This window comes from Thalia democratica, chromosome 5, assembly GCF_965202585.1.
Source record: "Thalia democratica chromosome 5, ktThaDemo2.hap1.1, whole genome shotgun sequence".
Lineage (NCBI taxonomy): Eukaryota > Metazoa > Chordata > Thaliacea > Salpida > Salpidae > Thalia > Thalia democratica.
The window spans coordinates 11,879,008-11,951,096 of NC_139169.1; the positions used below are offsets into that span (position 1 = coordinate 11,879,008).

A 72,089-nucleotide genomic window follows, 5' to 3' on the forward strand; every position below is an offset into this window, starting at 1 on the left:
ACCAGATATAAATCTTAAAAAATGCTACTGCTAAGTAAGTATGAAATATTACCTACAATAAAGATCTTGAGTTTTGAAAAGTTACTGCATATAGATTTAATATATTTTATTTATTGTACTAACTTCTGGGACTAACTTCTAGGAAATTTGGAAATTATCTTCTTAATTTGTTAAAAAGTATATTCGATTTTTATTTATACAAATTAATACAGCTTTGAATGATAAAAGTTTCTGGTTCTTAATTAAATAACAATTTAAGTTTGAACTCAAACTCTTAAAAGAATTATTTAAGCGACAACGTCTCAATAAGTAATATATATTTAAATTAAATAAAAATTTGTATGTGGGTCTTAGAAAAATATACAAGCTGTTTAACCTTATTTGTAAAGTTTCAAATTTCATTTTAGATTTTAAATAAATACTATAAATGTGTAAATTTTGAAATTTAATTTAGCCGTATTTTAAGAAATATTTAAAATTTTGCAAAACGGGTAAAATGGCTAGTAGATATTAATAAGACTTAAATGTCTTATTCTTATATTTCTTAAAAACATTTTTTTTAATTGTTAACCTTTAAATCTTTTTAAATATTTAAACAATTGAAATTTGAATAGTTATGCACCCCTTGTTTTCAATTAGAAAGGTTTCTTGAAAATAAGTGTGTTGAAATTAATTTTAGTTGAATATATTTAATGCCACATAAATAAAATATTTTAGTCCACTAGTGAAAAGCAAACGCCAAATTAAGAATCAATTATTTTGTATAGCAACCAAGAAGATAGCAGCTGCCAGCTCTTCACATATTCGAGGAACCACCTGATGATTCGAACGACGAAAACGAACCAGTAAAGAAGCCAGCCAACAAGCAGGTGCAGAAGTAAGTACCGGCAGCAATTTCATCGACTGGCCGTCTTCGAGTGATGAAGACTCAAGACTCTGATATTGGCGATGAAGGTTTGCTGTTGCTTTTTTTATAGAATACTTGATAAGGTTGTTATAAAGGAAAATAAATACCTAGTGGTTTTTGTTGTTTGTAAGTATCAATACATTTATTTATTTGTAAAAATACAATTTGGTATCTTATATTAACAATTCGCACCAAAATTTTTGTTTGTATAAAAGTAGATAATTATATTACCATAGGAAAATTTATTGCTTTAATTGCTGGCAACTCATTAACTCAGAGCTTGACTTTAAATTTATAAATTGTTATTTTTATTAAATTAAAGTTTATTTTATCTATCGAGTTCTTACTTACATTCACTAATTAAATGAAGTTCACATTAATTCAAATTCCTACAATTATGATTAATGTAGTTTTTTAGTATGTTTCAATAAGTAATATATATTTAAATTAAATTTAAATCTACAAGTTGTTTTATCTTCTTTGTAAAATTTTACATGTCTTTAAAGATATTAGAAAATTACTGTTGTTTAGAAACTACTTTAGTTTTTAATCTGTAAAAAACATATACTTAAGGTAATACTGTAGATAACAAAGTTAATTAAGCTAACTATATACAGGGTTGCCACACACTCAGGGAACTCAGGGAATCTCAGGGAATTTTCAAACTGTAGAAAATATCAGGGAAACTCAGGGAATCTCAGGGAAACTCAGGGAATTTTGGCATTTTTCTTTTAACTCAGGGAAACTCAGGGAAGTTTTGATTTTTTCTCTAAATTTCAGGGAAGTTTTTGAAAATCTCAGGGAAATTTTTTTCTAGATCTAGAATGAGGTTTAGTTTATCCAGTTTCAATATTTTGTTCAAAAGTAGTAATTTTTATTATTTAAGTGGTTATTTAGAATTTTTTTAGCCTTGCGGCTAGTTCTTCAATATTCTTAGTATTAACATTGTAGTTTTTTTAAGTTTTAAATTTATATTTACTTAAGTAAAATCAAACAGTTTAGAGAAATGAAAGTTGTTGACTATTCATTGAAAAGTTCTAATAAACTTTTTAATTTTAGTTACTTATGTAGTTTAAAAAACACTATGTTGTACTATTAGTCCTTTATCATTTTGCGCCACAAGATGGTTAGAGTCAAAGCAGGTAGCTGACAGAACCATTTTTATTTGGCCTAATGTTGTTAAAATGGTACAGTACTGGAAAAAACTGCCTGGTTACAAACAGCCACCAGGTCAAGATTTTATAACTATAAGCAATGCTATAAAGGATGATGTATTAATAGTTGTGAAATTGAATTTTTTTAGCTTTGTTGCCTCAATTTTGGTTCCATATTTAACAAGGTATCAGGAAAACAGCCCAAGCATTCCTTTCATGTATGATGATATACAGAAGTTAGTATACAAGTTAATGAATATTGTTTTTACTACTTCTTTCATGGAAGCCCATCCAAATGGAAAAAAGCTACTTGAACTAAATAATGAGCATTTTCAAAATAAAAGTTTTCACAAAAAAGATGTAGAGTTAGGATGTGCTGCTTCTACTTTAATTCAAGATTTGCTAAATCAAGGTAAAGTTTCTAACATTTTGTTCAAGTCATTTCACAATGAATGTAAACTTTTTAAATTTGCTATAATAAAAAAAAATTAAAACAAGAATGACTGTTGGTTTGAACTTTTTAAGAAGGGCTGCTGTTTTAAATCCGGCATGTCTAATTGGAATGGGTAAAGACCGTTGTGTCAGAAACTTTACAAGGTTGGTCCAACAACTTGTCAGCATGAAGATACTAAAAGCAAAAGAGGGTGATGACAGCATTAATCAATACATTGATTTGTTAAGTTCTTCTAACACTCAAATACTTTTTGAAATTTTTCATAAAAAAAGTCACAGTTTAGACACCTTTTATTTTGACATACTTGATATCCCAAGCAAGTATAAAGATTTAACAAGAGTCCTTGAGGCTGTTTTTGTGCTTCACAATGGCCAGGCAAGTGTTGAACCGGGCTTTAGCTTAAATAAGGAAGTAATATCAACTAATATGGGAGAGATGACAATAAGGTCCCGAAGAATAATCAAAGATCACTTTGTAGAAAGTTAACTAACAAGTTTACACAAAGTTGTGCAAAAATTTAGTTTTTAACTTTTAATTGGTTTAAACCTTTTAAGATTGAGTTTTTGAAAACAGTTTTTTTCATAAATTTAATGCAGAAGCATACACATACAACCTTCCTTTTATTATTAAAGAAGAAAAATGAGAATGAGGTATTAATAATTTGTGTTAGAAGAGAAAATTTTTTTTTTAAGATTTGAAAAATACTCAGGGAAACTCAGGGAAATTTAAGGTTACTCAGGGAAATTTTTGGTCACTCAGGGAAGATTTTTTGGCTCAAAGAGTGGCAACCCTGTATATATTACTTTTAGACTATATTTATATGTCAAGTTTTAAATAATAATATATATTGTTTGTACTTGTAAGTTAATTTGCAAGTAACGTGGAAGTGGCATTAAAACAATAATAGTAAAAATGTTATTTTTAATTTGTAAAAAGATTATTCAACTTTAAAATATTCATTGTTTTTAATTGTATTGTTATGCGTTTGTTATTAAAGTTTATAATAACATTTCTCAACCTAAAATTAAAAAGAGCTTTAAACAACAATTATTTTGTATTTAATTAAATTTTTGGGTGTAACCTAGTGTTACAAATAGTTCTGATATAATAAATCAGTTCCATTTATAGCTAATACAAATTATTTCAGTGACCAGTATGTTCTAAAAATATATAAACTAATATACTTATTACGTCATAATTGTGTTTCAACAAGGCATAAAATGACATTTTACGCATTTCAAAATAACAAATATATATTTTTGCTACAATACAGGATAAAGTCTAAGGCTTTAGAAATTAGTTGATCTAATTCAAAACCTTTGCAGCTGAAACCTATTAAAACATTTTATTACAAATTCAAACACCAGGTGAAGGCAGCGAAGGATGAAGTTTGATCGCGGTTGACGGCGTTCCCTCGAGAAGGGACAGATGTCGACCACGTGGAAGCAGCGAGGAAGCTGAACGAAGCCAAGATGAGCAGGGACAAGCGAAGGACGGTGAGGAGTGATATCGTGGATCAGCTGAACGAACTGAAGGATATCTTACAGGTAAATAATTGTTTGCTTTAACTATTTGAATTAATAGTTTTCATATTGTGGATTAGTTAAACAATCTGTAATTTAAGACTATTTTTTAAATTGGTAGTAAGAGTTAAATTCTTTTTTTTTGCTGAACTCGCTTCTTAAGTTCTTAAGCCGTCATCACTATAAAGGCCAAAGCCGATAAAAGAAAAAAAAAAGTTTTTACATATTTCGTTTGATAAATAAAAGTCTAATAAATTGTAGACTTCAGCACCTCATTGTATGAATTAATGCTTTTATTAAGGTTGCCACAAAAATAGGAAAGTCAAATAAAAAAAGGTTAAAAAAAGTCAAAAATAACAAAAGTGAAATAAAAGCGAATAAAAACTGACGAAACTAAAGAAAATAATGATGCTTAAAAAAGCCAGGAAACTTAATATAAACATGCTTTTAATAATAAAGTTAATCATTTTGACTGCATTTAGCTGATTCTGTTTTCGATTAAGTTTTGCTTTTTCACTTAATACTTTTTAAGGTTTAATTGAGTTTTTTGAATAAATTTAAGTCTTTAAGTGTATTTTTAAATCGGTTTTAGCTAAGATTTTCAGCTCGATCTATGGCAACCCTGTTATATTGAAAAGCTTATCTGAATTTTTTTTATAGATCGCGTTACTATGGAATATAATTATTTTTTACAACATTGTTTAACAAACTCAACTTCGTTGTTTATTTATAGTAAGTTTTTTTTTTAATTAAAATACTTCTATTAAGTCGTTTTCGGCAATGTTTGGTAAATATTTTACCATTTCGAACATTAGAAGTGTATAGCTAGGTTTAAATTGATAGTTTTTTACTCAGTCAATTACGTTGTTGGTAATTCAAAATTAATTATGTAGAATTTAATTCTATAGTTAAGATAGATTTATCTACTTAGTTTTCGTGGTATACTACAGAAGGTAGTTTGGTTGACAATCTTCGTTCTGTTTTGTTTGAAAAATTGTATTAGTGGTTCTTGAATGATAGTTAGTTATTTTAGCAATTATTGTAATTTTAAGTTTAAAATTCTGCTTTAAAGTTTATGTATTTTTATTAGGTTGTTAGATTTTAATTCTTAAATGTTTTACCTTCAATATTTTTTTACCAAAAATGCAACATAAACTTTAAGGTATATAATTTATGTTCAAACTCGACTTTTTCTTTAGTTTTAAATCAAAACAAAAAATATCTAGTGTAAGATTTTAAAATTCCAAAACCAAGGATTTCTAATGTAAGTTCTAAATTTCTGGTAAATTCTACTGGAGGCTTTTTTTCTTTTAAACTCCAGAATGTGTAATTTAAAATACATGTGTCGCTTTTATACTTATTGCCCGCTTTCCATTTTATCAAGTTTTCGCTTTAAGCCCTAAAATATCTAGTTTAATTTTTAAATAGTCCGTAAATTGTATCTTTAGTTATTTTTCCTTCGTCTTTACAAACCCAAGAATATCTATTGTAAGCATCAAATTTCTCGTAAATTGTATCTTGGATGTATTTTTTAGTCTTCTTTACAACTTAAGACTGTTAACAACAAAAACAAACAACTGTACTTCAAACGAAAACTTTTATTACAGCTTCTTTTTTTTTAATTCACACCAAAATCATTCTTACTCAATGCTTTTGAAAGTAAAGCTGTTGAAAAAAGTATGTTCTAATGTATTCACTCGCCTTTAAGTTTCAATTAGACCATGAATTCATATGAACTATGTTGTGCTTTCTTGTTAAATTTAATATTAGTTATTTCAGGATTTCAGTACAATAACACTTACTTTTTGAATAAGAACACATTACTGGAAGCCAAAGAGAAAAAGAAAAGAGACAAGAAGCCCAAACAGCAAAAGGTTAATAAATATTATTAGTAATTGTTGCCATTTTACGCATTTCGAAATTCCAAATATATATTTTGCTACAATACAGAATGAAGTCTAAGGCTTAAAAAATTAATAAAACTAATTCAAAACCTTTGCAGCCGAAACCTATTAAAACACTTTATAACAAATTCAAACACCAGGTGAAGGCAGCGAAGGACGAATTTTGATCGCGGTTGACGGCGTTCCCTCGAGAAGGGACAGATGTCGACCGCGTGGAAGCAGCGAGGAAGCTGAACGAAGCCAAGATGAGCAGGGACAAGCGAAACACGATGAGGAGTGATATCGTGGATCAGCTGAACGAACTGAAAGATATTTTACAGGTAAATAATTGTTTTGTATAACTATTTAATTTCGTACCAACAACAATTCTTAAACAAAAGAGTAAGATAAATGAATAAATAAAAATAAATTAATTAAGAAGAATAAAAAAGAAAGCTACCGATCGAGGGTAAAGGGTTAGGAGTAACAGTAATAGTAAAAATATACTAAAACTAAAAAAAAATTCAATCCGTGCAAAAATACCTTTGTGCAAAATTGTCTGCTCATGGAAAAACTTCTCCTCGTGCAAAAGTGCTTTCTTGCTATTTAGTCACTTGGTTTGTTTTAGCCCCATGAAATAGTTTTTCTGCTCGTGCAATTTTGACACTACCCAGTCTAAGGTCACTCAAGACTTTGACTCAAAAAGCAGATTCCCTTTTATTTACTAAATGTAGTATGCGTTCTCGCGGTAAAAACTGTTTAAATATCTAAATAATTATCAAATTTTAACGTTGTTAAAACTATTTAAAAATGTGATTCATTGAAACAGTTAAACTTGTTTAAAAAAAGGAGCTTCGTTTTTACTATATATTCTCTACCAGTGTTCGTTTACAAATAACAGGGTGACCACATAACACCGAATCCTTTAAAAACCTGGAATTTGAGACATTTTGAAAAATATCTGGAATTTTGTACAAAAATTATTGAGCGTCCTGGAATTTAAAAAAAAAACTTTCATTTTAAGTAGTAAAGTTTAGATTTGAAATGAAAAATATATCAAATATATACAATTTTTGTCATCATCAAACTTTTTTAAACTAAAAAAACAATGTAAAGTAGATTAACTATATCTTTTCAATGTTTTTTATACTACTTGACACAGTTTCTAACCTTAAACTCACCTTTAAACTAACAATAGACAAGAGAAGTTTATTCGATTTTAATTAACAATATATACTCTTCTTTTTTAGTATTATTTACGGTTGTAGACTGTTATATAAACGATTTTCTTGCTTGTAAATTTACAATATCGCTTTTAAGAATATTTTTTCAACTGCTGCGGGCTGACACATTTGAATATTATATTGGCTTTAGCTTTAGTCAGACACAAAAAGAGTTTTGTATCATTCTAAATAACTTTTAGCTACACATAGAATGCTTATTTAAACTCTACATATTTATTTAACTGAATTTAAGACTCTGAACTATGGAAAACCACTACTCTAATCTATCTTTTCCGAAGTTTTAAGCCTAAACCGTAAATTAGTTTAACTTTTGGAAATCCTGTTAAACATGCATTAAAAACGATATTAACCAAAATACACCAAGTTTCTTATAGTTATCGACGTAAAATATAGTTTTGTTCAGCGGCCACATTTACATGCTCGCGGACAGCAGATTTACCTTTTGCGGGGGCAGTTTGCCGACCCTTGGTCTAACAAATGTCTAATAAAATTTTTGATTTTTAAATGGTTATTAAATGAATTTAAAAATATCTATTTGATTTTTAAATGGTTATTAAATGAATTTAAAAATATCTAGGTTATAAAACTTATTTTGTTTATATATCAAAAATATTGAATTGAAGAAAAGTATTAGATTTTTAGGTGTCAATTGGACTTACATACGCATTTTTATTTTAAATATTCTTTGAGTTGTGGCCCTTAAAGTTTGTTTAAAAAAATTGTCCGAGTTTTGACTAATTGTTAAAGATTATAATTTGTTTCATTCTCAATACAATTCTATCAAAAACGTAACATGCATTATAAAAAACACAATTTAGTTTAAGTAATTCATAATTCGCTAGTCAATATTTTATTTTAATAAATTATATTGATATAATCGTCATTACTATACCTATTTCTTTATTAATTTTATAATGTTTTGTTTAGATCTTTTAAAGAGAATGATTAGTAGAATTAAGAGGTTTTTAAATCTATTTAAAATAAATGCTGCTAAAACCCTGTAGTAAATGATTTTGAAGGTGATACGTTTTTTTTCTATAATCCAAAGTAAATTTTAAAATTAGATAAAGTCTTATTATGTTTCTGCAATAAAAATGCAACGTGCAAATCCGACACGTACATTATAATGGTTTTTAAATAATAAAACTGCTTGCCCATATTTCAGTGCGAAATTCTTGAAATTCAATGCTTTTAAGATTTTTAAAATAAGGCGTTAATATTAAATGATATCGAAAAAAGTATATATTCTATAGTCTAATGCTGTTTGGATAGTTGAAGCTGAACAATTTAACTTCTTACTATTTAAAAGAGCACTTTGAATATTTTTACAAGTATTTAAACTTTAACGTACTGTTTAGTGCAAGTTAAGACTAAAAATATTTTAAACATTTTTTGACGAAAATAAGTACTTGAAAAAAGTTATGAGTGGTTTTTCGTATGCTGTGTTATAACTAAAAACAATTTAACAGCACGCTTTTAGATGTACATAAAGCATAGAATTATTTGAAAACTTGTTACTTATTATTTAAACTTGTTTTTAAATATAATATTATAAAACGCTAACTTATTGATTAAGTTTTATTGCGTTACGCCGTTTCCCTGAGAGCAGTACATCAGATGCAAACAAAAGCTGAATAACAAACAATTAAGAGCGATGAATTAATATAACACAATTATAAATAACACATATATAAAAATAAATAAAAGTTATGATTTACCATTAACATGTTATAAATAAAAAATAATTAAAACGAAATACAAGTAAGTTTAGTTGTTGTCTTCTGTTAACTTTACATTATCTATATCCATTGTAACAAAGCAAAATAAAATTGATTTTTTACAAGATTAAAACAATAGTTTTTATATATCAAGCGTTTTGATAAATATGTTTTGCGTTATCAAATGAGGCCTTGCTTTTTGTTAGTTTTGAAATTATTCACTTTAATCACTTTTAGAATATTTTCTTTAATCTTTCTAGGGTGGTTTGAGTCTTTGTTAACATAAATAGTTTTTGCACTTGGTTTGATGTAAAGACAGTATTCATCGGTTAGAAAGTTTAATTAATGTCCAAGAAGTTAGTGAAGGTTTCACCTGCGTTGATTGTAATATTGAATCCAATTTCTGATAGCTTTCTTGTTTTTATTTTGCAAATATTACATTTACTTGTTTGTTTAATGACATTATCAATAATATAGATTATCATAGACAAATGGTTTAAGAGGTATAAACCTAAGAGGTCACACTTCAGCGCAGTAGAATGAGCCCATTGGGACGTTGAAGTTGTCATTGCTGTTGGTTTTTTCCACATAGTTTTATCTTAGAACATAATTGATTAACATGTGTGCATAATTGAGTTTATTCTAAATTCTGTAAGTTTTAGATAAGAATTAGAGAAGTTGATGGCATCTAATAAATGGTTTCTTTTAATGGTTGGGTATAAATTTTTTATGTCGAAGTTAACGAAGCACTTGCGATTTTTGTTGTTAATTTTTTCGAATCAATCAATCACTTCGACAGAATTTTTCCATTGCCTAAAGTTGGATTTGTTTCTTATGATTGCGATGTGTTTTTGTAGAATGGTTCTGGATATTATACCTAAGTAATTTTTCGCTGAATTAATTATTCTAAAGCTTTTATCATGTGGAAATTTCGGTTTGTGGTCTTTGACAGAAAGGAATGCTTCGTTGATTTCATACTTTTGTATTCTTTTGTTCTTTAAACTTTTTGTTAATTTAGAATCTGGGCTGCTTCGTTATATAGCATTTAGGATACTTTCATTGTCAATTTAATATTCGCTCGTTATGCTATTCTTTATTAGCTGCTTGTATTTATTTATATTTATATAGTATAAATTTGATGTTTTATCTGAAAGTACTATATAAATTTTCTTACTCAGTAAGTTTTTTATGTTTTTGTTTAAGGTCTTATGGTACTTTGATCTGAAATTTGAAAAATTGAGGTTTCTGATTATTTTGTATACGTCACGTTCAAATTGTTTAAGTTATTTTAATTCTGGCGCTGATCTCCGATTGGTGTACAAAAGAACATATTATTACGCCTGGTACTGGCTGGAATTGGCTATGTGTAATGTGCATAGAAGAATAAAAATAAATACATTTATTTACAGAACAAACTTCAGTAAAGCCAGTTAGAACGACAGTAATGCAATAAATAAAAATGAAATATATAAATGTCGAAAATATTACGAAAATTTTAATACTTTTTTTTTCTTCATCTTCTTCGGTTTCTTAAAATATTGTTTTTTCCCTTTTCCAAGACATTTGTGTCTAGTAGATCAACATTTGACGCGAATATTATATTTGAGCTTTTTATCTTGCATACGTATTTGGAAGGTTTTGATTTTCTTCTCTGCACGTTAGACACACCCATGTTTTGCTACCGTATAGCAGAGTACTGCATACACAGGAGCAGTAAACGTTAGCAGTTGCGTAAATGCTCAACTTCTGCTTATCCCAAACTCTTGCAATTAAACGAGCGAAAGTACCTGATGCCATACCAATTATTAATTCGTGTGTTTAATGATGCGTTACAAAGGTAAACAGACGTTTTTACAATAATTTTGAAGTCCTTGCCATTGATCTTGATTGAAGGTAGAACACATGTTCTTTGGATTAAAACTATAATTTTTTCAAGAGTTGTTCTAAGGTCAAAATCTGAGGCTGCCGATTATAACTGACTCAGTAGTGTGTACAGGTCGTCTTCAGCAGAGTGAGCAACGAATGCAGCATTTTCAGTAAAAAGAATGTCACGTGATAATCTTAGTATTTCGCTTTGCTCTCAGACGTGTAAATAAGGTGACCATCAGCTCTTGTGTGCAGCTTAATTCCGTAATTAACTATACTATCAACTATATGTCACGAAATACTTTAATAATATACAAACTATGAGAAAGCTATTCTGTTAAAACTGTTTTAGTAGATTTTTAATAAAGTACCTCTGCATAATCTTAAATCTAAATTTTAAATTCAATTAAATAACAACTCGCCAGCCACTGTTATTGAATATTCTCTATGTAAAGTAGTTAAATATAAATATTACAAATAGTATGACAGATTGATTTATTTAATTATACTAGATTTTACATATTTTCGCTGATTTAAGTTGTGACTTTTTGATAGTATTGTTACTACGCTTTAAAACAAAATTATTTAAATTACACTGCAAGTTGACTACATATTTAATTAAAAAGTGGATATTTTGTGGTAATAATAGCAAGTTACTAATGTAATTTCTTATAATTATGATAAAATTACTCATAATTCAGTTTATATTACTAAACAATACTTAAATTTAGCAAAAAATATCGATTAGGTTATAAATATTGGGTTAGTTCATTCAAAAATTTTTTTTTTGTAGTCCTGAATTGAGTTTAATGTTTAATAAAAATTGAAAAATTGTAAAATTAAAACAAATACGATAATCTAGCTTACTACCCGTTTGTAATAGTGAGATAAAAGGAAATAAAGTATTTATAAAAAGTTTCATATGTTTGACACTTTTGGTAAAACTTAATTTATTCTAAAAATTAACGTATAACACATTTTAAAGTAAACATTTTAACTAAATTTTCTTCAAACTTTCTAAACTAACACAGTAATAATTTTCTAAACAACCACATACTAATTTTGTAAAACCAAATAATTAGTTCAAGTGTTTTATAACAGAAAAATTGTAAATAGTTTTACTGCCTGTAACATAATTAAATTGCGTGGAATGACTGATCACTATTTTCAACAAAATTAAAACTTGAAACTAATCAGAAAATAAATGATTTAAGATAAAAGAAAAGTTTTGTCTATGTTACTAATTAAACTGCTTTGTATTTGGTTTATATTCTTTCTATCCCACTTGGTGTTTAGTTTTGTCATCTTTCAGTTTTATTGGTTGTTAAACCTTTTAGGTTTTCTATTAAAATTATATGTTATAAATAATTTTAGTACTTGATAACAAAAACTCACATATCTGTGAAATTAAGTTACCTATAAGTCTTTTTTACAATAAATATTATATTTATATTTTTTAACTTCAAAAAAAAATTATATAGAAAAAATAGATACCTAAATATATTAAAATTAGTTGAAAAGTATTATCTTTATAATTCAAAACCGATAATGATAAAAGAAGGTTTTGAAGTTTGTAATATTTTTATATTACATGTTTCAAAAAACAATAAGCCTGTCTACTATCATTATTTTGAATATATCCTAAGTTATTATAAGTATCAAGAATTTAAAATAATTAATGGAAATTAAATTAGCTATTGGTCTTTTTTTACAATAAATATTATATTTATATTTTTTAACTTCAATAGAAATTTATATAGAAAAAAAAGATACCTAAACATATTAAAATTAGTTGAAAAGTATAATTCAAATCTGAAAATGATAACAGAAGGTTTTGAAGTTTGTATTATTTTTATATTACATGTTTCAAAAAACAATAACCCTTTTTACTATCATTGTTTTGAATATATCTTAACTTATTATAAGTATCAAGAGTTGAATATATTTTTCTTTTAAGGATATTGATAATTAAAAAAAAAAAAAACTAACAACCTTTACTAAAAATTTGTAAAAAAGACGATGCTAACCTCCGTCAGCACCGTTAAAAACTTAAGACATCATTATAATAGAAAAAAAAAAGACTCATTACTGAGTTATACTATAAAAACATTTTGGGTAAAAAAAAGGCATCCGACTTTCGTCGAACGCCTTTGAAAAAATATAGCAAAAAATTTTGGGTAAAAAAAGGCATCCGACTTTCGTCGAACGCCTTTGAAAAAATATAGCATAAAATTTTGGGTAAAAAAAAGGCATCCGACTTTCGTCGAACGACTTTGAAAAAAATATAGAAAGAAAAGTTGGAAAAAATTTTGAGCAAAAAAGGCCTCCTAATTCGCCCACGGGCGAATTCGGAGGCCTTTTTTGCTTAAAATTTTTTCCAACTTTTTTTTCTATATTCTACCGACCCTTCTTCAACCCAAAATTTCATATTCAACAATTTTTTCGAAAAAACACTCCCCCCTCTATTATAATTGCTTTCTCGGAGCTCCTGCTTACCTTGCGAAACATTTTGCTTCTACTGACCTCTGACTTTCAAAGCTTAATTGTGATTAAGCCGATTTTTTACTTGTTACATTTTGAGTGCTTCGCCTTAGCATTTTCTAGTATATTGCCTACTCTGCTTCAGTCGCCCCGGCCGAACCTTCACCTCTAGAAATGCTTTAATCTATCATATTTGCACTCAAACCGACTTTTTACTAGGCTGAATCATGTCAGAGCTCGTTTATATACTGCCACGCCTTCCGAGAGACCGGCTTTTATGCTTGATGGCTTGCTTAGGACGGTACCTGCCTTGCTCTCGCTTGACCTTTCCTCGCTACTTACTCAATGAGGCCTGCTATACGACCTTAACCGCCCAGCTGCGGTCTTTCGACACCAGCTTGAGTCGACGGCCACGTCAACTCAAGCTATAACTATATGCCTGCAAAAACACTGCCAGTTAACCCGCCTTGACGACGTCTACCCGCCTCGACGTCTAGGCATTTCTTCAATAACCTTTGCATTATAAAATCCCTAAGCTGACTAGGTCGTCAGCTTGATGCTTTTCAGAGTGAAAGCACTCTCTTAATAGTGTAATACTATGTATACGCGTATGATGCTGAAATGTTGGTGTTTGTAAATTTGTTTTACGCTACCTCAAGAGAGTCAGTAAAAGTGTTTCAATCTTGTTTCATAACATATACTTGTTTATGCTATTACTTAACTTCTATGTTACACTTCTTATATTTTTACCAAGTTCACTTTACACATAGATAACGAACTTAAGAAGTACGCACTTGCGTAAAGTACGCACTTAGTTTAAAAAATATAATTTAGTATTTGCATGTAAACGTTTTAAATAACTTTATTTTTTGTCTTTCTACAAACTAAATCATAATCAAACATATTACAAGTTTTCATTAAATTTTTGCAAAGCTTTTATCCACCAAATACAAAAACATTCTGCATAAAGGTACAAATACCAAAGCTAGATCTCTCATCCAACAATGAAGGCAAAACAATTTTATTTTAAGTGGATTCTGAACACTTTTTAAAGGTACGAATTCGACAACTATCACTTATAACAAAGAGATCTGAACTACAAGCGACTATTTCAGATTTTAACTTGTTATTAGTATTGAAAACTATTTGTTTGCTGTTTTCGTAACTACTCAAGCAAAAAGGAAACTCTAATATTTTTATACTTCTGTTCATGCATACAGCAATACTAAATTGTTTTTGAGAACAACACCTTGTTTGATTTACTTATTGATTTATTATCGACATTTTAATTAAATTTTTCATTATTACCAAAGTATGATTTGCTGATAAAACAGTAAAAACAAGTTTTGTTCAACCATTTATAGTTTTTGTGATTTTTTTCGGAATAATTTTGTTAGAAAAACATTTAGTAATAAAAGGTAGGTAAGTTTTATAAAACAATTAAACTTTTACTTTCCAACAGTAAACATTAAATAGTTTTACTACTATTATAAAAACTTTAGTTTTAAAAGGTGATAAAGTATAATTTAAAAATAGTTTAAAGCATATGCATAAAAACATACAACATAACGAAAATAAATTTAGGTTTATATTGAAAGTTTTGTAGTATATATATTTTTTTCCTTTTAAATGTCCCTTTTAAAATTTGAAATGTTCAAATGAAAAATTAAAGTAGTTGTGTTAAATACAACCTAGAAACTAGTCATTGTTTAAAATAATTGATTTTTTTTGATTGATTTGTTGATATAATTCTTGAAATGGTATACTTGAGAGATCAACAAAAAGTTATTTATAAAGTAGCTTGTTAAAAAATTACTTATTAAAGCTTATTTTTCGTAACATCTTGTCTGAATTTTCAAATATATATAAATTACTGCCCAACATTTAACTACAAATAAAAAACAAAACGTAAATATAACTTTCCATTATACTTCTACAGGTTAACATTAAACTTAATGTTAAACCGACTTAACACAAACACAACGTGTTTTGTGAGTGAACTAACGGATTTCTACAGAATGAATATCAAAACGTAAATAACATCTGCATTTAATGTTAAATGCTGCAAAAATACGTTTTTATTTATAATTTTATTTACACTTAAAATATCTAAACATCTGCAAAATGCAACAAATTCAAAAAGTATGTTAAACTAAATAATAAAAGTTAGATTTTTAAACTAATCAAAATAATTTTTTTAATTAAAAAAAAGAAATACGAGTAGATATAAATCTACTAACAACAAAAAAAATATGTTTCTAATAACCTGTTCAAAGTCGTAAACTATAACCTTAAATAAAACCTTTATATAATTTCATTTGCTTCATATATAGTATTTGCTTAGATAACAGTTCAAATTTTTTGATAATAATTTTATATAAATAAAGTTTTTATAGAAAAATTGTTTCTTGTCTAATAAGTGTAATTGAGCAGTTATAGTTTTAAAGTTAGAAATATTAGTTATAGTCTTAAACCAATGATCATCATAAAAGATATACTTTATTTTAACAAACATCAGATTCTAATAAGGAATAAAGTATATTATTAGAGGTTAGTATAAAGCAATCTTAAAAACATATAAAATTTTAATACATTGAACTAATGTTTTTTTTTATGTTCATAGTTTTTGCAGTATGTTTGTTATTTTTTATTCCCTTTATAATCTGCCTTTACAAGTTTTTGAGAACTCTGATAAAAAAAAGTAATTAATTTAGATAACTATAAACGTTGAAGCTAAATGTTGCAAATGAAGTTTTAACACTTAAATCTTTTATAATTACGTCTTTATTTGAGTTTAGCTAATTTAAAAGCTCTTATAATTTATAAATTCTTAAATTCAGAGTAAAAGTTCCAAGTCATTTACGTACAACATATTTAAGATATTGAAAAATAAAAACTAGTTCAACAACAAGTTTCCGATTAACTTTTATTAGAAATAAGACTCAATAAGATGTCATACTATTTAAAAAGAAATTCATTTACGATAGAAAAAAAAAAGAAGCGAAAACTTGGGAAATTATATAAATACACCTTTTTATCTGTATAAAAGAGCAAAACTCTAAAGTATAGATATGTAAGTGCTATTGCAAATAATTATAAATCTGTTTCAAAAGTTTACAGTAGATGTTTTAAAATTACAATTTTACTTACTTGCATGTGAAACATAAGTTGACAAGAGATGCACGAAATTTTTTGTTCAAAATGTTATAAATGACAAAATTCCAAATTGAATTAGTTGTTAATAATGCAATAGATATAAAAGCAGCTTTTTCATTATAGTATTCATTATATAAGTATGAACGAATGTGGTAGTAAATTGTAGAAGCTAAACTAAAAGTAAATGCTACAACCATACAAATAAGAATTAAAGACATTTGCTTTTCTGGAGAAAAACTGTTTTTAGCCGTTTTACTTAGTGATAATGATGTTTTGTACATTTTGTATAAGCTACATATTGTCAAAATAGTCAAAAGCCACAACAAACTAAATAAAATAAATAATGTTGCAGCAGTTATGTGGTGGCTTAAACTTTTTTTAGATGAACTGAAAAGTATTGATTGAAAAAATAATGATGGTAAAGATGATTCTTTAAAAGCTAAAAAAGCTGTTACAGTATGAACAACAGCACTTAATAACCAAATAAAAAAAGAAACAATTTTTGCAATTTTAATACTATTTCTTTGTTTGTATCTGTAAGGAAAAGTTAAAGCTATATATCTATCTACTGAAGAGAAAAGCAAAGAAATAAATGAAACGTAAAGTGTTGTCGGTGTCACATACTCCAAAATAAACTCTAAAATTAAATTAAACAATTCGTAGCTTGCACTGTATCTTTCATTGTAATATTTTAAAGTCAATGCTAATTTTTGAAATTCATAGCTATAAAACGTTATATTTTTTTCTTTAACTACTTCAAGCTTTAACAAATTACCATATATATAATCAATTGTAAATGGATTTGAATTCAACCATTCTAGACATACTTCTAGAAAATAAGCACTTATAGAAAGTCCCCAAATGATATCTGAAACTGCAATAGAACATTTGTATATATACTGGCTATGTCGTAGTTGTTTAGATTTATAAACAACAAAAAGGACAATAAAATTTCCAACCACTGATACCGTTCCAATCACTAAGTAGAATATTACCACTCCTACCATTATTGTTCTCTGTCTGAAATTAATTTGGTTTATTGTAAAAGAGTTGTATCTAAACTTAAGTTTACTTTATTTTAACCTATAATTAACATATTCAAAGTTTACTTTACATAAAATAAAACTCAGAATAACAGTTACGTCACAATTAGTTAATTAAATGAAATAAGATTTCTCTCACCTTTGTGTAATAAAATCATATTTAGAGTTGTTGAAAACTTGGTTAGAATCAATGGTAAAATTTTCAAGAGAAAAAAACAAAAACGTTTCAAGCCGTTTGAACGTAAATGCATATCTATTATTGTTTTCATATTTCAAGTACATTTCACAAAACGAATACGATTGGTTCAAACTAATTTTGACTTTATTAATTTTTGTCGTACAAAAGTATTTAATATTGCATTGAATATTCCCTAGTTCTATATCTAAACTGGTTTTAACACGCTTTTTTACTTGGTTATATTTGAAAATATTTTCTAATGGCATATGTTCGTATAAAAAATGCTGTTCTCTGAAAAGTAAATGTTCAACTTTTGGTTGTACAACACAAGAACTTCGGCCATGATAAGCATTGTGTAAAGCCAAAATTAGTATAAAAAACTTCATTCTTATATATTTAAAATCTGAAAACCAAGTCTAATATCAACGTCATCAGTAAATATACTTTTATGTCTATAAATTGCTTACACAAAGTTAGGAAACAAACTGAAATATTGCTATATAAAAAATAATATTACAAATATATTAACATTATAATTAAACAAGACTTTAAAGCTGGCTAGTTATTACTACAAAATAGCTTAGGTGTTCGAGGTTATTATTTTATAGATAAAGAACATTAGATCATTAATTAAAGCTTTTTAAATTTGATGTTTTTAATTTTATAAAAGATTCTATTTCTTATATTATTTAAAAACAATCGCTACGGTGTAAGTATAAACAAAAAAATAATACCGAATTTAATCATATTTAATATTAAACATTTAAACTTTAACTTAAGATTTCAAAAAAAAAAAAAATAATAATTAACAGCTTTTGTCTGCAAAGTTGTCAGCTTTTCAAATTAAATGACTTTAAATTAAAAACAAGTAAAGTCAGGAGTACATTTTTAAACATTTTATCTATTCTTACTGTAACAGACAGAAAATAAAGTACCTTCGATGTATAAACAAAATCTTAATCCTATATTATGGTTAAAGTTTACAAACTAAGATTTTATTAGCATGTCAACAAAAAAAAAGAATAAGTTATAAAGTTTAGCAAAGTACCATTTTCTTTTTCTCAATTAAAATTAAATGTTAATGCTCAAAGGAAATATAAATAAAGTTTGTCAAATTATAAATCTTAAATGTACAACAAATATCTTTTTTTATGTTTTAAGGCTAAATAAATGTTAATGCTGAGATGAAAACTTTGATCTAAAAAATGTACGTGCTTTTAAAATTTATAAAACATTTTTGTTAATATGAACAAAACAAAAGTTTTAAGCCAGAACACTACTTTTTCGTGTAGCTTTTGAAAGTGTTCGTACTAAGTTTGATAAAGTTTTCCTTTTTTTTTCGTAATACAAGTTGTTAATTTTTATTTTAATAAAGTGCTCTTAGTTTTTAGATTTAGTTTGAAACAAACAAAAAAAGTAATAGCTTAGTATTATAATTTTAGCAAAGCTATTTGTATTTAAGTTTGAAAAAATGTAACTAAAACGTTTCGTTTGTTTATGTAAACATAAAAATTCTTTTATATAACCGTAGCAGTTTTTAGAAACAATAAAGTTGAATTACTTTTCAATGGTTATTTGTTAACGTTTCTACTTACATTACAATTTAAATTATTCAGAATTCTGATTAATTTAAATAATTAAAAAGAATTCGATGATTGAAGAAAAAAATTAAGAAACTTTTTAAAACATTCAAAGAGATATAAAAACAGCACGAAACAATATTTTTGATCAAATCGTCACTTTTCCACGACTTTGTGCCTCTTCTACTGTTTTTTCAAAAACAGTTAAGTAAAGAAAAACTATTAGTTGTAAGAATAGATAGTGTTTAACAACTTAGTTTTAATCCGTTAAAGTCTATCTTATTTTTCACATGCTATAAGGAAAGGTTCTACAAAACATTAGTGTTATGTATTATTTTACTGTTTACAATTTAGGTATCCTACTAATGTGCAAATATGTACTAACATGTTTGTTGTATAGACATGTATTTATAACTGACACTATTAAATAATTTAAAAGCTTTTAACAAGATATAAAAAGGTTTTTTCTGCTCAAGGTCCTTGGGTCAAATATTTCGAGCGTCTTTTTATCTTGTTGTTCAATAAACTCTATTAAAGTAACAGTTTAGTTTGTAAGAACAAATTAAATAAATATTACAGAGTTAAAACACTATACAAATATTAAAATGAAATTGATTTTAAATGCTTTAGTATTGTTTAAGTATAATGTCTATAGTATTTTAATATCCTCGTACTAATTAATATTGAATAAAAATTTATATTCTGCTAACTTACAAGCATTTCTTATTATGTTTAAAAATGTTTTAAAGTAGTTTTTATTAAGAGAGAAACCAAATTGTTTAACTAAAAAAAAGTAGCGTTAAGGACTTCATAAATGTTAGCTGCAAACTATCAGTACATTTTAAGTTATAATAATTAGTAAAATGATAAAATGTCAGTCCTTTTTTTGTTATAAGTTTGAACGGCACAGAGTGGCTTAATTTTTTTAGTAAATACGTTTTTAGTAATAAGAAGATTATAAAAAGTCTGTTATTTTTTAATGCTTATCGTGCTTTAAAAAAAATAATTAATTATTTGTTGTTACATATATAAACTGCTTGTTTACTCTGTTTTTAGTAAAATTTTAAATTATATCATATCAAAGACTATTTATATTAATTATTTACTAGAATCTACTTCAACTAATTTATTTAATTTACTATTGTTCTATCTCTTTGAAATACATATTTTTACGATCTTCTAAACTTAATAAGGTTATTGTCATTGATATTGAATTACAGACTATATTTCTGAGCTCGTATAGAAATTAGATACAAAGTTAAATTTTAATTGAAGTTTAAATATTTTGTTATTTAAAACGCAAAGTATCAACAAATTTATATAAACTAAAAACGGGTAGCTGTCAATTTTGCACGAGGGGATAAAAATGCACGTAGATAAAAGTGCACAAAGGGTCAAATTTGCACGAGCAGACACGGGTAAAAGTTTTTTTATCTATTTTTCTTTATATAGAAGCAAATCATCTAATTAAACATTTATGCAAAAGAAAAAAGTTACTGATACTTTTACTTAACACCTTAAACTCTAAGTTTAACAGATAATTCTAGAGTGTTTTAATTTTTGTACCTTTAACAATTATTTTTTAACGTAATCTTATGAGTCTCGGTTAACTCATGCAAACTTTATGTTAAATATAAACATCAAAAAAGAATAATTGTTACGTGTAGGTTACAAATTTAGGTCAATAACTTATAAAAATTTTAGCTCTCGGAGTAAAATGTATTGTAGTAAATAAAACAGATGGAGCCGATTAAATAAACATGTATTTTTTCTTCTAATATAACCTTGTAGTTTTTCTTATTAATTATCTGATACTAGATGCATCATTATTTACTAGTATTTAAATACAACGCATAAAAATAATTATTTTATCTTTGTTACGTAATTTATTTTGATACAAACATTTCAATGCATATAAAGTATAAGACTATGAGATTTACTATTTAAACACTTGCTAACATCTCAGTAATTTGAATCGTTGATAACGCGATAAATATAGTTTAATAGCTAGCATGTGGGTGTCACTTTTACACAAAGACGCTCTTGGAGGCGTCATTATTATCAATGTTACTATTATACATTGTGCTACAATTATATGTTCTAACAGTTTTAACAAACTTGCGTTGTAATTTTGGACCATTTAAGAGCGAATAACGTTTAAAGAATAAATTTAATATAGTGCATCTTATTTTTTAACAGTTAGTTAAGAATTTAACTAAGTAGTTAATATTTTACTTTCCTATAAAATAGTACTTTAAAAATGTAATTGTTTTTTTACAACTTTATTGCAACTTAAAACTAAAAGATATTGGTACTAACATCACTATTCAAAGCACATCTTAGTATATCTTTCTAAAAATATTTAAGTTTTCTTAGAAATGCTTTATTGACAAGGTACAGTTATTATTATGTGATTAGATACAGAGTTCAATATTTAACTATTTATTTTTTTTTAATTTGTAGTTTTAAGAAAAAATATCCGTTTTTAATTTATCAATGATTTTACTTTAAAAACTGTAAAAATAACAGCAAATAATAATAACTCTTTAGGAATTACCAAACAAAAGTAGAATTTTTTCCCTTAAAATGTTAGTTCAAATTGAATGTGAATTCTAAAGAAGAAAATAGGTTAAATTAGCTTATTTATTTATAAAACTTTTAAATATTCAATTCAAGCTAATGCCGTTTCACCTAGAAGGTTCTTCAGAGCTTTTTTAATTGTCAGTTAACGAAACGGCTTGAGTTTGAATTGACAATTGTTTAATAAACTATATTTAGTTACTAAGCTCTTTTTATATTGAGCATTTAACTTCATTTAGTTTTATAACAAATGTATGATATATTTTATGAATTTGTAAACCACTCTAAAACTGTTCAACTAAATATGAATCAACGGAAACAATACAAATCCTTTGAATTGTTTAAAAACACAAACACACAAAAAAACTTCATGTTTTAAACAAGAATTGTAATTAAAAAAAAAATAAGTGCAACAATATTTAGAAAACTAGTCGTAACAAAGTTCAATATTTCAACAATTTTCTGGTAACATCATTATCAAGGGGCTTTTCCTTAAAATGTCTTCACTAATTACTTTTTTAACAAACTGAAGTAAAAAGAAAACAAGAGCATCGAAATCTGTCTAGCATAAAACTCTGCAAAACAAGCAGGAAGCTAAAAAACTTTTTCAGGACCATATTCGAGATTCTGCAAATATTGAATAGTTTCTGTAACATCCAGCGTTGACTGACTACTTTGACAGCTTTGAGTGTCACAGCTACTGAATGATTAATTTACATTCAAATTGTTTTTGCATTATTTCACCTTAGGGACACTCAGCTTTTCGAGGGTAAGGGCTAGAAGTAACAGTGACAGTAATAATAAAAAATATAGCTAAAAAAAAATAATTATTAAAAAACTAAGAAAAATAAATATACAAAAATTATTTAAGTAAAAATAAAAAAAAGCTACCGATAAGGTTTAAGGGTAACAGTGATAACAAAAAAAAACACAAAATGATAAAAAACAAGTTACCGACTGAGGTTTTTTGGTAATAAACTAAATAAAAAAACTTAATTTAGAAAAAAAAATTGTAGTTAATAAAATAATTTTAATTTAGAATCAACCCGTGCAAAAATGTCTCCGTTTAAAAATTTCTTCGTGCAAAAGTGTCTTCGTGCAACTTATTTCCCTCGTGAAATTTTGCCTTCTACCTAACTGATTTAGACAATAATTTTTTTTTTAAACAAATTTTTTGTAATAAAAAATTTTACTAATTTATTGTGTTGTAATAATTATGTTTGATAAGTTTGTTCTTTATTTAAACTACTCGAAAGTATTAAAGATCCGGAACCAACCGGATCTTTAATTAAAAAACGGATCCGAAACCAGATCCGTCCGGATATTAATATAAAAAATTGGATCCGGAATCGGATCCATTCGAACTTTAACTTGGAAATAAATCTTAGATCGGATCCTCAGGATCTTAATTTAGAAAAAAGAGCCGGCTACGTCAGGTTCATATATGGTAGACTCAGTAGATCACTAATTTTAACACTAGGAAAAAGAATGTTGTAAAAAAACTACTTATATGAAATCTTAAACTAAATGTTACATTTCAAGCTACTTATACGACTGAAGTTCAATTTTGTTTATTAGAGTTTATTGTTGTACCATAATCAAATGTTTTTTGTTTAAGGAAGTAATGCTTGAACAGCTGATTGGCGATTTTCTCATAGAAATTTGGCAACTATCATATTGAGATAGTGTTTTTAAGGATGAATATACTCAATGCTTATGGTATTTTACTGAATTTTTGAATAATGAATATTGAATAACAATATACAAAACCTTGATGTCATAAAATATAATTAGTTGAAGATATTAGAGCTCAGAGCAACAACTATTAATCAGGTTAACTACAAACTCAGAATACTCAAGACAGTTTGAATTTTTTATAATTCTCGGGGTAACTTAGATGAGTTTTAAGACTTTTCAAAAGCCCCAGTCTATTAATTCTTTAAATTTTGAAAAAGTTTTAGTAGATCTTTATTCAAAATTTTTATATTTTATTACAGGGTTTCTTAAAATGGGGGTATAGCAGATACTCAGGAACCACGAGCAGCAAAGGAGTAAGAAGGTGGGCCATGAACAATAAAGGAACCACAGGGGAGCCATGAGGTCATAATTTTTTAAAACTTATACTAGATATTCTTGTGTAGCTAATTGAACCGCAAATATAAAACAAATAAAGGTTTTAGTTGTTAATTAGTAATCTTATTGAAAGAATGATGGGTTTTTTTTTAAAGAGGGCCATTTGCAAAGAAAAAGTTTGGGAAACCTTGTTTTTTAACCTAAATGTTCTAAACTTACTTTTTTGTTCTAGTTTTAATATTTTTTTAAAGTCATGTATAGTTCAGGTTTTTTAAAAATTTGTTATTAAAATGTTTTTTTATTTCTTGTGTATTATTAATTAAGTACATACAACCACAATATAAACTAAGATTAATACCAATATTATTATTTATAAAACTGTAAAAGTTATAACAAATGTCCTTTAATATAAAATCCTGATTTTTAACAAAGTTAAATGTTCAAAAATGTTTCTTACTTTTTTTCTGTTGCATTTACAACTACTTTTTTTTTAATTGTGTAAAAAACTAATTTTCTTAAAAATAAAACAAAGTATTGAAAATTTGTTATTAAAGTAACAAGCACATTAATATTTGAGTTTGTTAAACAAGGTTCAAGCTCTAAAGTAGATAGTTGATTTTCAAGCATACTAAGCTCAATTGTTTCTATGTATATTCTGTATACTTTTTTAAATAAGCTTATTTTTTACTCAGTATCAAAATATTGTTGTTCTTTTTGAAAATAGTACTAAAATTAAGAAAACTATCAAGATGACTATGACTGAAACTTTTGCTCTAAAAAAATTATTATAAGGAGTATGATAAAATCACTTTTAAAAAGTACAAATATTAGATAGTGGCTTTAATAATTAAATCAAAAAAATTGAATCAAATGTTTTAAGTACAGTATTGATTGCAGGTGAATGTGCTATAATATAACCAAAATTTTTAAGCTCAGTACTAGAATTTTCTTAGTTTTCACAGGCTTGAGCTAATTGTTAAAAAAACCTTTTTTGGAATAAATGGTTAATTTATAAAGTAGGTTAATTTAATTTGAATACATTTTCCTTATGACTGCAACAGGGTTGCATCTTACTTAAGCTATTTTAGAATTATATTTACTTGTGTGAAAAACTAATTCTCTTAAAAATTAAAACAAAAGCTTAAAAAATTGTGAGTAAAGTAACAAAAAACACATTAATGTTTGAAACTGTTAAACAATGTTCAGGCTACAAATTGGATAGTTTATTTTCAAGTTTTTTAAGCTTAATTATTCTTATGATTATTCTGTATACTTTTTTGAAAAAGGCTTTGTTTTTATTCAGTGTCAAAATATTTTAGTTCTTTTGAGAAATAGTACTTAAATCAAGAAAAAGATGAAGATAACTATCATGACACTTTTGCTCTTTATAAAGTTATTATTTTTAGGAAGGATGATAAAATCCCTTTTAGAAATACCAAATACTAAATAGTGACTTTAATAATTAAATCAATAAAAGCGTTAACCAAATTTTTTAAGCACAGATTTAATTGTAGGTGAGTCTGCTACAGTATAACCAAATATTTATAGCTCAGTATTAGGATTTTTATTTTGTTTTTACGGGCTTAAGGTAATCATTTAAAACCGATATTTGTATCAGTGGTTCATGCAATAATGTAAGTTAATATATTTTGATTAAATACAACATCCTTACGATTGCAACAAGGTTGCATCTTATTCAGGCTCGTTTAGAATTACTCTGATTAGGTTTTGTGTTAAGAAAAATCAGAATAACTAAAGCACTTAGACGAAAGAAATGTATTGTTTCTATTGTTTAATAATTAATAAAATGTTTAAGAGTGGTTTACGAAATTAATAAAATATATCATATATTAATATTTTACAAATCAATTTAATATTTAGTTTATTGTAATACCATAATCAAATAATTTTAAATTAAGGAAGTAATGCTTGAACAGCTGATTGGCGATTTTCACAAAGAAATTTGGCAACTATCATATTGAGATAGTGTTTTATATGGATGAATATACTCAATGCTTATAATATTTTACTGATTTTTTGAATAGTGAATATTAAAAATACAAAATATAAAACATTGATGTCATAAAATTTAATTGGTTGTAGATATTAGAGCTGAGAGCAACAACTATTAATCAGGTTTACCACAAAACTCAGGATACTCAAGTCAAGACAGTTTGAAATTTTTATAATTCTCAGGGTAGCTTAGGATAGTTCAAAGTGAAAAAATAATCAGAACATTTTGAAGCACTCTCAGGTTAAGTTAGGACAGTTTTTATTTTTAAAGAAGACCAAGATAAGTTTAAAGACTTTTAAAAGCCTAAGTCTATCTGTTTATTAATTTTTGAAAAAGTTTTAGTAGATCTATATTCATTTTTTTTTTTATAACAGGGGTTTCCTAAAATCGGTCAAGTGGGCTATTAAGGGACCATAACAGATACTCAGGGAGATGCAAGCAACAAAGGGGTAACAGGATGGGCCATGAACAATAAAGAAGCCACAGAGGGGCCATGAGGTCAAATTTTTTTGAAACTTACACTAGATATTGTTGTGTTGCAGATGAAGCAAAAATAACAAAAGAAAAGGTTTTAAATATTTTTGAGTAATCTTATTGAAAGGATCTAGCTTTTAAAATATCTTTAAAGAGAGTCATTTGCAAAAAGTTTAGGAAACCCTGTTTAATAACCTAAATGTTCAAAAACTTACTTTGTTTTCTAGTTTTAATTTTTTTTAAGTTCAAGTAAAGTTAAGGTTTCTTAACAAGTAGTTCTGAACATTTTTTTCTTCTTTCTTGTTTATTATTAACTAAGTACATACAACCATTATATAAACTAAGATTGCTACAAATATCACTATTTATAAAACTGTGAAAGTTCTTACAAATTTCTTTTAATATATAATCCTGATATGCAAAGTTTTATGTTTAAAAAAAATAATTCTCAATTCTTTTCTGTTGTATTTACAACTACTTTTTTTTTGTGTAAAAAATCTAATTTTCTTAAAGCCTGAAAAATTGTGAGTAAAGTGAAAAGCCAACATATTAATGTTTGAAATTGTTAAACAAGGTTCAGGCTCTAAATAAGTGGTTATTATTTAAGCATTCTAAACTTGATTATTTCTATGTGTACTATTTTAAAAAAGCTTTTTTTATTCAGTTTCAAAATATTTTTGTTGTTTTGGAAAATAGTATTTTTATAAAGAAATTACCAAGATGACTATAACTTAAACTGTTGCTTTTTAAAAAGTTTTAAAGGTATATTCTTTAAGTTACAGCATAATCTTGATCCAGTAGAATTAAAGTACAGCAGAATTTTGATCCAGTAGATCACTAATTTCAACATTAGGAAAAAAAATGTTGAAAAAAAAATCTACGTATATGAAATCTCAGATTAAATGTTAAATTTTAAGCTACTTATACGACTGAAACTCAATTTCGTTTATTAAAGTTTATTGTAATATCATAATCAAATATTTTTAAATTAAGGAAGTAATACTTGAATAGCTGATTGGCGATTTTTTTATAGAAACTTGGCAACTATCATATTGAGATAGTATTTTTTAATGATGAATATACTCAATGCTTATAGTATTTTACTGATTTTTTGAATAGTGAATATTGAAATAACAAAATATAAAACCCTAATGTCATACAATACAATTAGTTAAAAAAATTAGAGCTGAGAGCAACAATTACTACTTAGGTTTACCACAAACTCAGGATACTTAAGACAATTTAAATAATTCATAATTCTCAGGGTAACTTAGAATAGTTCAAAATTTTAAAAAATCCTAATAACTCAGAACAACTTGAAACATTTTAAGATGTCAGGTTAAGTTAGGACAGTTTTGTGTTTTTCAAGAAGACCAAGATGAGTTTTAAGAATTTTAAAATCCTCAGTCTATTTGTTCTTTAAATTTTTAAAGAGTTTTAATAGAACTATATTGAAAATTTTAATATTTTTAACAACGTTTTTCAAAGTGACAACATGACAGATACTTAGGGGCTAGAACAGTAAAGGAACCACAGGGAAAACATAAGGTCATATTTTATTGTTGCAGATGAAGCGCAAAAAATAGTAAAAAACATTTAAGGTGTTTCTAAGTAACCTTGTTAAAGGGATCATTGCTTTTTTTCTTTCTTTTAATAGGCCATATGCAAAAAAAGTTCGTAAAACCCTGTTTTAAAACCTAAATGTTCAAAAACCTACTTTTTTTCTAGTTCTAAGAATCTTTAAAGCTCAAATATAGTTCAGGTTTCTTAATAAGTTGTTCTGAACAATTTATTTATTCTTTCTTGTGTATTATTAACTAAGTACACACAAGCATTATATAAACTAGAATTACTACCAATGTTAATATTTATAAAACTGTGAAAGTAATAAAAAATGTTTTTTAATTTAAAATCCTGATATTTAACAAATTTTAATGTATAAATTATTTCTCAATTTTTTCTGTTGTATTTACAACTACATTTTTTTTTGTTTAAAAAACTAATTCTCTTAAAAATGAAAATAAAGTATTGAAATAATGTGAGTAAAGTAACAGGCAAACACATTAGTGTAATTTTTTTAAGCAATTAAGCTTAATTATTTCTCTGTTTATTCTGTATACTTTTTTTAAAAAGTTTCACATTATTTAGTACCAACATATTTTTGTTCTTTTGGAAAATAGTATTTAAGTTAAAAAATTCTCAAGATGATTGACGCTTTTGCTTTTTTAAAGTTAATATTTTTAAAAGTATGGTAAAATCCCTTTTAGAAATACCAAATATAAGAGTATGGCTTTAGTAAATCAATAAAAACTTGAACCATATGTTTTAAGCACATTTTCAATTGTAGGTGAGTCTGCTTTAACATAACCAAAGCATTTATAGCTCAGTAATAGAATTTATTTTTTGGTTTTTACGGACTTAAGCTAGTTATTAAAAACCTATTTTTGTATAAGTGGTTAATATAATATAGTAGGTTAATATATTTTGATTAATTACAATATCCTTATGATTGCAACATGGTTACATCTCAGTCAGGCTAGTTTAGAATAACTTTAATTGTTTTTTTTTTGTTTAGAAAAATAAGCATAGCTTTAGTACTTATACATAATATTTGTATTGTTTCTGCTGTTTAATAATTAAATAACAATTTTAGAATGGTTTACAAAAATTGTAAAATATATCATATATTTATATTTTACAGTTTAATATTTTGATAAATTTTTGTGTTCAGGTTATCTTAAAGGTTGTAAAATTGACTATATATATTTTGTAGTTAAAAATGATAACTTGATACTTTTAATTTTTAACAAGTGTTATATTGTACTACTAAAAGATAACAATTTTTCTATAGTTATATTTCATTACTTTAAATTTTTTATGTCTTTTTATTTTTACTTAAAAGTTTAATAAAAAAAATTTGTGTTTTTTAGCATATATATGTATATATATACATTATATGTTTTTATTAATATGTTAGAAATAAGTATTAGTATGTTATTCATATGTTGTATCTAAAATAGTATGGTTTTTTTAAAATATACTTATATCGTAATTTGTTAAAAGTTGTTTATTGTTATTTTTTTGTTTACAGTTCTTTAACAAACTAGATTTAGTAAAAATATGTTTGAATTTTTTGCAATTAAAAACAAAACTAGAGTTAAAATTAATAAGAAATGTACTTTTTAGTCTTATACGAGTTACTTTAAATAACATTTCAATGATTTTACATCTAAAAATATGTTTTAAAAGAATTTCAAGACAAGTATTATAAATCAAAGATTTTTTTAAACTGTTTTCAACTGTATTATTGTACATACACTGTTGTTGTTTATTCAAGTCCTAAAGTATGTCATTTGAATACAATATAAGCAATAATTTTTGTAAATCTTTCCGAACCGTTAGAAATGTTTTCAAAAGTATAAACTTTAATCTATTAATAATAATTTTAAAACTAAATTATGATTTTGTCATTTTATTCTAAATTGAAGATTTTATGGGTTTAAAAAAGTGGCAACACCCGCAGACTCAATGGAACTTTAGAGGATCAAGAGCAACATAAATCCCTTTCTCACAATTATTACTTATAAATCAACGCTTATTTTATTTTTGTGTTTAAACACAACTTAATACTTTAATATGAAATTTATTAACAGGTAGTTTAAATTGCTTTGTTTCGTCATTACAATTATTCTTTCTTTTTACAGGACGTTTAACTTATTTACGACAGTAATAATTACTATGCCAAAAAGGTACAATAAGAAAACAACCAGTGTAAATAAAACCAAACCAAATAAGGTTTCTAAAATGGTTGACCGCATCGAAGAGTTCAAAAAGCGTGCCTATCTGAAGTTCTGCCAAGAATACAATACTAAAAGGTGTGAATATGATGAAAAGTTCAACTCAATTAGTCGTAATAAAAAACGTATGTGTTAATGTTATATTTATTTTGAATTATTATAGTTCAACTTTTTTTAACTTAAGATAAATCGATAATGGTTTATCAAACAATTAATAAGGTTAGCGAACTAGGTTAGTGTCATTTTAATTAGCAAACGAATAAGCTTTTAAAAATAAGTATTTAGAAAAAAATCATTTCAAAATAGTTTGCTAAAAATTTTTTTTCTAAACATTTAGTTTTGATTTGCAGGACTTTTATTTAATATAGTGACAAGCTTGAAACTTGACAAGTTGCAAGATTTTAGTCCTTAAAAAAATATATGTACGTTTTTCTGTTTGACAAATAAAACACTTTTTTTTTTTACTTTAAGAATGATTAATTATTATAAGCTTAAATATTATAATTATATTAGAAATTAATATATACTAATAATTTAATTACGTTTAATAATTAAATTTAATTGTTGTTATTTTTCAGTTTACTAGGCTTTTTTCATCTAGTGACAAGAATTTATTTTGTTTAGGTAAAAAACACCGAAAGAAGCACGGCACAATTAAGGCAACTATATTGAGTAAATTTTCTCTCAAAGAAGACGCAAAAAATAAAATTATTACAAAAACTCTTGAAAAACTACAAATAGAAAATGCTGCATCTATTTACCAGTTTTTTAATGTTTTCAATTTACCAAGTCTTCATAAATTAACTATGAAATTTATAGAAGTTTATTTTACAAGTGTAAGTGATAATGAAAGCTTTAAGCATCTAGATTACAATTCTATTTCAAAAATACTTGCAAGCTCTGAACTTTCTATCACTTCAGAAGTTGAAGTATTTAAAGTTGCTGAAAGATGGTTAAACTACAACATTAAAGAACGTAGCAAGTATGCTAAGGATATTTTGTTAAAAGTTCGTTTACATCTACTATCAGAAGATACTATAGAACAGCTTTTAGATGATTCAACTCTTTTTACCAAAGATGTTTGTGTGCACCTTTTGGAAAAAATTCTAAATTGCCAAGACGCCTGTTTTTTGAATACGTCGAGTAGGTGTTGGAATCAAAATTCTTTTAAAATACTTGTTTGTGGAGGTGAACATTCAGACTCATCCATTACTTGTGATAGTGTGAGTTGTGTTGACGTAAACAGTCTAGGAGATGTAGAAGATTACCCACCAATGATAAGTGAACGTCATTTTACAGAAGTAGTTTATGCGAAAGGTAGTCTTTACGTTTTTGGTGGTTTCGATAATAATCGAGATTTGGTAACGACTGTTGACAAATACTCATTCACATCTAAAACATGGTGCCAGGTAGCTCAGATGTGTGATGACCGTAAGTTTTTTCGTACATGTGCATTCATGGAAAAAGTGTTTGTTATCGGAGGTGATATGGATGGAGTTCTAACGAACTCGTGTCTGCAATTTGATACGAGTGATTGCAGTTGGAAAGAAATTGCCGGAATGACCGAAGCAAGATCAGATCCGGCTTGTGCAATTTTTGAAGAAAAAATTCTAGTTTCTGGTGGGCTAGACGATAACTATAATGACTATAACTACGTTGAATCGTTCGATGTACTACCAAACAAATGGTCACATATGGCTAACATAGACTCTGGCAGAAGTTATCACAGTTTAGTTGTTGCTATAAACAAGCTGTTTGTAGTTTTTGACAGCTATAGAACATGCCAAGTTTTTGACAGCGTAAGTAAAAAGTTTGTCACTTTAAAATCACCCAAACTAAATAGTATATACCCTGGGTTCGGAGCCTGTTCTGTCGGAAAGAAAATATTTGTTTTTCAGCCTAAATCGCCATGTTTGATTTATGATACTGAGAAAAACAGATGGTCAGAAGAACCTTGTGAGGCTACAGGAAATCTTTTACGTGTTTCCTGCGTGAAAGTACCTTATTTTAAGGAAAATAATAAAATTTAATATTTTGTAACTTTTTTGATTCTCGTTAAACAATATAGTTGTTGATGTTGACTTCGATCGGACTTATTTATTTTTACTTCTTTTAATTTAATTAGTTTTATGCAGAGTAATTTTGTACAAACAAAGCTTAATGTTTTGATGCAACTGAACCAGTTTTAAGACATTAGTTAATAAAATTCGTTTTCGTAGCTTATTGTTCTTTAAATGAATAAAACATTCTAATTTTCACTCTTAGTAAATAAGCCACTCCAACTTTTCCGAACTGACCTCTTGTTAACTTCTTGTACTTAAGTTTTTCTGTTTAAATATTTTTTAAATTTTTATAGAGTTAGATTTATAGTGAAAAAATATTCAGCAATGAGGTTAAATACTGCAGTCATCGCTACATTTGATTGATTGAGTTTTGTTTAAATTTAATAAAACTTGTATGAATAACATGTTTGAAAATATTTATTATATAGAAGCTCTTATTACAATAAACTTAACAAAAAAGCAACTTATATTGATTAAACGCTAAATTAAAAAAAACTAAGTGTTAGCAAAATAAAAACTAATTTTATGAAAATAGACATACACTAATAATCTGTATAATTATCATGTATAAAACTTTACGTATAACTACATTAGAATGCAATTGTTTAAGAGATTGTAAAACTTTAATAATTTCTACTGATGACCTTGAATCGCAGGGAAATAAAAATTTAAATGATAAAAGTTTAAGTTTTTTTTTTTTATGTCGACATAAGAATTCTTAGTAAAAATAAATCACTCCTAGAAGATCTATTGTCTTTATGTAATATTTTTTCCAGATATTGTAGGTATATGTGAAACAAAACTTAATAGTAACAGTAACATAGAAACATCATTGTAAAATTACAATCTACATTTTGTAAACTCTGAAACCAGATCTGGCGGTGTGCTTGTTTGTATAATAAAATCAATTTTATATAAAGTAAGGCAAAATCTTTAGTTTACTTGCAGTAAATATGAACAACTATGGCTAGAAATAGCTGTAGTAATAAATAGTAAAAAAATCTTAGTAGGGCTGTTGTATAGACATTCCATAATTAAGTTAATTAAACAATTTTCAGATTTTTTTATAAAAGAAAACATAAACAGTTATAAGGATATATGTATATTTGGAAAAATCGTATAAACTCTTTAAATGACAAAGTTAACTCGGTAAAAATTATTTACACCAAATCCAAGGGTTTGACTTAACAAATCTAATCATAGATCCAACTAGGATAATTAGCATGAGAGATATATTGATGAGTCATTTTTATTGTTCGTATCCTGAAAAAGTTAGTACTTCTTATATATTATTATCAGATTAATAGACCACTTTCCACTTTATATTAAACTGAAAAATTGCAATTTAATTATAAATTACCCAGAGTAACAGAATAAATATATTAAAAATTTTTCAAGAATTAACACTAATAAACTTCTATTTGATACTACTTAAGTTTTTAATAAACATGAGACAGATAAAATTATAAAATCTAAAAGTTCCATAGATGCCAAATTTAATTACTTATTAGACAAAATTAAAGAGATTACTGACCAAAATGTTCTAACTAAAAAAATGTCCAAAGCTAAATTAAAACTCAAATCTAAACCCTGAATAACAAAAGAGTTACTAAAGTCCATAAGAAGGAAAAATATATTATGTAAAAACCTTTTAATAAAATTATTTTAATAACCCAGTTAAGATACAAGAATACAAAAAATACAGAAATAAAATTACAAAATTAGTAACAAGCTCTAAAAAAGCATACTATGAAAACATTCTAAAAAATTCTTACAAAAATAAATCTAAAATTTGTAAAGTAATAAGTAACATCACTAGTAAACAGATAAAATATCCATTTTTCATATAAACTAGATGTGGATCAAAAATCTTATGTAAAACCATTAGACATAGCAAACAAACTTAATATTCATTTTTCTAGCATTGGAAAGCAGACATAAACACAAAAAGTTTTACTGACAATCTCAGAAATTTTAGAAGTAGTTTTTTTTTTGGTTTGATGCTACAGAGACTGAAGTTTTTAATATTATCAAGAGTGAAGCCAGTGGTGAGGATAGTACATCTATAAAGATTCTTGAGAAAGTTAACAATCTTATATCTCCAATACTAAGGAAATTGATTAACCAAGCATTTTATGAAGGTGTTTGTCCAATTAACCTAAAACTTGCAAAAGTAATACCAATTTTTAAACCAGGATTGAAAACATTACCAGGAAATTATAGACCATTTTCACTTCTCACTAATTTAAATAAGTAATTAAAAAAGTAATCTATAATCGCCTGTACAGTTTTTTTTCTAAAAATAAACTTCTAAATAATTTTCAGTTTGGCTTTCGACAGAATCATTCCATCACTTTAGCTTTGTCTGAACTTGTTGAAGGGGCTCTGTCCAATTTTGATAAAGGAAACGCAGTTTGCGAAGTCTTTTTGGATTTAAGTTGAGCATTTGATAGTGTAGATAGAAATATCTTGCTAAGAAAATTAGAATTTTATGGTGTGAGAGGAAATATGCATCTACTAATCAGTTCATATCTAGATGGAAGGAAACAGTTCGTTAGCTTTGGAGGATATGAGTCAACTTGTGAACAAAAAGAAAATGGGGTACTAAACGGTTCAGTATTAGGATCGTAGTTATTCCTAATACACATAAATGACTTACAAAATGATACAAGTCTTATAGTTCTCAAATTTGCAGATGTATAATGTTATTTAAAACATTCACAAAAGACACATATCTAAATGACAGCAAAGATTTTAACACAGAACTACAAAAGATATCAGATTGGCTTATGGAAAACAAACTTAAACTAAATCTAACAAAATCAGAAGCTTGATTCTATATTAATCTAAAAAAGTTTTTGGATTAAAGTTGGATGTGCAACTCGAAGACCGAGGTCTTTTTGTGTACCCAGGTCCTCGAACAAAAAAATCTTTGAGCACTTTTTTTTGTTCAATAAATCTCATAAATATTCAATAAAAAAATAATATTAAATAAATACTTTGAAACTGTTATAAATTAAAACATGTTTGTACCTGAAAAAAGATAGTGATGTAGTGCACATCTGTGTGACTTTCTAAAGGTATTAATAAAATAAACAAAAGAAAATACTTTAATGTTGAACAAAAAAAAACTGAAAAAGTCTAGACACGTATCTGGTAAAATGATTTATTAATTAAGCACAACTTATTTGTAAACTACAAAGTATTAATTACTAAATACGATTATTCTGCGTTAGGAATTTATAAAACATTTAAGAAGTTTAAGTAAGAAAATTTAAGTTAAACTGTAGATTAAAAAATTTAAAAAAGTTTCACTGAACCTTAAACTACAGTAATTTGTGGTCAGTTACAAATTGTTTATTAAACCAGCATCTTCTAACTTACAACTTAGCAGAACCAAACAAGCTAACTGTTTTAAAATTAGTTGTTCTTTTTGTTGACATTTATGAATTATTGGTTTCTATGAATTAAGTCAATTTGAAAGTTTTACAATCACGAATAGTATTCTATTTAAGTTTTCAAAAATTTTAACAATTTAAACATAAAAAATTCGTTTCCAAACTGTTTTTATTATTAGTTTTATTAAAACTTTTAAACAACTGAATGTGATTTGTAACTTATGCTTAAAAAAGCTAGGAAATATTATTTAAAACAAACAACACAACTAATTATATAAGCTATCTAAACCAGATAAATGTATTTTTTTACTTTTATCCCCAATTTCTTGTATTATTTTTGTTGTTACTGAACAATATCTGTTAAAAAGATATAAAAAGTATTTTATTTACAAACCTTTAATTAGCCTGATGATTGAGAAAAACTAATGCTAAGAAATTGTAAGTCAAAAGTTAATATTTATTAACTATTTATTAACTAATAATTTTTTCTTTTTTCAATCATATAAAAGATTAAATTATTTGCTAAAATTATTGGTAAATTTAAAAATTAAAACATTTCAGATAAAAACTTTATCTTTTGACGTAGACTTCAGTATATATTTTATGTGTATATAATGTTAGATATATATATGTGTATAATTTTATTTTTAATATTTAATGTTGTAAAGTTTAATAGTTTCATTTTTCATAGAGGTTTTCGTTTTAGAGTTTAAACTTTGACTGTAAAGTTTTTTTTCTTTTATTTCATTTGTAGATCATTTAAAATTTTGATTAAGTTGGGTATGCAACTCGATGACCGAGAGGTCTTTTTAAGTATCCAGGTTCTTGAACCATAAAAAAAAATGTTTGAGCAATTTTTGTTTATGTTCAATAAAGCACTAGTATGACTACTGAAACGTTTTTTTTTCGAATTCTAGTGATATGTTTTAAAGTTAAATTTTTGATAAAAAATGACATTGTACTTTAACTTAGATAGCTTATTTATAAAACTTGCAGCATAAAAATATTTAAACATTGTTTTTTTTTTGACTTACAAGTATTTCACTACCAAGTTTGTAAATTTAAAAAATGCTATCGTTTATCAAATTAAAAATCTATTTAAATGTTAAAAAAGTAATATTGTTTTCAATAGCTTAGACGCGAAAGATTACATTTAAAGTTGTATTTAAGTATAGTTTTAATTTTTTTAAATAAGTTTAATAAATACAAAAGTAAATGAAACCTTATTATTTTTGAAAATGTATAAAATATTTTGATTCATACTATTTTACTTATTTTTTTTAACTACAAAATGTACCAAGTACCTTAGTTTTTAATACCTATCTACTAATTCATATCCAACTTAAAATTATCTTAGAAGTAGAAACATCATATTTTGACAAACTAACATAATACGTTTTATGAAAAGTATACAATTTGATTTTATTATTGTACTTCTTTGTTGTTATTGTTTCTAGCACAGCTAGAGAAAAAACCTGGCTTTTATTTATTATGGTGGTAATAGTATCGTAGTGTGTTTTTTGTTACAAATAAATTTTAAACATGTTTATGTTTATTACTTTGTAATTAAATGATTATATAACCTTGATATATATAAACTTTTCCACCTTATTGTGTCTTGTTGTTTTAGTAGGTATTTCGTTGTTCGTACCACATACGTAGCTTGGTACATTTCTACAAGTCCGCAGAAACGTATATCTATGTGCGAAAAAACTTGCTTTTATTTCAGCTTTAAAAGACTCTGCTTTCATAGCTTTTAGTTTACATTCATACTTAGTTTTGCACTCCTGAAAAATAATTTTGAGATATATGTATTCTTTAGCATATTTAGTGTCGTAAAAATATAACGAAGTAAAAACATCTAAATTGTACACATTTTGCGCGTTAAAGATTTAATTTGTCATAAAGCTGCATTGCAAAATTTAATTTAATGGAAGCTGTAGCTTTATTTTAAAAGTTTAAATCATACAATTTTATATTACAAAAATTTGCATAATATAATGATGTTTCTATTGACTACATAAAATGTTTGATTTTGGAAACAATATAAATGTTTTTCAGTTAAATTGTGATTTTCTTATACTTATTTTCAATGAAAGTTTTATGGGTTTACACAAGTGGCAACACATAAAGAGTCATAGAGGTGTTAAGCAAAATAAATTGCCTTGCATACAGTTACCAACCATGCTTCAACATTCAATTTTTGAAGTATTAACATAACTGCATGTTTTCATATTAAATTCAATAACATTAGAGGTAGTTTAAATTGCTGTGATCCCGCTAGGACGTTTTCACGCGTTATTTCAGATGTTTTTTCAGATTCGTAACTTTTTTGAGCAAGTTACGTCCCTAGTTGGAACTATTTATTTACATTTTTTATTTCAAAACTTAATAAATATGAAACTTGTACTCTTTGTTGATTTAAAATTTGTAAAACAAAGTTAGTAAGCTTTATACTAATTAGTTAAAGTGTGTTGTAAAAGGTTTTAGAAATAAGGTTTTAAGAAAAACTTTGTTTGATTTCGTAACGTATGTAAAAAATGCGTTATTTATAGTTTTGTATACTATAGTATATAAATCTACTTAAATTTGTTGTTGAACTTTTGTATGTTTAATAACTAAAATCCAACTAAATTAATAAAAAGCAAAATATGACTACTTTATAAAAACTAAGTTTATTTCTTTATATTGAAAAGTTAGTTTTAATTTGCTAAATTCATTATTTTAAAATAAAAATAACTTTATAGTATTTTGATAATTTTCCTTTTACGCTTTAAACTTTAGCTTTTTTTTTTATTTTATTGTTAGTATAGTATGTTAATATATTTTTCTAATGATATCACACATCGCTTGTAACTATTTTTATTAAGTTTTACAAAATAGGACTGTCAATTACTTGTTTATTCTTTTGCTTTTTCGCTGTCTTACCATTTAATCCCTTTGATGTCTTTTACAGCTTCTAAAGCAGGGTTTCCCAAACTTTTTTTCAAATGGCCCCTTTAAAGAAATTTAAAAAGTGTTGGCTCTCTCCAACAAGACTAATCAAAGAACTACAAACATCTAAGATTATTTTTTGCTCTTCATCAGCAACTCCAGAATATCTAGTGTGAGTTTTGAATTTTGACCCCATGCCCCCTTTGCTACTCGTGGACCCTTGAGCTTCTTTTATGGCCCCAAAGGTGACCTCTTAGCCCACTTTGAGAAACCCTGTTTTAAAGCTTTACTTACTTTGGAAACATGCTTAAGATTAACCAATATTTATAAAAAATAAAATTTTGTGATCTGTTTTGCAATTTAAGTTCTTGTTTTTGTGTATTTTTCGAGTGTAAATAAGTGTTAATAAAAAGTTTTTAACTAAGGTACTAGTTTTAAACTAGGTTTTTAAACTAGGTATTAGGTTTTTAACTAGGGTAAAAACTAAATCTTTTAACTAGGTAAATTATCTATTTGATTTGCTCTTGTTTTCATGTACTTTTATTAGCTCAAAAAAACTATGCTATTTGTATATCTAGGTTAAGGACAACGCAGCGTTTATATGTTAATTCTATTTTAGAATAAAATGTTTAATTTTTTAATAAAAAATCAGCTTTAAAGTAAAAAAAAAAATTTTGAACAAAAAGCTTTAGAAATATTCGTATAAATCTTAAGCTTGATTTAATGTAATTTTAAAAACATAATTGATAAGTTTAATTTTACAATGACACTTAACAAGATAGATAAGAAAACAATGTTTTAAAACTTACGTTTTATTTAATTTCAAGTTTTGATTTATAAAATATATGTTAATTCATTTATTGTTCTCACAAAATAAGTAGTTAAAATAAACAGTACACAATAACTCGTAAAAGCATAAATAGAGAATATAACAATAAGGATTATTAATTAACTTCTTACTTGGAAACATTTTAGGTTTGGAGTAAGTATGAAGTTTCATGAGAAGTGTTAAAACTCCACCTTGTAAGTCTTAATTATAATTACAGATTAAAGATATAAACAATTTTATATTTCTACGTGCTTAATTTGTTAAAAGACTAAATAAAAAGGGAATAACTTCAAGACATGGGAATCAAAATAGATTATATTCAATCAAATGTTATCTGTGTTTGTACTGCTGTGTAAGCTCCATTATTACGTATCTTATATGTTCAGTAAGTATAGCCAATTTCGGCTGATAGTCAATTTTTTTATTGAAAACACTATTGACCTACTATCAATATTCACTTGTATAAGAAAATTGAATTCACCCGATGCCTTGAAAACCTGAGACCTATACTTTAAAAATTATTCTCATATTTAAAATTAAACAAAAGTAAGCATCAACTTATTTTTTGTGGGGTTAGAAACTTTACTTGTTACAACATCAATATGAAAGTATGTTAAAGCAGTTTAATAGTAGTATTGACACATATAGAGCTGACCAACAAGTAATTAAAAAAAAAACTATTATTCTATTCTTACTGTTACCATGTATTTCTGGAATATGAAAACTTTTGTTTTCTCAAAATAAATCTCAAGTCCATACATAATTTTCTAAAGAAGAAAACTAAAAAGTTTTGTAAAAATAACAAATTAGGGAATTCTGCATAAGCTTATATTAAACACTATATTAGCTTTCAAGCTGTATTATAGATTTAAGTGATCAAGTTGGAATTTGTTTAACTCATATGGAAGAGAATAAGGTTCCAGATTATATTTTATGACACTTAAACTATAAAACAAAGCTAATAGTTGAAGGCTAGTATAAACAATACTTAAACATACATAAAGTACCTATATTTTACCTGAGGTTTTATACTTTTTAAAAAAACATGGAAAACACTGGATTTTGATAAAAATTAAGTAAAAAAATATTAAATACCGGTAGTTTAAAATAACTTTTATATGCGAATTCAAATAGTGAATTTTTAACTAAAAAATAAATAACTACTACTACTAACTACGAAAAAAAATATTATTCGTAGTTTTAAATATCATTTAAAGTAACATTGTAGTATTTAATACTAATGATATCCTATTTCAACTATTTTAACCTTAAGAAAGTCAGAAAACCTTGACGGATTTTTTCAAACCACCCTTTTCATTGAAGGCAATGAAACTTCAGTAAAAAATCTGGAACCTATTAAAATCCAATCATTTGCTCCATGATTTCAATTTTATTACTTATGAGTTGATATAAACCAGTGAGTCTCTTTAAAGTATAATAAAGAAATTTATAAACAAGATTAACCACAAAAAGTTATTTTTTTTAATTTATTTGACAAAAACAATTTAAAAAACATTATCTAATAGGAAATTACTAACAAAACAACAGCAATAAAACGTTTTCTAAAATAAGATAAAATATTCCGCTTAAATTTACTTAAAAAGATTTAATTTAGTTAAAAAAACAACAAAATAATTTCATAAAGATTCATCCACATATTTGGTTGATCCATGACATAGTAATATAGTTACTCCACAGACCTATGACGTAACAATTCACATACCAATAATGTGTATTATGACGTCACAATTACATGGGTGGCATTCCGGGCATACCCCCGGCACCGTTCTTGTCCCTGGCTTGGGTCCACGCCTTCGCTATCGTCTTCTTCATTTCATCGTCTCCTGTTTTGATATTTCGTTTTTAAATTAATGTTGACCATAATCAGCAAATCCGGGATTTCACATTAGTAATAAACTGAACCACATGACCATTCATGTGGCATTCTGCTACCATCAAGACTGATCAGGTTGAAATAGTAATCAACTATGCGGTTCAGTTTATTGCTCATGTGTATAAATATTTTTTAACCCATTTGCCGGAAAAAATTTTTTGAAAGAAAATCTTAAGCTCTATTAATTTAGCTCTTACATAAATAAAATAAAACACATTAATCTAAAATGTATAATACAAAAACCAAAGTTCTTACAACCTTGGTTAAAAAGCTAGCCTGAGTGTGTGGCAACCCTTAGAAGTTTAAGTAATTAACCATACTAAATATTTATTTAATATATTTCTTACCTTCCGAGTACATTTTCTTCATCATGTTCATGATGGAAGCCGAAGGATCTGCCGAGTCACCAGCCGATGGCTTGTCCATTGAGGAACTGGAAAAATAAATAAAATGAACAAAAATATAATAATAAATAATATAATAAACAAAGTGAAACAATCAATATTTATGTGTAAATAAATATAAAATAAGAGATATCAGCTAATTAAAGCTTATTTAATAAGGAACTGGATAAATAAATAAAATGTATTGTAAAAAGTATAATAAATAACATTTTTGTATATATAAATATAAAACAAGAGATACTAACCAATTAAAAACAATTATTTCTATCAAGAACTTGTTAGTGTAGAAACATGAGCGTGTTATATATCACATTACTATGTTAATATTTAAAAATTCAAAATTAGCCAAAGTTTCAAACTTTTATATGAAAAAATAGTAACTAAAATGGATTTGGACTAAAGAATTTGGGTATATAGAAAAATGTTAAATAAAATAAACGTAGTAGCATTATATAAAACACTTAAATACAAAAAAAAAGTTTTTAAAACTTATATATTAACGAATGTTTACTGTCGAAAAAGAGAGTTAATTGTAAGCCAGTAAAAAAAAAATTGTATGAGTAAAATAAATATAAGTTATTTTTAATGAAGGGCATTCATACATGATATTTTTCAAAACTAAGTGAGCCAAAATAAAACAAACAAATATTACTTTAATTGTACAAACTACACTGAACACAAAATTTAAACAAAAACAAAAAACATATACTCAATTGCTTTTAGTAAATATACATAGTTATAAAACCTAGAACAAATATTATCTTTATCTTTAATGAACAGTTATATATTGAGCAAGCTATCATCTTAAAAATTACTATTTTTATATTTTAATATTTTATATGAACTGAAATCAAAAAACTAAACTAAAATTTTACAAATAAAATAACTGTTTTATCTACATTATTTATTTTACATAATTATTAGAATACTAACTCTTTTTTGTTTAAAAAATCAAATTATTTATTTAGTACAAAATCTTATATACAAATGAAATTTGTTGAAAAATAAGTATGTTTTATGTTAACTAATATAATATTTATAATATATAATAAATTATTTTCGATAATTATCAAAAAACCAACTCTTTTTCATCTTTATTGTCTTTTTTTAAATTTTATCATTTTTATAATTACTCAAAATCAACTTAGTAATATCAATTTATTTTTTTCTTAATTTGTTTAGTATCTATATATTATAAACAACTATTAAAAAACTAACTCTTTCTCGTCTTTAGCATCTTTTTCTCTTTTGGTCAAAAATTCCCATTTTTTGTTCGCTTCGGTTTTCTTCAACATCAACAAAAGCATATCGTCTTTTTGCTAAAAAATTAAATAACTTCTCATTAAAAATAGAATAAAATTTATTTTTTTAAAACAAACTAATAAGATCTTTTTAATAAATTTTCAACTTAAGTTAGTGTACCTATCTATTTGTTTAACGTCAATAAAAGAATGTCATTTTTTGCTGAAATAATAAAATCACTACTTATTTTTTTACCAATTAGTACTAAAAAACTTAATAAAAGTTCATTTAATCAATCAGCTCAACATTAATAAAAATATGTTGGTCTTTTTGCTGAAGAAATAAATATTATTATTTTCTATATTTATTTAAGTTAAGTGATGTATAATTATTTTAGATATGTGTATATTTATTTAATATTCATCTACTTTTTAAATATTTTCTCTAAACTTTTAATTACTCCAAAATCTTTAAATATTTTGTTTAAAATTAAATATCAAACTGTAATTCGTCGAACACACTATGTTAATACTCTATGTATAGAATATTTCCTAATGAAAAAAATCAATACAAATGAACTAAGGTTAGTAATTTCTCATGTTTAAAAATCAATAGTACTTTTTAAAAAGGCTCATAACTATAAAAAATAGCAGACAATTTTTAAAAATAATACGAAAACAAGATATTTAACATCAATAGGCTTAAAAGTGTTTGATATTTAATAAAATTCTAAATGTTAAAAGTATTAGAAAATAAATGTATACATATTTAAATAGCAGTAAATAAAGCAGTTAATTGAAATTCTTAAGTATGTGGGTGGAAAGTTAAAATTGTAAAGAAACTTTTGGTAAAGTTTTCACATATAAGTGACTAAAAACTATTACATCTTTTCAAAAAGTAATTTAACAGTTTTAAACCACCACACGAATAATTTCAGGATATACTTTTTATACTAATAACCTTTTATGACATCAAACAAAATGACTATTTAAAGCCCAAGTAGACAACTTAATATTGACCTTTTATAGATTGAAATTTTGTTCAAGCAAGTTTATTTAAATACAGCATAACTTTAAAATTATTTTCTTTATAAATAAGTTTTGAATTTGTAATATTATAACAAATAATTAAACAAAAAATAAATAATGTTCGTAACACAGTATGAGTAAAGTAAGTGCGCAAATTTTAAAGCAACTAGGATTTCATAATAGCACTAACTAACATATTTTTAATAAAAATAATCGTAGTACAATTACTTTATTTAAGCAATAAATTTGGCGATTACAAATGTAGTCCTTATCATTTTAGGTACATATTTTCAAAAGTCAAGACAGTGACTTGACTATAAATACCTAAAAATTCTAAAAACTGTAATAACAACTGCTTCTACTATCAAAATACTAACAACTTACTTGAACAATTTTATTGTTGCTTAAATTTAATATAAAATCCTTATAAGAATTTTTATGAATCAGCTTAGGTAAAAATAAAATCAAATGGTTTACTAAATGTTAGAGACTATTAGTAAAAATTTACCTTTAAAGTAAATATTGAGGTCAAATGTATTAATTTAGGCAGATTAAATAACATAACAAAAACAATAATAATATTATCCTATACTCTAAATAATTTTACCTTGAAGGTGAAAGTAGAAGTCTCATGCAGAAGTTTGGGCAAGTTGAAGATGTAGTTTTTGTTGTTGAGATCGTCAATGGTGACCTGGTGCTCTTTTATGTTGATATTTTCAACATTCAGTTCCTTAACGCCCTTCAAATTGGTCAGGTAGATCTTGATGAACTTGTCTGATTGGTCCCACGCTGTAAAATTCAGTTTAATTTTAAAAATTAATAAAAATTCCCAATCATATTACTTAAAATATTATTAAACTAACTACATCAATTGTTTTTAAAACTGTTGAAACTTTTTATCTGATGATTTTTAACCGTTATAAATTTTACTGCTAAACTATATTTTGTTATAAATTCTAAATTTTATAATGACTGCATTAGATTATTTATTATATGATATTGGTAAATAATCATTTTTCAAATTGGCTGATTTATACTTTACTGTAATATATTTACAATGAACTTTATTTTTAATGGGTTCTACAATTTGAAAACTAAATAAATGAATGTAATGTTTGTTATAAAGAAAAACAATGATATTCTACTTTTGATATCAGTCTGTTTTTGATTTGGCCAAAAAAAAAACAAACAAAATATTAAGTTAAAAATATAACAAACATTAAAACTTGATGTTGGTGGTAAACTGAATGAAATAATAAAATAGTAATTTATGATAGAAAAAAATCATTAACGTTTGATGGTTTTGATCAGTTTGCTTATAAACTTATTAAATAAGGACTTGCATAACTTAAACATAAATAACATGAAATAATTTAACATTTCATGGTAGTAATGATAAATGATAAAAAGTAGTTATTGATGACAATGATAAATTATGAAAAGTAATTATGTAATATTGAAACAAAACAAACAGTAAGACTTGATGGTGGTAGTCAATCTGCTCTTGGGCTTGACAACGTCCTTGCTCTGCTTTGATTTCAGATCGGCAACTACATTCTCCAATTTTGTCTTCTCATTCTTCAACAGATTCTTGCTGATGTCTCTTGTGCTCAGCGTTAAGAGTCTATCAATCTCAACAAGATCTTTCTGAACCTGAAAATAATGATACAGATTTGTAACAGAAGTAATAAAAAATTCAGATTTGTAACACAAATAATTTTCACAGAACTGAATATAACTCAAATGATAAGGCCATAGGGTGTCCATCTTGATTTTTACAAGTTAACATTATTTAGTAAAGCTTTGTCTTAGCTGTCAGATGTTGTTAACCACTTAATAAAATCCAGAGAAATATTAGCTATCAAGGTCTGTGATCTCAATAGGTTCTTTATAGAACGAGCAAACCAAACACACAAAAAAATACTAATTCACTTAAAATATATCTTCTGCTCTTTTAAATTTCCCTTAGTCTGTTACAAATATTTAAATTTTCAATGCAGATTTTTTTTGAAAAAAATTAAAAAATCAAAAAAAATGTTTTCTTTTTTTATATACTTTTTTAAATTCCACTATTTAAGTTTTCAAAACTATATAAAGAATGTTTTCTTAAACTTCAGATCTGTAGCTCAAAAACTGAAGAAAGAAATATTTTGAAAAATGTTTGAATTTCCAGGAAAATTGACAATGAAAAATTAGCAGTTAACAGTTCATATTGGGAAACTTTAATAAAATAACAATATCTCAAAAGTTGAACAAAAATTTTTGATTCAACAAAAACTGGCTTGTAGTTTATTGTTAAAGCTTTTATATAAAACCCAACCTTATGCGCTATATCAAAATGTTTATGTTTTCTATAAAATGTAGTTTAAAGTCCTAGCTTAGCTTTTAACATGACTTATCTTTGTTCTTAAACTTATACTTTATATTGCTTTAAATAAATTGTTTATTTTAAAATCTACATACAAGGTTGCCCAGAATTTGTTTTCTGTCAAATTTTTTGAATATTTTCCAGGTTTTTAAAAACAAGTTTTTTGGTCCTTTTTAGTATAAAACTAAACTTAAGTAAAAAAAAACTGTAATAAATAGTAAAAAAACATTAAAAAGATACTGCAAACCTACTTTATATGTGTTTTTTTTTATGAAAAATTCTTAAATTATATCACTTTTTTTGTTTTTATAATAGATTTGTTGTATCTAATCCATATTCTGTTACTTTTAATGTATATATAGTTTAAAATTTTAAGTTTTTCTTTTGCCTAAATTGTCAAGTTCCAGGTTTTTCCTAGATTCCAGGTTTTCTGGCAGCTCTGTATATAGGTATTTGTAAAGTAGCACTTGTATTAGTAGTATTTGTAAAACATTTAAACTTTATTTTATGAATTTGCTTTTTAGAAAAAAAGTAACAGTTTTTGAAACTTTAAGGTTAATTCTACTAATTTTTGGTCACAATGAAATTATTAATTGTTATCCATTTATACAGATATTTTAATGTAAGCAAATTACAGTGACAAAATATAAACTGAAATTATATAATCTCAAACTTGAGTTTCAAGTAATTAATTAATTTAACTCTTCATTTTGTAATAAAGTTTATTTAATTATTTACGTTGTTGCTTTTTAACTTTATTTATTATTTTATTATTTATAAATTGACCAAATGTAAACTGAAGGAATTTTTTGAAACACTAAAATAAAATAAATAATGTAAAAACTTTGTTCAACAACTATTCACAGGGTTTTAACGTTTTTTTAAAGTTTATCTCATCTGTTTTTATTTAAAATAAATTCATTAAGATACAAATTGATATTTAAAACAAAAATTTAATGCTATTTCTAAGGGTAGTGAAGAGCTAGTCCCAAGTATTAACAAAAAGTTAATTAAGCAGTTCAAAATGTATAATAATTTAGTTCCTAACAAATTGGTTTAACAAAGTAATAAAACATTAAGACTAGATCATTTAAGTCTCATACGAGATTTTTTTTTAACTTGTTTTAAGATTTTTTTTTATCTTAAACTATCCTGAATAAGCCTGAGGTTAATCAAAACATAACATTCTGAGTGTGTGGCAATCCTACAGTATGTAGAAAACATTTTTAATCAAAAATAATCAATCTTTTTAAACAAGCTTTCTACAAATTCTATGTAAAACTAAAAAGATTTTTTCTGAAAAAAATTCAAGTATATTGTTTTAACATTTGAGATTATTATAAGAATTTATTCTAATTCTACCTTTAAATTAGTAATATAAACTACTTACATATCTAGGGAGATTCTTAGTATTTTTTTATTTCTGAAAACATTGGCCATTAAACTACAAAAAAAGGTATCTTAAAAAGTAAACTCTAATTGTTGCAGGCAAATTTGCAGAAACGTATACTTATGTGCAAAAAACTTGGTTTTATTTCGGCTTGAAAAGACTCTGCTTTCTCAGATTTTAGTATTCATTTATATTTAGATATGAGAGATAATTTTGACATAAACTTACTCTTTAGCATTTTTAGTGTCGTAAAAATAACAAGAATTAAATACATCTAAATTGTATCATTTAGTGCATTATAGATTTAATTTGTCAAAAAGCTGCATTGCAAAACAGATCCTAATGGAAGCTGTTATTTCAATATCAAAATCATACAATTTTATGTTACAAAAACTTGCATAACTTAATGTTGTTTCTATTGACTACGCTAAATTTTGATTTTGAGGCAATAAAAATGTTTTTGAGTTAAATTGTGATTTTCTTATACTTATTTTCAATAAAAGTTTTATGGGTTTACACAAGTGGCAACACATAAAGAGTCATAGAGGGTGTGGAGCAAAATAAATTGCCTTGTATACAGTAACATTCCATTTTTGAAGTATTAACATAACTGCATTTTTTAATATTAAATTCAACAACATTAGAGGTAGTTTAAATTGATGTGTTCCCGCTAGGAAATTATCACGCATCATTTCAGATGTTTCAATTTTTGCAGATTTGTAATTTTTTTGAGCTAGCTACGTCCCTGAATCATTGTAATGAGAGCCAATGTTAATTTTAATAAAAAATATGTTAAGCCTTCCATTGCAATTATCTTTAAATATGATACTCAGTAATGTATATGATATAAAAATACAGTAAAATTCTTTTTTTTATGTTTTTGTTTAAATTCATTCAAAGGAAATCAAGCGTTTTTGGTAACAGTACATTTATATTTGGAAGTCAAGGAAATTCATAGCATAATACTTTTCTAATGTATATATTGTGCAAAATAAGATCTTTTTATACGCTGTCAATGTTTAATTTGCAATCTTTCTTTTAATTTAAAAAACTTAGTTTAAAATCATCATCAACACTTATAGTACATTAATTGAAAAAGCAGTATTAATAATTATAAATTAAAAATTCTAACTCACTTCAGCAAGAGACTGAGCCATTTTTTGTTTATCTATTTTATCTGTAAAAAAATTATTCCATAAGGCAAAAAAATTCTGTATGTCATATTTTTCAACTACAACCCAAATAGTTTTATTTTTCTAAATTATGTTAAATACATTAGGTCTGATGACAAAACATCAAAATACAACATAACAAGTTTATATATCCAGTTTCAATTGGATATAAATATTGTAAAAACTTAAGTAGATTCAAGCAAATATTATTAAAATATCAAATTATTATCTTTAAAGTGTTATTTCAAGAGCAACTCTACTGTTATAATTAAAAGAAATAAATTTAACTGATTTTGAATTTTATCAATATTTTAAATTTCAAGCAACGTATTGAATTGAGTTATCTTACTGTGGAAAAACAATAAATATTTTGTTTTCTTTTTTTTGTAATAACTATTTAATATGATTGATTATTAAAACTAAAAAGCTTTTTTTTTCTAATTATAGTACAATTTCTGTTGATCTATTTATTTAAACTAAATTACTTTAGATAAAAACTTAATGTTTTAACATAATAATTTACTCAAGGTCAAGCTTTTTTTTATTGTTCTAACAAAAACTTGTTGTTTTTTGTTAAATTCTTTTTTTAACAGCAACACAGCTAATGGTGTCCTTTATAGGGGTGGTGGGTTTAAAAAAAATAATAAAATAATATCTGATTCTTTCAGAAAAAACATAATCAACTAGTTTAAAAAATTTAACTGAGAAAGCCTGAGTCTAAAAAATGTTGTAGGGAAACATAATCAATAGTTAATTGTTTATCTTTTTAAATATGGTTTTTTTAATGAAAAATAAAAAGTTTTATTATTATTCAGTACTTTATATACAATTTAATTTCAAAATAGGCTGAGTGTTTTAAAACAAGATGACTACAAGTTTTTTAAGAAATATCTTTCAGGTTTTCATGCTTTCTTACAGGGATTTTAAAGTACAAGTTTTGTTGTTCTTTTTTAGTACTAAATTAAGACAAGATTTCTAATAAACTTTAAAATATTAAGCTATTAAAAAGATACTGAATTGACAGTTTATATGTTTTTTATAATAAATAAAACTCAATAAAAAATACAACCTTTTGTAATTATTCCTAATCTAACCTGAACTTCATCATTACATATATATACTAACTGTTCAAAAACTCAAGTTTTTCTATGATTTTTTTACCTAATTTTTCTAAAAATTATTCCCAGTAAAAAAGCTACCCTGTTTAATGCTTTGAACAATTCTAAATTAACCTTACTTGGTCTGAGTTAGCTTCTGTTGTTTTATTCTTTTTTTCAATATTTTAAGTTACATCTATCCTAGTTAGATCTATTGTAGGAATTTTTTTAATTTTGAGTAAAAAAAAAATTATTGTCAAAAAACTACCCTTTTTTTTAGTTTTTGGTGGACAAAATTTTTATTTTTCAAAATTTCAAAAATTCCAACATTCAGATTCTTCAAAATATTAAAAGGAACAATTCCTGAAAATTTGAAGTCTCTAGGTCAAAAAATGAAGGAGGAGATAGGTTTTAAGTGCGTTTTAAAATTTCCGAGAAAATTGACCCCGAAAAATTTGCGGTCCATACGTTTATATTGAAAAATTTTTACAAAAAATTAAATATCTCAAAAGTTAAATGATATTTTTGAATTCTATAAAAACTGGTTTGTAGTTTGTACTTAAAGCTTTCATATAAAAGCCTAAGTTAATTTTTGTAAAAAAAAATGTTGGACCCCCCCTATGGCCTTAAGTTACATCTATCCTGAAAGATGGCAAACAAAATATAATTATTAGGTTATAAAAACATAAATATAATATTAGAATAGTATAAACACTTATCTAAAAGTTGCAATAAATTGTATTCACTCTCTAAAGTATAAAAAAGCTTTGCTTGTGGGTAAAGTTTAGCTAATTCCAGTACTTGCATAAAAAACTAACATAACTTTAATTTGACTACTATTAAAAGTTTTGTAGTAAAACTTTAATCTGAGAAAAACTTAATTAATTTTTTGGAAAATAAATTGACTTTTTAAGTGCTAGTTAAATATAGCCTAAGATAGTTCTGAAGCAATCAAAGTAGCACTTTAACTTGACTATTTACAGGGTTGCTACTCTTTGAGTCAAACAAAAAATTGTTTAGTTACCAAAAACTTTTGAGTGATCAAAAACTGTCTGAGTCATCAAGAGCTTTTTAAATGCTTAAAATATTTTTTTAAGTAAAAAATATATAAAACCCAAGGTCTTCAACAAAATTGGTTATAAAATTACAAAAGATTGAAACAAAATCAAGTAAATCTCATTTAAAATATAAAAAAAACCTGGCCTGAGATTTTCAGAAATCTTATAACCATCCCATGTTTTATGTTAAAAAAGAGTAAACTGGCATGAGTCATCCTGAGTTTCTAACTTCATAATATTCTGGGTAAACCAGAAACTTTTTTAAGTTTCAAAATATTTTGAGCTGTCCTGAGTGTGTGGCAACCCTGTATTTAGTAAAAAATAGCATTATTTCCTTATAAAGTTGATCAAAATACTACCATGGCTAAACTTAAAAGTTCACTAACATGTAATTATAACTTAAAATTTTAAGTTTCAGGATGAATATTTAACCTAAAAAAAAAACCTGAATTTTTTGTTTGCGAGTTGTTTGTCCAATTATTTGTATATTGTGAGATAATCTGGCCAAGGTCAGCCCTCATATCTAATAACAATTTTTCTAAGCTTTCCAAAGTAGGCTCTGACATGACAGTTACACTTTTTTAAATAAAACCTGTTACATTTAATTAGGATAACCTGATTTTCTAAAATCTAGGTAAACATAACATAGAAAATCCTGAAGTTTGATGGTTTTTAAATTAAATACTGGAATTTCGAACAATTTTTTATATAAAATAATGAATGCAGAGTAGATTAAAAAAACAAAAAAATATGCACATTATTAAAAATTTCAATTTTATAGAATTCACTTATATCAGCATTATTTTGTATCAGTAATCTCAAAAACTTGCACTTTAGAAAATGTAAAACCCTGTAAGTAAATTTTGAAAAACCAGTGACCACCATGTAAATTGGATAAAAATGAAATACAGACAGAATTGAGTTTAGTTGATATAGTGAATAAAAACTTTAATTTTCACTACAGTAATAGTCTGGTTAACAAAATAATAGTTGCAAACATATGAAATTTAGTTGAGCTTTACAATATTAAAAAATATCAATGAAAATTGTGTGTGAGAGACTTTTCTTTAGTAAGGGTTGATACTGTTTAAGGTAAAAAAGCAAAAAATAGAATATGACTTAGTTAAGGGCATAGAAGGGATGAGGAGGTAAATTCAAAATAATTTTTGAGATATAGCTGGTCAAAGTTGGAGGCTACAATAAATTCTTTATAGGAGGCGCAAACTAAAATGAAAAAAGTAGACTATTTCACTAAAAATCTATCTTCTCCTACGTTTTTTGAGATAACTACCCCAAAATTTCAAGAAATGTTCCTTGATATATTTTAAAAATTTTGTTGATAATATTTTTTTTAATCATAAAATTATAATTTAATATAAAAAATAAACAAAAAAAACAGTTTTTTTTTAATAAAACTTTTATTTTTTACTTTTTTTTAAATTCTGTTCCAACAGAATTTTTTAAATACTGCAAGGAATTTCCTAAAAATTTGAGGTAGTTATCTCAAAAAACATAAGAGGAGATAGATTTTTAGTGATTTCTAGTTATTTGCCATTTTAGTTTGCACCTCCCATAAAGAAACAAATTGTTGTCTTCAACTTTGACCAGCTATATCTCAAAAATTTTTTTAATTTTTTAAATCTGTAAAAAGCATCTTGTAGTTAAGTAAAATCTGTATAAAATAAGATCAAATTGTGAAAAAAGTGTTGACCCCCTATGCTCTTAACAAGAGATTTTTACACTTACACTTTTTTTGAAGTTCAATAAACAATATTAATATAAAAAGTCAACTTCATTACATCAATTCTGATTTTACCTTGGCAAGTAAAAATTGAAATAAAATTTAAGGGCATAGGAGAGACAAAACACATTTTTGAAAATTAGTGCTGTTTTTAACATAATTTATAACACTACCAGTTACTTTTTACTGCTTGTTGAAATTTAAAGTAACTTTTATATATATAAGCGATCAAAGTTAGAGGGTATTTAGGGAGGCACAATTTAGAAAGGTTAAATTAAATTATTTCACAAAAAATCTATCTCATCCTTCAGTTTTAGACCAATTATTTTAAAACTTTTTCATAGTATTCAGAGTAAGATAGTTTTTCAAAAATCTGCTTTGTACAAATCATTTGAGATATCAAGCAGAACATTTCCTAAAAATTTAAAATAGATTGCATAAAAACATAAGGAGAAGATAGATTACTAGAAATTTACCAAATTTTCAAGAAAACTGACCTTGAAAACTTTTGAATCAATATGGTTATGATGGATTTTTTACAAACTATAAGATCGATTTATCATTATGGTTATGTTCAATTTTTTACAAACCTTCTTATATCTCAAAAGTTAATTGACATTTTTTAATCTTTAATAAGTATCTTGAAGTATACTTTCTTTTCCTATCAAAAATGAGCTTACATTAATTTTTATCAAAAAAATAACAGTGGTTCTTATTTTAATCCTAAAGAGTACTATCAGATAGTTTTTATAGAACAAAAAATGTCAATTAACCTTTGAGATATAACAAGTTTTGTAAAAAAAGTCCGATACAACCATATGGAATTGAAAACTTAAGGACAATATTCTTTAAGTTTAAAATATTCACTGAAAATCTATCTTCTCCTTCATTTATTAAGCAATTTAATTCAAATTTTCAGGAAATATACTATTCAATATTACAAACAACTTGAAGGAAGCAGATTTTTGTAAAACAGTCATAAAATAAATTTAAAGAACATTTTTTCCTAATTATACTTTTTTACAAAAATTAGAAAATCTGTTTCCTACTATTTGTTTAATATTTACTAAAGATTACTCTGATAAAGTTTTAAAACAATTGCTCAAAAACTGAAGGGGATAGATTTTCAATTAAGTAGTCTATTTTTGCCTTATAGAGTATTTTCTGATGTTTTTCTACCTTTTAGTTTATGCCTCCCATTAGGAACCTTTTGAATACTCTAACTTAGATATCTCTTATATCCCCAAAGTTACTTTAAATTTTAACAAGTGGTAAAAGGTAACAAGTAGCTTATCTAAATGTGTAAAAATTTGAAAAAAAAAACTGTTTTTTTTTTTTTTTTTTTTTTTTTTTGGTAAAAAACATCAGTCTCAAACTCTACCCCTTGCAACGATAAACGTTTTCTGGGGAAAAGTGAGTGTGTTACATCATATGTAATTTTACCTACCCCATTAATATTTAACTTTAACTATCCAAAAATAAAATAAACAAAAAACTATCTTTTAAACAAATAAAAAGCCCTTGGTGACACGCCATTTGGAGAACACTCACAAGGCTAAAATCTCAACACTAAAAACCACAAAGTGTGGGAAAATCATGAAGCTCAAATCCCCAAGTAAGTGTTCACCGGCGCTACAACAAAAAAATCACACTAACAATCCAATCATGTGATCACCGCCACCAAAGTGAACTCACAATCAGCTGTTGAGCAAATGCATAAAACTAGTATTATAATGAATACATTAGCATTAAATAACTATCTTAAAGCTTAATAATTACCTAATTTACTGAAATGGTACGCAGAAAAAAAATCTAAAAATTAAGCTAAATTAGAAAAAAAATAAATAAGTAAAAATTAAACAAAAACTATTAAGAAAAATGTAGTTTCTGAAACTTGTATTGGTGGAATTAATTTTAGTCTAATAAAAGTAATAAAAAAAAAAGAAAAAAATTATATTTATGCAATAATAATTAATATATACAGCTAACAAATAAATATAACAAAAATATAATAAAAACTGGATAGTAGCTAAAAAAAAAATAATCACGCACAACCATACAATACCCATCAACAGACCAAAACCAGCCAATCATGATCAGAGTAGACACAAACAAAATTGACCATACATATAATAAGAGAAACAGATAAAAATAACAACCAAAAGCAATTAATCAAAATCTGCATGCAACACAAAATATTCAACCACAGTACTCTAAACCTACTCAGTATACTGGCTCAACAAGAATTTTTTGTAACTATATTTAAACTGATCTTTTTTTAGGTTTTTAAAAATTTCTGGAACACTAGACCACAACTTAGGGCCCAAATACTTGAAGGAGTTTAGGCCAAGTTGTGTTCTAGGTCTTTCAATAACAAAATTATTATTTTTTGAATGTTTTGTATAGTGTGTATGAACCATACTTACTGGAGTAAAACAACTGTGGTCAACCTCAAATCCTCTCAAAGTATTCAGCATCAACTTACAAACTTGCAAATTAAAGACCTCATTAAATTTCAGTATACCAGTTTTTAAAAACAATGAATTTGTAGGAGTCAGTGCAGGTACGCGACAAACATATCTTACAATTCTTTTTTGCATACAAACAATTGGTTTCAAATGACAACTAGCAGCACCACCCCAAACAGATATACAATACAGGATATGAGGATAAAACAAACTATAATACACCATTTTCAAAGTACTCGTATCCAAATAATATCTTAATTTTGACATCATAAAACAACTTCTTGAAAGCTTAGACTTAAGGTACTTTAAATGTGCCTTCCAATTTAAATTATCGTCTAATACCACACCTAAGTATTTAATATTTTCACTCTGCTCAATCACAAAACCATTTACCTTAACACTGAATTCATTCTTTTTTGCAGTTCTATTAAACAGCAAAAACTTAGTCTTTGAATAATTAATAAACAATCTATTTTTACACAGCCATTCATCAATTTTCTTCAACTCCATATTTATAACAACATTAACATGGTCAATATCACAATGTTGATAACTCAGACAAGCATCGTCTGCAAACAATCTCAATTTAATATTTGTAGCTGAAAATATGTCATTTATAAATACAAGAAACAACAGTGGACCAAAACAAGAACCCTGAGGTATCCCAACATTCAAAATTTCACGCTCAGAAACAACATTATTTACAACAGTAGACTGACTTCTATCTTTTAAATAACTTTCAATAAAATTTAACATTGAGCATTTTATATTATAACATTTAAGTTTTGATATTAGAATTTTATGGTTAACAGTGTTAAAAGCTTTAGCAAGATCCAAAAAAACAGAACAATTTACCTTTTTTTTTCACCAGCCTCAATTAGTTCCTCAACAATCTGATTTACTGCTAACTCAGTCGTACTATTTTTTCTAAACCCATATTGTTTGCAGTACAGTAAATTATTTGACAGAAAATAACCACTCAGTCTCTCACACACCAATGACTCAAAAATTTTAGAAAAAGGAGACAAAAGAGAAATAGGTCTATAATTATTTACATTGTTTTTTTTACCATTTTTATAAATTGGCACTACCTCAGCATGTTTAAGAGAATTAGGAAACACACCATACTCAACACAACTATTATACAACATAGAAAGATAGGGAGAAATTATTTTTGCACTAAGCTTCACAAAACAAATACTAGGGACATCAGAACGCACACTCTTGTTAGGGTTCATTGTTTTAATATAATTTTCAATTTCGCTCGCTGATATATTCTTAAAAACAAAACCATTTTTTACAGAACCTATTGAAAACTTATCATAATCACAAGCAACATGTGTTCTTTTTTTATTAAATCATCAGCAATTGACACAAAATTTTTATTCATAACATTACCAATTTTTTTTGGTTCAACAACAACATTACCATGCACATCAAGCACACCATTGATTTTTGAATGAGAGATAGGTTTAGTAGCAACAATATTGTTAATTATTTTCCACAACTTTTTACTGTTTGTTTTGTTTTTGTTTACAACCTGTTTAAAGTAAAGTATTTTAGATCGTTCAATAACTCGATTCAGAATATTTCTATATTTTTTGAATGTTATTGAAAATTTTTTATTTTTATCTTTGATGGCAGACTTAAACATTAGATTTTTCTTTTTAATTGAAACAATAATCCCCTTTGAAATCCAAGGTTTAGCTTTTAGTTTTTGATCTTTTTTATTTAAAATTTTAATTGGTGCATGATAAAACACTGTGCTACCAAACACACTCTCAAACTCATTCCAACACTCATTTATATCCTCACCTTTTGTTATACTCATTTTCAATTTACCCAAGTTCCTTCTAAGATCATTTAAAAAAACTCCAACATCAAACTTACTGAAATCTTGAACTGATTTTTGATAACAGAATTCATTTTTATTCATTAAACATTTAATTTCACAAACAACAGGCATATGGTCAGATATATCATAATCTACAACATTAACATTTAGCTTCTCACGCCCAAAACTAGAATAAACATGGTCAATTAAAGAACTAGAGGAGCAATCAGAAGAAAGTCTAGTTGGGGAATCAACAAATTGTTTAGCACCAGCACTAGAAACACAATTCAAATAGTCACAAGTACGCTGATCTCTACTAAATAAGTTTATATTTACATCACCACCAATTATAAAATCTCTTTTCTTTTCATTTAATTTATCTAAAACTTTAACAAAATTTTCTTTAAAAGTATTAAATGTAGAGCTTGGGTGTCTGTACACATTACCAAGTATAAGATGTTTATTGTTTCCAAGTTTAATAGAGATCCACAAATCATCTACATCACACTGTTTAAATGATATACCTTCTACAACCTCATAAGAGTGACAAGCTCTTACAAAAAATGCAACACCACCAGATTGATTACTATTAGACAGTTTATTTACAAAATCATACCCATGCAGTTTACCCATAAAAGGTCTCAGACTAGTCAACCAAGTTTTACAAACACAGATTATATCAGGTAGATTTTTCACTAAATTCAAAAATTCCTCAATTTTATGTAGATTTGCATTTATGCTTCTAATATTCATGTAAACAACACTAATAGTATTTTCTTTTCCAAAATTCACACAATTTAAGTCTAAATATTGGTCATCTTTTCTACTAATATTCATCTTAGTAGGTTTATTAAAGCAATCATAGTCAAGATCATCAACATTCTGAAATGGAAAAACAGATTTTTCACATAGATCACAATAAAATCTAAAACTATTGCTTTTAAATTGGTACAGAACATTTTTACTAGTTGTACATTTAAAATGACATTTTCTATTACATAAAAAACAAGTTAAACAATTTTCTGAGTCTTTACAAGCTAAACTACATCTATAACAAACAGACATGTTCAAATCACAATCTTTACAAAAAAAAGGTAAATCATTTTTACATATTTTATTAAGACTCTTGTTTGGTATACTGACACATTTGCAATGCATCCATTTAAAACAACCTTCACAATACACACATTTATCTTTAGAAGAAAATCTTTTAAAACAATTTTTGCAAAAGTCTTCACTCCCAACAATGTCAAACTTAAAATTATTTGTACAATTTTTACAATAAAATAAATCACCGTTATAAGAATAGAAGTTAAAATTAAGCTTATATAGCCCAGAACAATCTAAATGTATCCATCTTTTACACCCATCACAATATATGGATACAAAATTTGGAGGTTTACATAGTTCTTTAAAAATTTCAAGTTAGCCAAGTGTTTGGCAAACCTTATCTTTTATGGTTGACAAGCTGGATATACAACAAATTCTTATGCAGGGCAAATTGTAAAAAAGTCTTCTGAAGCCATATAACTTTTAGTCTTTTTATGTCATTTCTTGATACTGTAATGGTAGTGTGGAAAGAAAGAAAAAATTTATAATTTGGAAGGACACATAAGATAATTCCCACTACCTATATTTGTCATACTTTTTGTTTATTTCAATTGAAAATACATTAAATGTTGATTCAGTCTATAGCAATTGTAGAATAATCTAGAATTTTCCTGAAGAGTTTTTGGTTGTTGAGAATTTTAGCAGCATAGCATTTAGTGAGCTTGAACTGAGAAAAAAACCGAAATTTCTTAAATGGCCTTTTTTGTTTAATATAATTTATTAAGGTCAAATTTACAAAGATTTTAAACAGGTCAATAAAATTGTTTTATTCAAAAGTTTTCAATAATACAAAATTTAAAAACATTACAATAAAAAGGATTGTACTGCTTTAATCATACTCTTTCAATAATTGAAAGCAAGGGTTGCAAGAAAAGTTCTAAATAGTATGCATAATCTAAATAATAATTAAAAATTTCATCCCGGAGTAATTCGTCTTTGTAGTGGTGTTTTATACAAGTTGTTAAATTATTAATTAAATCCAGTCTTGTAAAACAATTTTTTACAAAAAACCTTTTACAGCCTGTTTTTTGAGAAAAAGTAACAGTTTTTATTCTATTAGTAAATAATTAATTAGGATAAAGTAAAAGCGCTCTAAAAATTTCATCTAAGGACCTTTCGGTTATCGAGTTGTACACTACATGCTTTTACAACTTATTAAGAGTTAATGAAAATTATTTTCTTAATATAAATTTCAAGCCTCATCAAATAAAGGAAACTATGAAAAGATATAAAATAATAAGTTATCATTTTGAACAAATGTATCACTAAACACTGGTTAATTTAGTATAAAATGTTCACAGATAGAGGACCGAGGTGTCTTTAGGTTTTAGTTTAGGCACGAATCTATTTTAAAATTTTTTTATATATTTTTATAGATATCAACTTTTATTTTTTATGACTTTGAATACTTTTTTTAAAGTACAATATATAGGAAGTTTTAAAATTTAGTGTCAAAATGTTCAAACTAAACAGAATAGAATAAAAATCTTACTTTATTTATTTATATTTATTTTTATAGAAAGTACGAATAATTTATTTATTTAAGTTTAAAGCGTCTTTGTTACTTAACAATTTCAATTAAACTAAACAGGTTTTTTTTTATTAACGCCTAAATATAAGTTTTTAGTACAGTATAGTTTAATGAACGACAAAAAAAAGTGCTAAAAATAATTGGTCCTAAGACCTGGTGCACGAAGAACCTTTCAGTTATCTAGTAAGGTATACCTTTTAACATGTTGTCTAGGATAACATAATATGTTTTGTCGACGCTTAAAATTTTTAGTTAAAAAACTTCTATATATACTTTTTGAACTGATTTAAAAAAAAAAAACTTGATTTTAAAAATCTAGCAATTCGTTTTGCACATAATAAACTATTAACGTTAAATTTCTAATTACCATTGTTAAGTTCAAATGAATTATTATAAAAAAAAGTAATTAAAATAAGCATACTTGTCTTTAAAACTTTGAATTAATCTTGCAGTTGCAACAATTGTTTTTTTTTTATGTCAGTTGAACTAAAAGTTTAAAAGATAAAAGGTATAAGTTTTATTTTTAACGTCATTGCTTTATGTTAGTTAAAACAAGTTACGTTGAAAATAGAAACTTTTTTTACTAGAACTTTCTAAAATGACAAAACAATTTAAATAATTTTCTATTAAAGTGCTATTTTCGACTTGTTTTATAATATATTTTAATAAGTTATAATTTTTCATATCTTGCATTACTTTGTAGCACTGTGAAGTGTTTTTCTAGAAAATATGTTTAACTAAATAAGTTTGTGCTAAAATTTTTTAAATAATTCTTTATTCTAAAACCCCTATACAACTGAGCAATCAATACTTAAAAACTCGAATTAAATGTTATCTATTTTTGAACAGCTAGTTTTGAGAATTTAATTTCTGGCAAGTCTAGCTCTGGTATTATTACAGAAGTCTTTAAAGTTCAAGTGACTTTTGTTACGGTTTAGCATAAAGAAAAGTAGTAGTTTAATATTTATATTTCCTTAAAAATTTTTCAGCACAAATTGCATTTGTTTTTTTTATATGATATATATATCAAAGTAAAAATGTATATTTAGCGTTGTCGTTTGAAAATAGTCTGAATAAAAGGGTTTTAGTTAAAATTAGCGTTTTCACATAATTATAAATAACTTGTGCTGCAGTAAACTCAAAACAAGTTTTAGATTTTTAAAATAAAAATAACTGTGTTATCTAACAAACGACCACATTTATTTAGCTTGTACTATTTTTTTACTAAAACATTTAGTAAACAATGTTCTAAAATAAAACTAATAATGCTAAGAAAATAAAATTTTAAGACTTCGTAAAAGTATTGACACACTAATTTGGTAAAAAAAAAACTGAAACTTGATATTAAATTTATATATGCTTTGTATTATAAAATTTTTAATTAAATAGGTAATTGTAGTTTGCTACACTTGTAATTAAGTATATAATTATAACGATATTTTTACCTATTTTAAACCAATTTTTATAGTGTCAAACATTGTAACTTATTTCAAATAAATCTTTTCTAGATTAGTTTAAGACTTTTTATTAAAAACTTTATCGCAAATTTTCATTTGTCTGCAATTTTTGCTTGTAATTTTTGCTTGTTTTAATTTATTTAAGTTTCTTAGCTTTACTTTTCGTTTAACTTTAAGTTCGAACTATCAATAATGGCTTTTGAAACCGCTATTTTAAGATATTCAAGCGAAGTTAATAAAATGACTATCTAAAGGTTGTTTTTATTCAAAATTTTTACCATTAGTTATTCAAGTTTGTAAAGTATTTTTTCTATTAATAAACATTTTTTTTGTGTTTATTTGATATTGACTTGGAAGGTTACCAACTATAATAACTATGTCCTGGACAAGACGTATCCAAAAGGTATGCGATCCGATAACCGAAAGGTTTTTTCGTGCCTCAGGTCCTAGGACCTAATATCTTGAGCGTCTTTTATTGTCGTTCAATAAACTATACACTGATTTAACCAGATTGAATATACAAATTACAAAGTTTAAAGTTTTAGGCAGTATATTTTTGGGTAACACAATATTAAACAGGACATACCAGCTGTAAGTAAACTTAATGTCAGTTTTTATAGTTTATAGAAAAAAAAGTTCAATAAAGTTTTATTTATGTTGAAAACAATTTCTAATTTTATTATTTGATTTTAATATACATATAATTAATATAAACTTATTTTAAGTACATTAAGTAATTGCTGTGCTTAAAGTATTTCGTAAAAATAAAATAAGCAAACTGGTTAAAAAGTAGCAATAAAGATTAGCTAATTAATATACTTGTTGTTAAGTAAGATTTTAAAAACTATTTTTAATGTTTTAACATTTATCTTCTGTTAATTCTTTGTGGTTTTCATTGTTCTGTTAAGAAAAAGAAATAAGCATACTATATTCAAACCTTTAACTTATATTTCTGGTACTTTTGCGTTTACTACTACAACTTAAAGTTAACGATTTGTTTAATTTGTTTTTAGCTTTTTAATCTAACACTAATTAAAATCATTGCTTAAAAGTTGTACATTTTGCAGCACACTTTAAAATAAGCTTCTGAATTAGTTGATAACTTGCAAGTTGAGCATCAATGTTTGTTTTTACTTTACAAATAAAACGTTTTGTTTAAAAGTTGTTGAAAGTTTGTTTAAATTTAGTATAATATTTCTTGTTTGAGTTAAAGTTTTCTAAAGTTCAGAAAGCATTTTTGCTTAATAATTTATAGGAAAAAGAGTAAACACATTTAAGCATTGTTTTTAAATTGCTGTTTACAGTTTTAAGTATAGTAAAGATTCTTTTATTGTAATCAACAACAATTTAAGTACAAAAATAGTCTTATTAAAGGTGTTCATTTTTAGTTTAAAGGTATAAAAAACTATTCTTAAACGTAAAATTGTTTCAAAATTGAAAACAAAATTTAAAAAAAAATTATACTATATTAGTTGTTTTTTTTTCGTAAAATTTAAAATTAACTTACTGTAAAGATTTTACTAGTTTGAAAATAACATATTGAATCGTAAAAATTTTATATGTAAAAACTGATTAAAAAGTAACTAATCAAACAGTGCATGAGTTTAATTATTAAAAAGTTTTGCATACGTTAGAATATATTCAAATGCAAAAACAAAAGAATAAATCGAAGCATTTTTAAACACAAAAAGACACGTATATCAAATAGCTTGACAAATAAAAAAACCTTGTGTGTTTTTTTTTTGTTAAAGTTTATATGAATATTTTGCAACGAAATTACGAAAATGATCGACATATTGATATATTGATATTTAATATACAATATCAACCCAGTCTATTTAAGGGATCATTGCAACTAGTTTACTCAGAATAAATACTTAAATTTTTAAACTAGTCTCAAATCGTTATTGATTAGTTTTTATAACTAGCTTTTGCACGTAAACTTTAAAATTTAACAGATTTTTTTTAAAGAAAAACCTAACATTGTGTAACTAATTATTTTGTTTCGTTTAGAATCATGACAAGTTTAAGAACTGACAACTTAAAACTTATTGTTTTATTATGCTATAAAAAACAGTGAAGAGCTTTTAAAATGCTTGTAAAAGTTTACTGTAATTAAGTAGCAATAACAACTTTAGAATGTATGTACTATTTACTAAAGTTTGTTCTTTTATAATATTTCAAATACTTTATTTTGAATGAAAAACGTAAGCTTTTAATCTTTTTTTTGAATAACATAACTTACTATTTTAGTACAATACATTTTATTTGAGCTAAAAATGCTTTTGTTTTAACTTACAGCACTATTACTAATTTGCCTTAATTCAACCTCATTTTCTACCTAACACTAATTAGTTCAAATGTTCTAATTTAAACACGTTTGTGTTTTAGAATTTACACATAATTGGGAAGTAACTTTATTTAATTCTTTTTGAGCTTAGTAAACTTAGTTCAAATTTATGTTGCATGTTAGCTTAGTTTGTATTTATTATATGTTTTTTTAATTTTTACCGAAAACTTATTATTTATTTTTTGATCAATTATTCACATTAAAAGTGTTGGTAAAGTTTTTAAGTTTTTATATAAAATGAGTCTATTGATAAATTATATGTAAAGAGTATTTTTGGTACTTGTTAAACAATATTTTTCAGGAAAACCTGTTTATAAAAAATAATTGAAACATGTTTAAATATGAAAAATATATTGACAAATCTTGGTTAGACAACAAACTAGAAGGTTTAAAGTTTTTTATTTGTTTTATAATTGACGACTTTATACAATAAACTAACTTAAAATGTATCGTAGTAAGTTACTTAAAAAAAACAAGAGTAATTAACTTAATAGTTTAACACTTGCTTTACGGAATTAACAGGTACCTTTGATTGACTTTAATAATAAATATAATGAGTTAAGTGTTTAAATCACTTGTTTAACATAAAGAAAATAATTTGAAGCGTTCCTTTTTCTACAAACCTTGTTTACATTTTTTTTAGTTATAGTTCACATAACAATTTGTAGTTAAAACTTAAATTTAAACAAGTTTAAATAATAATAAGTTTAATGCTGTTAATCTACCGTTTTTAACTAAATAATTTTACAGACATTAAAGAAGAACCTTTAGCTGAAGTTTTAGAAGAAGAAATTTGTCAAAGAGCATTGAAAAAATTTGAAAACAACTCTAGCTACAAAAGTAAAAATGTACTATTATAAATTGTAATGATTAAACAAAATTTAACAACTATACTTTTTTTATATATTACTTAGAAATTACAACTTGATTAAAACATTATTTAATATAAAAGTTTTTTCTAAGTGTAGTTCAATTGCATTAGATCAAATTTTTTTCTATACTTTTTCTAATTTTTTTATAAAAAAAATATTTGTAACTACTTATGCGCTATATTTCTATTTGACTGTACCTTGTTAGATTTTTTCACTGTTTTTAAAATAATGATTTTAGGAACAATAAAAGGACGTTTGAGTGTTTATCAGTTTTTAAATGAGAGTCTAATAAAAGGTAATTTTTAAATTATCAGGTATTCTGTAACTAATTTTATTTGCACTAGAAAAAAAATACATACAATATTAAAAGTTTTTAATAGTTTGTAAACTGTTGTATCCTCTAAAACAATTTAAGTGAGTTTTTTAAATTTCAATAAGTCAACATTAAAGTTAAACAAACTAGGCAAAATTTAAAGTTTGTATAGGTTTTAAAAAAGTATGAATAACTTAAACATAATATTTAATTTATTTTTAATACTAAACTATAAATATACTAGGGTTTTTGCTTTTAGTTTAAGTTTTCAAGGTAACAAACTTTTATCTAAATTTTGAACATACAACTGTAATTGTTAGCATTCACTACATGATTATAAACTTACAATTCTATTTAAAAAATCTTTTTGTTTATGTAGTATATGTTCAGCTATTATAATTTATTTGTGTTATTATACTAAACAATTTTTTTAGATACAACAGTTGAAAAGTACAAAAAGTTGTTTACATCTTCTATCAGTACAATCGGTAATACTTTTTATAATTGATTTATATTTATCTTATCATGATACTTACTCCTATTTTTAACTTAAACTTGTTTTTTATGTCATTCGTTTAAAAAAGAAAGTTTAACAATATTTATAACCAAAAAACAAAGTTTACAAAATAAAAAGCATTTATTTAGTAAAATAACTCTATGTCTAATTTAACTATTAAACCTTAGGCAAGGTTTATGATCGGACAATGAAAACGCTGGGGTTTGAAGAGAAAAGCAGAAGTTCTAAAGTCGTTACAGAACAGAAGAAGTACAAAAAACCAGTCATTGTCCAAAACAAAGGTTAAACAATTTATACAACTGATAAAAGTTCAACAGTTAAATAATTTCTATTTTCATGACATTTACAATTGGATAAAAAATATAGATTATAATTATAGTTTTTTGAATTTATAATGATTTTAAAACATCGTTAAAATGAAATGTTATTAAATCAAAAAATGACAAGTTATTAAAAACTCGTATAATTGTTTATTCAAAAAGTTCTTAAAAAATTTTGATATACAATTTTGTTTATCTCAATAATATACAGAACAAATTAAAATACATACTTAAAAACGAAGTAGAAAAAACAAACAAATTAATAAAATTAACATATGTATAAAATAATTGTGTTTGACTGAAAATAAAAACAATTAGTCGGTCTCTATAACTATATATTGTATAACATCTAAATTTAACAGATTTCGTATACAGTTTTATTAATATTTATAAACTTTATTCATTTTTTAGAGCAAAAAAAGAAAATACAACCTACAAAATTTGGTCACTTTGATAGGTGCAAAACAGTTGGTTAGTTCAAAACTGCCTTTAATAAAATTGTTCAACCCATGAGTGATGTTAGTTCAACATGTTAAAATTGTGTTAACCCAACAGTCATCATTTCTAAAATTGAATTATTTTAATGACTTCTAAACACAAACCAAAGTTTTTTTTTCGGAATACATCGGAATTTGCACAAGGTGTCATTCATTTACTATGTGATTAAGTTTTATATTATAAAGTTTAAGCATGGGGGGCTTTGCTTAAACTTTTAAGGTGAAATTTGAAATTATTTCAAATGATTATTATTTTAACTATTTCAAATCACTTAAAAGTTTTAAATTATTTGCTAATGTCACGTGTGCAAAAGTTATGACGTACTAAAACAATGAAGTTGAAAAGCAATGAACCGTGCAATTATCAAACAAATTCATTTGTCTTTATACTTCTTTTTTATTACATAAAAATATTTATTGACATTTAATACAGTTTTTAAATCTACTTTAATCAAAACTGGGATATATAAATGCTACAGTTATATTTTCTCGGCTGAAAATGATTCAAGTAAAAACATCGAACACAAGCTATAAGTAGTATAATTGTAACAAGTTTATAACTTTTTATTATGTAAAAAATTATTTGTTTATAATTGATTTTTTTTACAGTAAGGAGAAAATTTATTCCAAGAAAAACTTTCTCTTTGAAGTCCAGAGACAAGTTTTCAGCATATTGTGGTAAGCTCTAGACATAATATTTGTAAAAAGTATATACACGAATTAACTAAAAAAGGATACTTTTTTTTTTTTGTAATAAAAAGAACCAAATTATTTAGTAGTAGGTTATTTAAAGACTTTTATTATAAAGTTTATTGTAAGTTGTTCGAGGTAATTACATATGAAATTATTTAAACAATTTGATTAATAAAGATTTAAGTATATATTTAAATAAGTATTTATCTTTGTTTTACGAGATAAAAAAAAAAAAATTATCCGAAATAACCGATTCAGAATAAAATAATCTAGGTTAACATTAAAGTAAAAGTCTTTAAATGGCATCACATTTATTTACAAAAACCAACAGACCGGTTAGAAGAAAACATGCATGACGTCACAAACAAATACGAAGAGATAAGGAAACACGGAGACAGAATAGGAAGGGTTTACGTCATGGTCAGGTAACTAAAGCTCAGTTTATTATTTGTAATATTTCTTAAGTATCCTTTTTTAGTTAAGTAGATGATTTTAAATTTTAGTAATATAGGTAAAATATAGATGGGTATTCGTAAAACTTACAATGACTTTTTTATACAAAAATAGTTAAACATTTTTTTTAATGCTTTTAAATATATGGTCAGGTATCTGAAGTTTACTAAAAAGAAGCTCATAAGATTCCTGGTCATTGAAAACCAACTTTTGACTGAAAAAGTCATTTTCTACCAGCGTTTCGAACAAATAACTGCTGTTGTGAAAGAAATGTTCCAGTATTGTGTTTTAAATGCTGATGATTTCGTAATTACTGTCACGAAGGCAATGAATTTGAATTCTATGGAATGTTCAAAGAAGTACCTGCAAAATGTTTGCAATATTATTGATGCCTTTCTGCAAAAAAGACTAGGTTTGCAGCATATATATAGTAACAAATTTAATTTTTTAACTTTAAAAACAAAATAAAAATATAGTTTTATTTAATGTTTAAACTTTCAGTCAGGGGTTTTTTTGTCTAATATATTTTACATTTTGTTTTGCTGCTTAAAATAGTTTTCGTTTACAGGGTTGTATATGATAAGCAGTACCGGCTCGATGCAAACAGTTGAGATTATCAACCAATATTTTATAAAAATAATTATACTAATATTCCCATTAACTATCGGAGCAAAAGCAACTCAAAACTCGACAACTCAAAGTCAAAAGAAATGTAAGTCTCTATATAAGACTTATCTTAACTATTAAACTTCTTTGAAATAATAAATAATGACCTTGGTAACAAAAGTATATAAAAGTAAGTAGTAATCACGACATACAGGCTACCTAACAACTAAAAAGTACTTAAATTTCAACCGTAACTAAATATTAAACTTTTTGTGTGTTTACAATTTGATTATTTCAAAAAAAAAATGTGCGTTTAAGGTAGTTTTTTGCACCCCTTTGTCTTCATAGTTCATCGTTCTTTGTGCTTGTACAATAGTATACAAGTAGAAACTTTAAGTTAAATGTTTCAAATATAAACGCTGTTTATTATATTTTACAATTTTTTAGACATTCGTTTTGTATATTCAACAGCTTGCTTAATTGTTAGCATGTAAAATTATAAGCTATACAAAACGAAAGTACTGACAGTTTTAACTATCTTCACAGCCCTACAAGAAGTTCATATGAGGTTGTTGTCACCAATGGTAGTTGAAAAGAGAAAAAACATTATCACTAGATCAGCAAGTTATTTAAAATCTATGAAAAACTGTGCAAACTTAGTCAGAAATAATGATTTTAAAGGTAAACATAGTTTTGCATTATTGTTTTTTTTTACATTTAAAAACAATTCAAAATTAGAATTTTTTAAAAATAATCCTTTTGTTGTTTAGAATACTTTTGTCATAAAAAGTAAGACAACTTGAACAAGTTTTTTACTAATCTTAGTTGTTAGCTATACTTGTTGTAATAGTTTCTAAAATGATATGATAAAAACAGTTGCCGACGATCGCTTTTCAGTTTTTGATTGTCCATTGAAATACAGTTCTTTAAATGTTAGTTAAAAATTTATTATTTTGTTACAAATTACCGTTTACTATGCTGCTTAAAGTAAAATGTGGGATTTATCAGGACGTTTAATAATTTTATAAGATTCTGAAACCAATAAACTTATGTTAACCAACACACAGCTACGAGTTACAAAGAGTAAAAAGTATCGATAAAAGCTTAGAAATCAAAATCCAGTATTTGACAAAATTATTAAGAATTTTACGATTTTATAGAAATTGAAAATAACACAAATTTAGTAGCATAAAAATTAATAGCTACGTAAACCAAAAGTGCACAAAAGTATCAGTGAAATACAGTTTAGTAGTCTTAGACGAAAAACAGCTACTAATAAAAACTGTATCAGTAATATTTACTCGGAAAACTTCAGTTTGGATAATATGTTCATGATGATTGATGAAACTGAACAAAGGTTTTTTTTTGATAAAATATTATTGGTACAAATATTTAGTATTTAAAAGATGCATTTATACGCAAATTAAAAAGAGAAAATTTTAAAACTTACAAAAAGTTGTTTGGTTGCTTACTTTCTATATAAATCAAATGATTTTAGTAGTAATTAAAAACTTAAAGCTAAAAACTCTTCTTTCCATTAAAAACAATCAATTTTATTTGTATGTAAATTAAGTATTTTTGAAAGGTTACAGAATGGCTATTCTTTTAAAGACGAGAATGAAAACTGTGAATATACTCATAAAAGCCGTCAAAACGTAGTGACCAGAGATCGAATGAGAAAAAGCAAGAACAAAAATAAACGATCTAGTATTTTTGTTGGTTTTGATAAAGTGCGAGGCTTCTTTAAAATAAGATAAAAAAAATATGTAGTAGTATATAGCTATTATTATTATACGTAGAAGTATTTGATTTGTTTTATTTTTATATACTTGCAATTTTATAATTAACTTAATTGTTAAAGTAACTAATTCGTTTTATATTGTACGTACTTAGGTATTAAATCAGTGATTTTATTCGCTTAATTTAAACAACCACAGTAATTAAACAACTAGCCTTTGAGAGTGAAACGATTGTATTTAAAAAATGTCTTAATACTTAATATTTTTTAAAGTATTTTAGTTTTTTAAATGTTTTCAAAGTGTTTAACCAATTAATATCTGTAATTTGTACAAGTTTTGTGTTTATCTATTGATTTTTTTTCGCAAACCGTTTTGTAACACTTACTTTTATATTTTAAAATAATTATTTTAATTTTCAATTTTGTTTTAAAGTTTTTTTTACTCAAACAAAAAGTCTAATTAATACTTTTACTAAATTATTTATTTCAATTTTGCTTTATTTGGTATTCCAATGAAGTTAATTGTTAGACTACTAAAGCGTAAACTAACAACGATATTTTAATTAATAAAATAACTCAATATCGTTATTTAAGTAATTTAATTAATGTATAAACAAACTTTTATTCACATCAAAAATTGTCTAAAAACTGATCTGTTACTGTATTTAAACTGACTGTTTACAGCATTTTTTGTACAAAGTTTACACTTAAAGTTTTTAGTATGATAACCAAGCTAACATTACAAACTTATTAGTCTGTAAGTTTATTATGTTCGAAGTATTCGAACAAATTAAAATTAAAGTAGTTTGTAAACTACTTTTTTTGCGTGTAAGTATAAAAGATATACACTTATAAAATCAAAAAAGTACGCCACATATTTTTTTGTTATGTCATCACTTGTTAAAAAAAAAGTTAACAAAAATTTTACAAAACTGACTGTTTAATAAAATATTCATAAAAACATAACCATTAACAAAATGATATTAAAAAACTGTATGGAGCTTAAATAAAACTACTATAACTTAGAAATTATATAAATTCAAGCTGTTTAGCAGTTTAAAAATATTCACACGATGATTATAAAACTTTTTAATGTAATTTAGATACGCGTCAGATAATTTGAATAAAAACTAATTATTAAACAGCTGTGCAAAATTACTATAAAAACAATTTTTTTTCTATTTGTAGAAACTTTATAACTAGCGTGGAATTATATTTATACTTCGTTTAATAATATTTGAATACTTTTTCTTTGTTTGCAAGCTTCCCATGTCAATAAATTTGGTTATATATTAAGCATTTCAAAAAAAAAAGTAAAGAAGTTTCGAGCTTAATAAAGTCCAGATTTATTTCAAGTAAGTCAGTTTTACTTGTATAAGTGACATTCAAGTGCATACAAAAATTTCAAAAGTTTTAATGAAACTCTTCAAGAATACATGATAGTATTAAAAGTATTTTAAAAGTTTTTTTTTAACTTTATATTTTATCACACAGGTTTAGCAAGTTAGATTCGTTGAATAATTTTACGTTTAGTAAAGTATAGTACTATTTGGTTTAGATTTTCTAAATTACAATTTTAGTTTTTTCAAAACTAGTTCAACTTCTAAATAAAATTGTTTTACTGCATTGAAAATTGTCGTTAAGCTTTTTTTTTTATTAAGTTAAAAAAAAAAGTTTTTAATTTATTTTACTATTTTAAAAATAGATTATTAACTATTACTTTTTGCAAACATTTAAACATTTGGATGCTTTACCTTGTAAAAAACTAAACTGATATTGTAAAATTTATCTTTCTTTTAAAATTTCAAATATTTTTGAATATTGTGAATATCCTTTACCTTGTATATTTTGTTCCTTAAAAGATATTCAATCAGTTAATTTTAAATTATATTAAATCTAATATGTTTATTTTGATACAAACTTAAATTAGAACTACATGTATATAATAACAGAAAATAATTAAATCATACCTACTTTATTACAGTATTTTAACTTAAATTGTTTCTAATAAAGCGTAAAAGCATACTTGTATTTGAATAAACTTCAATAAAGAAACAAACTTAATTATTTTACATTTTTTTAACCTAATAAACCTTTAGATAAATAATTTTTTATTTAATTTTTTTTTGTTTTAAATTTTATTTCCTGTTATCTAAATACTTATAATAGTAGTTTTCTTATACAGAAAGGTTTGAAAAATTTTAAAGTTATTAATAAAAAATATTATTTTTTTTATTATTTTTTAGTAATAAATTAATGAATCTATACAGAACTTTCTTTAAAAGCTGCAAACTATTAAACAAAACTTTTTAAACAATCTTTATTTTACTTGAAATCAATTAAAACTCAGTTGATAGTTTATATTATGTTATATATCTATTAGTTAGAACATTTAAAACTTATTAATTAGAACGGATCGGCAAGCTGCGTTACGGCATGAGATGTACTTTATTAAAATAAAAAAATTAAATTGTTAAAACTTACAATTGGGTTTTTAGTTAAATGCCTGTAATTACTGAATCTTTATTATCTTATTTTACCAGTGCTAATGGAAGGTTTTTTACTTTAAGGTGCGGGTTGCAAGCAA

At 25.2% G+C, this 72,089-nt stretch overlaps 2 protein-coding genes across 2 annotated transcripts; one reads left to right on the forward strand and one right to left on the reverse strand.

Annotated features, from left to right (window-relative positions):
• Positions 1-30,931: 30,931 nt before the first annotated feature.
• LOC145836248 (ectoderm-neural cortex protein 1-like) lies at positions 30,932-32,155 on the forward strand. The gene has a single exon (XM_082944068.1). The coding sequence runs from the start codon at positions 30,932-30,934 to the stop codon at positions 32,153-32,155; it is 1,224 nt and encodes a 407-aa protein (XP_082800194.1).
• An 8,682-nt stretch (positions 32,156-40,837) lies between these two features.
• On the reverse strand, positions 40,838-48,848 carry LOC145836118 (calcyclin-binding protein-like). Its single transcript, XM_082943927.1, has 6 exons — positions 48,812-48,848; positions 45,390-45,570; positions 44,525-44,706; positions 42,866-42,966; positions 41,591-41,676; positions 40,838-41,193 (listed from the first exon to the last, which is right to left on the reverse strand). Exons 1-6 carry the CDS (start codon positions 48,830-48,832, stop codon positions 41,099-41,101), a joined length of 666 nt encoding a protein of 221 aa, XP_082800053.1. The 5' UTR covers positions 48,833-48,848; the 3' UTR covers positions 40,838-41,098.
• Positions 48,849-72,089: the final 23,241 nt, after the last annotated feature.

Bases quoted from the DNA above. Each gene is read 5' to 3' on its own strand.
- LOC145836248 (XM_082944068.1), top strand. From the start codon at position 30,932: ATGAAATTTATAGAAGTTTATTTTACAAGTGTAAGTGATAATGAAAGC.
- LOC145836118 (XM_082943927.1), bottom strand. From the start codon at position 48,832: ATGGCTCAGTCTCTTGCTGAA. The intron at 45,571-48,811 runs GTGAGTTAGAAT...CATTATTTTCAG, and splicing joins TGGCTCAGTCTCTTGCTGAA to GTTCAGAAAGATCTTGTTGA. The intron at 41,194-41,590 runs GTAAGAAATATA...ATATCAAAACAG, and splicing joins GAAGAAAATGTACTCGGAAG to GAGACGATGAAATGAAGAAG.